The 71756-nt window shown below is 41.7% G+C and overlaps 1 protein-coding gene and 2 long non-coding RNA genes across 4 annotated transcripts; all 3 read left to right on the top strand.

The window, feature by feature from the left end:
• Positions 1–2720: 2720 nt before the first annotated feature.
• On the top strand, positions 2721–5088 carry LOC132348739 (uncharacterized). The gene is made up of 3 exons (XR_009497540.1): positions 2721–2951; positions 3926–3997; positions 4396–5088. It is a non-coding gene; the product is annotated as an uncharacterized LOC132348739 (long non-coding RNA).
• Positions 5089–14445: 9357 nt separating this feature from the next.
• Positions 14446–42019, top strand: PTP4A2 (protein tyrosine phosphatase 4A2). The gene is made up of 6 exons (XM_059917764.1): positions 14446–14816; positions 29781–30479; positions 32562–32654; positions 36417–36547; positions 38186–38260; positions 39504–42019. The coding sequence occupies exons 2-6, from the start codon at positions 30384–30386 to the stop codon at positions 39610–39612; spliced, it is 504 nt and encodes a 167-aa protein (XP_059773747.1). The 5' UTR covers positions 14446–14816; positions 29781–30383; the 3' UTR covers positions 39613–42019.
• Positions 42020–47117: 5098 nt separating this feature from the next.
• On the top strand, positions 47118–64365 carry LOC132348730 (uncharacterized). 2 transcript variants are annotated; one of them, XR_009497539.1, is made up of 3 exons: positions 47118–47144; positions 63490–63582; positions 63903–64365. It is a non-coding gene; the product is annotated as an uncharacterized LOC132348730 (long non-coding RNA). The 2 variants fall into 2 exon arrangements; XR_009497535.1 differs by lacking the exon at positions 47118–47144 and adding an exon at positions 55867–55912.
• The last annotated feature ends 7391 nt before the right edge of the window (positions 64366–71756 follow it).

Here is a 71756-nt window from a genome sequence, read left to right as displayed (position 1 = left end):
TTCCTAACCCTCACTCCCTGGTGCCAATTACAAACTGGCAGCCCTGTAGGTCAAATATGATGCACAAGATATTCTTAGCCTGTGGCATTAAAAAAATGAATTAGTGCCCAATATTTGAAAATTTGGAAATTTCACATAAAAATATGGAAAATCAGAATATCTGACAAGTCTGGGCCTATATTCCCATGGCAACCATCTGCCAGAGCAGAGTAGCAGCTGCTGTCATGAGACAAGGGCCGAACTCTCCATTTGCCACCATCGCCTGTTCCCCATTGTCTCTCCTTGGGCTTTTCCACTCATTGTCATTACTGATGTGACCCTGGGGGGCATTTGGACTACAGTCACTACCTCCCAATTTCAGAGTCCCAGAATACAGAGTTCAGCTCAGCTTGGGTCAAATGTACACCTCTGGTTCAAACACTGTGATGATCACAAGGCAGCCTTTGGTGAGGTCAACATGAGTCTAAGGGCACCTCTTCAGTGAGGTCTGTAGGCAACAGTGGGTCTCAGGAAAAGGACTGCAGTTGGATAGACACACCCAGACAAGTCTAGTACAAAGGGGGAAGAAATTAAGGCTGAGAGCCTACTTATAAGACATGTAATAATCTAGGCTTCAGGTCGTGATGAAGGTCTGAACTGAACCAGAAACGGTGGGAATAGAGGAGAAAGGAGGAGATTTATAAGATGCCAAGAGCATGGTGATTTGTGGGCAGGGCAGGGAGATGGCAAAGAAGACGTTTGAGCCTCTGGGTAACAGGGTAACAGGGTAAAAGGTGGTGTCATTCATCAAGATGGGGAACCCAGGGGGAGGAGCAGGTTTGGGAGGAAGTAAAGAGTTGGGTTTGGGGCATGTTGAGCTTGCTGTGCCTGGGGTCATGCAAATAGAGCTGCTTAGTGGCATTTGGGGGAAGATCTGTGCTGGAGATATGGTCTGGAAAGTGACCAGCAAAGAGGTGCAAGTTAAAGACCTGGGCACAGATTAAACCTGGGAAGGGGCGAGAAGATAGGAAGGGAAGAGAGCTAAAAGCAGAACCACAGGGAGCAACGCCGAGCAGGGAGAGCAGCCAGCAACCGGAGTGCTGGTCACAGAGGGAGGAGGAGAACCAGGGGGCTGTGGCCTCAGAGAAGACCAGGAGGGAGAGTTTCAAGAAGGGAGTGGTCAGAGTGTTTAGAGAGGGCAAGAAGGAAAGGTCCGGAGACAGTCTTTTGGATTTGGCGACTAAGAGGCCATTGATGAGTGTGATGGGAGTGGAGTGGTTGGGCCGAAGGCAAGGCGCAGGGGCTGAGAAATGATTGGGCATGGAGGATGGGAGGCAGGGTGTCGACTCTGCCTAGGACCGGGGTGCACCGGGAAGGAGAGAGTTTGTCCACGGGCAAAGAGTTTGTGTCAAACAAGATTCCATGGGAAGGCCTGGCTGCAGGCTAGAGACCCAGGTGTAGCTGATGTCTTATTCTGGGTACAGGAGGGCCTGGGAAGGACTCAGGTGCCGGGTGCTGTCGTGTTTGTGGAGCCTGAATGAAAGCTCATCCTAGGGGCCAGGAGAGGGAAATTGCCCTGAGAGTAGGCCCAGGCTTTGTGGCTGGGTTTTGCTGGGTTTTCCCCACTCTGCATCTAGTTTCCTTGATCCACTGATTATCTCAGGCTGGCTTTGCTGAATGACTCAGGAGCTTAAGCAAGCTCTGCTTACTTGGTTTCACAGCCCTGGGGGAGGGGCAGTCGGATGCTTTCCTGATAACTGGGAAACAGTCATTAGATACTGAAAGAAGGACAATTAGGCCTCAGCTTCAGGAAAATAAGAGAGAGACGGGGGAGGGAGGGAGAGGGAGAGAGGTAAAGGGAGAGGGAAAAGAAGACAGGAAAAAAAAAAAAAGAAGGCTCTCTAAGCAGGAAAGAATTTTAGTGGCTGGATCTGGAAGCAAACAGCTGATGCTGGGATCCTTTGCCTCTCTGCCTCCTGCTGTGTCTTAATTCAAAATAAAAATAACAATATGTAACAGTTACTGAGTGCTTTCACCCTCACCAGGCACTGTTCTAAGGGCCTACAGGCTTTATCTCTGAAGTCTACTACTTTGACTATCCCGTTTGACATGAGGAAGTTGAGAGTTAGAGAGGTGAAGTCACTTGCCTGGGGCATCCAGCCAGTAACGGGAAGTTCTGAGAAGTGACTGCCAGAAGCCTGTGTTCTTTGCCCTGTGCAGCTCTGCACTTCTGAGGATGTCTCTAGGTGACACAGCAAGGCTGTGGGATTGGCGAGGGGCCTCCCAAATGAAGATCCTCAGCAAATACCTGGAAAACAAGCTTCTCTCCAGCTCGGATTTCTACTGAGAAGGAAGGGACAGGATCCTCTCAGCTTGTTCTGAGGCTCCTTGTCACCTGAGACCCTCTTCCAGGGCTCCCTCCCCCGAGCTTCTAAGCTCAGGGATAAAGGGCCTATTCATCGGGCCTCCCAGAGCTGGTCTGGAAGTGGTCTGGCAGCAGCCAGTGGTTAGTCCCCTCTCCTCGAGCCTGTCTTCCCTGACCCTCCCTCTGGACTTGACACCTGGTATCTCTTTCTCGTGTCCATGAGCCCAGGGTGCGTGAGGCCCAGGCTGGCACGGTATCTCTTTCTCCCTAAACTGTCCCCAAAGCAGGCACAATTTTGTGTGCTGCCCGCCCCCACTGTCAGTGCACTCTTCCAAGGGTTCCTGTGGAATCCAGGCTCCAGTAAACACCCAAAGAGGAGGAAGTGGGCCAAGCAATGAGCCTGCGATTGCATCAGGGCTGACGCACTCCCTGCCTTTTCCCCCACCTCAGTCTCCAGAGGAGCTCCTCGGGGCCAGGCCCAGCCCAGGAGAGTGGCTCAGGCCAAGGTGAAGAAGGGGATGCTGGGGAGGGATGCAAATTAAATTGCACTCTCCTTGGCTTGGGAAAGAAACAGCCAACAGATTTGAAAGCTGGAGATGATGCAAAGGTGAGTCATTGGAGGAGAGGGTCCAAAGAAGCTGGGAAAGTAACATTTACAGAGTGCCTACCAGGTGCCATGTGACAATAATAACAATACCATCTGACTTAGGGACACATCAGGCACTAGATCAGGAGATTCTGTAATAAGAAGTAACTAGCACTTTATTGTGTGCTGGTGCTATGAGGTTCACCTGTGTTATCCCATCTAATTCTAGCAACACTTATGAGTTGTATGATTATGATGATTCTTTTACAGGTGAGGAAAGTGAGGCTCAGAGGGGTTAAAGTCCAGAATTATCTCTCAGTTGATCATTGAAGAGTCAGGGTTTGGATCCAAGTCTATCTGTTCTTTGATTCATCATTCTATAATAATTAATGTAATTTTTCTCAACAGGAGTAGGGTAGTTATTATTAGCTTTGGTTTATAGATGGGGAAACTGAGGCTCAGGAAAGTGAGTTGACATGCCTGAGGTCACAGTGCAAATCTCAACTCTTGTCAGCCTTAATTTGAGGCTCTCATGCTGAATTCTTTGGGCCCAAGAGGAAGGAACTCTTGCTGGAGTGTTCCTAAGAGTCCTTTTCAATGCAGTGTGAGTCACATATTGTTTCTCCCCTCCCTGCAAGGTCACCTTTCTGGGCAGTGATAGAATCGACACCTGCCTCTGTGAAGTCACTTGTCACACTGGCTTGTGGCTGCTGACCCAGCTTTCCCTCTGGACTGCCAGCTCTCTGACGGCCAACTCTGGCTATTCAGTCTTCTCTCTGTACTGCTAGTGCCTGGCCCAGAGGAGGGCTTGTTGGAATGAATAAATGGACTCAGTTGAGGAGCTGGGATTTGAACCTAGGCCTTTTGGGCTCCCTCACCCTGCTGCAGGCCCCTCTCACCAGTGAGGCCTAGTTACACAAGCTGCAAAGCAAATAGCCAAGGCAGGAGGTCAGCTGATTTGAATCCTTTCCCTCTCCTCCCCTTCCCTTTTCTAGAAGCCAAGGAGAAACATGAAAACTCAAATGTGCCCTGAACCAGTCTCAACCCCCAAGTCAAGGAATGTAAAGGTGAGGAGTTGCCGTGGTAACAGCAGAGCCAGGTGTGCTGGCGAATACTCAGTTCCTGCAGGGAAGTACTGCCTGGTGCCTGTCTGAGGGTTTACTGCTTCTGGCTACAGGGGAGCCGCATTTCATTTGTTCCTCTTGATGTGATCTTACAGGAGACTTTTGCTTTTCATTGCTTCCATTTTCTTCTAAGTGAAAGGGGAGGAAAAAAAATCCCCTCCCCACCTGCTCAGAGAAATGCTAGAAAAACACCAGCAGTCCCATCAGAGGCGCTGCCACTGCTGGTCATGAAACCCCATCATCACTTAAATTGCTCTATTTTAAAGGTTTGTGAAAACTGCACCAAATTGATTTTTCCCATATCACTTCTATCTGTTATTTCTGTGGTTTCTCTTCTTCAGTGCTGCATTTTCTGGGAGCAAGAGAGCAAGTCTATATGGAAACTTGAGGTACTCTGATGTGGTTTGGGAACCAAAAAATAAAAGTGTTTAAGAGGGGCTTCCCTGGTGGCGCAGTGGTTGAGAATCTGCCTGCCAATGCAGGGGACACGGGTTCGAGCCCTGGTCTGGGAAGATCCCACATGCCGCGGAGCAACTAGGCCCGTGAGCCACAACTACTGAGCCTGCGCGTCTGGAGCCTGTGCTCCGCAACAAGAGAGGCCGCGATAGTGAGAGGCCCGCGCACCGCGATGAAGAGTGGCGCCCGCTTGCCGCAACTAGAGAAAGCCCTCGCACAGAAACGAAGACCCAACGCAGCCAAAAATAAATAAATAAATAAATAAAAATTAAAAATGCTTTAAAAAAAAAAAAGTGTTTAAGAGAGTACCAGGGGGCTTCCCTGGTGGCACAGTGGTTGAGAGTCTGCCTGCCAATGCGGGGGACACGGGTTCGAGCCCTGGTCTGGGAGGATCCCACATGCCGTGGAGCAACTGGGCCCGTGAGCCACAACTACTGAGCCTGCGCGTCTGGAGCCTGTGCTCCGCAGCAAGAGTGGCCACGATAGTGAGAGGCCCGCGCACCGCAATGAAGAGTGGCCCCCACTCGCCGCAACTAGAGAAAGCCCTCGCGCAGAAACGAAGACCCAACACAGCTAAAAATAATACAAAATAAATAAATAAATAAATTTTAAAAAAAAAGAGAGTACCAAGTTTTTTTCTTTCTTTTACTTACTCACATACTTATGTTTTTTTTTTTTTTTTTACCTTGGGTCTGTTGAAAAAGATTTGGCTCACAGAGTGAAAACTTAATTTAGCTTCAGGTCATGATCACTGTTGAGCAGAGAATCTTATAATCACAAGGATGGAAAGAGCCTTAGAAGTCACCTGGCTCAGAGGTCCCAGAATTTTAAAAAGTAAGGAGGAGGGCTTCCCTGGTGGCGCAGTGGTTAAGAATCCGCCTGCCAATGCAGGGGACACGGGTTCGAGCCCTGGTCGGGGAAGATCCCACATGCCGCAGAGCAACAAAGCCCATGAGCCACAACTACTGAGCCTGTGCTCTAGAGCTCATGAGCCACAACTACTGAAGCCCACGTGCCTAGAGCCTGTGCTCCACAACAAGAGAAGCCCGCGCACCGCAACGAAGAGTAACCCCCGCTCACCGCAACTAGAGAAAGCCCACGTGCAGCAACAAAGACCCAACGCAGGCAAAAATAAATAAATAAATTTATTTAAAAAAAAAAAAAAAAGTAAGGAGGAAAATCCAGACATGGTTGCTAGCTTTTAGTTTGGTCAAACAAAAACATTAAAGAAAAACAACTATCATTTACTACAACCACTGCTTCATGAAAGGAAGGACATTTTAATATCAAAAAGGATAGGAAGGGTATACTTTCAGAATGAAAACCTGTCCCTTAAACTGAATAGATTTAGCATATGAAATTTACCTCTTTATCCTTAATTTTCTGCTATCCCCATCCACTAGCACCAGTCTGAGCGTGGACATTTGAGAAACCACTGATTTGGTTTACTGTTCCTACCAGTAGTTCTTGGAGATGGTGTCTTGGCCTCTGCTCAGATACCTCTGGTGGCTGGGGCGCTCATTACCTTCCCTCTTTGGATAATTCAAGCTGTCACTTCTTTTTCATCTCCCCTCTCTTGCCTGCCCTTCTTCAGGTTGGTCACTGTCCCTCCTGTATGCTCCCTTATCTCCCCTACAGTTACCACTTTTGCAGCATTTATCTCACAGTGTTGTAATCACTGGTTGATACATCCATCAACAACTAGACTGTCACCTTCCTGAGGGCAGGGTCTATTTCTGTTTACTGCTGGACCCTCCGGCCCATCACCTGGCAGAAGCTCATCAATAATTGTTAACTGAAGGAATGAACTTCTACCCACCAGACTAATGATATCATGAAATAATAGTAATAATAATCATGAAAATAACTAACATGAAAATAACACATTATTTAATGTGTACTATAGCCTGAGCACTTTGTGTGATTTTGATCAGGGTCAGGCTTTTATGTCAGGGCATTTGGAATAAGATGAAAATGATAATCTATGAGGCATGTTGCTTTAAAAGGAACAGTTTCTCTGGGAATTTATCCTACAGAATTCCTCTAAAAGGGCTCAAAAATGTATGTGCAGAAATGTCCATTGTAGTACTGCTTGTATTAGCAAAAAAAAATGGAAACAATCCAAGTATCTATCATTAGGGAATCTGTTAAATAAATTATAGTTCAGCCATACTATGTACGCAGCCTTTAAAAGAATGAGGTAGGGGTTTCCCTGGTGGTGCAGTGGTTGAGAGTCTGCCTGCCAAGGCAGGGGACACGGGTTCGAGCCCTGGTCTGGGAAGATCCCACATACCGCGGAGCAACTAAGCCCGTGAGCCACAGCTACTGAGCCTGCGCGTCTGGAGCCCGTGCTCTGCAACGGGAGAGGCTGCAACAGTGAGAGGCCCGCGCACCGCGTTGAAGAGTGGCCCCCGCTCGCCGCAACTGGAGAAAGCCCTCGCACAGAAACGAAGACCCAACACAGCCAAAAATAAATAAATTAAAAAAAAAAAAAAAGAATGAGGTAGATCTAAATGTATTGACATGGAAAACCGTCCAAGACATATTGTTAAGAGAAACAATCCCAACTCTATTATAAACACGCACACATGCGTATGCATATATGAATACACAGAAAAAATATGAATGTACAGAGAAAAATTGGGAGGAACAATATAATACAAATTGTTAATAGTGGTTCTTTCTTTGGGTGTGATTATGGGGGACTTTTACTTTATTAAGCATTCATCTCTGTAATTAAAAACTTTTTTTATAGGAAGCATGTCTTAGTTTTTAACAGCGTTATTATTATTATTTTTTTGGCCACACCACGTGGCCTGTGGGATCTTAGCTCCCTGACTAGGGATCGAACCCGGGCCCCGGCAGTGAAAGCACCGACTCCTAAACGCTGGACCGCCAGGGAATTCCCTTAACAGTCTTATTAAAGTATAATTTATATACTATAAAATGCACATATAATTTTTAAGGCTGGGGCTGAGGGTTAGAACACAACTAGAAGGAAAAGCTTCTGACATTGAGGCTAATCTAATCTTTTGTCCTTTTGCCTGTCCTTCTGTTCCCTTCCCCACAATGGGCCCTCCCACCCTCCTCGGGCCCTCAATATCTCTGAGTGGGCTGGGAAACTCCTTTTCTTTATCTGGGCCTATGAAAGGAGAGGCTACACTAGATGACTTCTGAAGTTCTTTCAAACATTAATTCTGGTGAATTTGTAGTCCTTCTGCTCTCTCCTACTGAAATTCATTTTTAGGAAGGAGTTGATAAATCTCATTCTCATTACATGAAAAAGGCTGGAAAGGCCCAGTTTTTTCACTCTTGTGATGCTTGCATTTTAACAAAATAAGAACTATCATTTTGGCTTTAAGCCAAGAAAGAAATCTTCAATTGTTCAGTTTATATGTACACAAGCTGAGGATAGGGTAGGGGATATGTTGAGGGTAGCAGGGCAGGGAGCCACTGTGGGGGGGGAAAAGTCAGGATTCTGGCCATAGCACCTGACAGAATTAAGACAACTGTGTACCGTCAGTGAAGGAATCCTCTTGATTTCACAATGTGACCTTGATTGCCCCATTTAACCTGGTGGTTTGAAGCCTCAGTGTGTAGAAACATTATCACGGTCAGAGAGCATATATTAAACATTTATACACAAGCAGATAATCTATGTCACTCCAAAAGAAGTTGCCATAATGAAAAGAGCTCACACAGTTAAACCAACATCTGTAATGTAGGTAGATCGTAACCACATTCTCATTTGAGAACCAGACGGCATAGAGGTTGAGGGTGTGAGGCTCAGGACAAATACTCTCTGGGTTCAAATCCTGCCTCTATCACATACTAGCTGGGTGACCTTGGTCAAGTGGCTTCTCTGTTATTCACCTCAGTTTCCCCGTATGTAAAATGGGAATAATAATTTCCACCTCCTAGGATTGTTGTGAAATTAAACTCATTAATAGCTATAAAGGGCTTACAACAACAGTGCCTGGCACATAGTAAGTGCTCAATAAGTGTTAGCTCTGAGCATCATTACCTCCTAATAACTTCGTTCGTTGTGTAAGGAAATTCGCTGCTTCACGTCCAACAGCGCTTGTTTCACTTATTAATAAATTCTTTGGTATTTTCCAACTGCCAAACGGGGAAACTAAGTCTCGAGGTGTCAGGTAATGCTGTGAACTGAAAGGAGCAGTCAGGGCAGCGCCAGAGGTTAAAGTACTGGCCTGGAGTCCACTGCTGTTTCTCAGCACCGCCTTGAGCTGATCCCCGCCCTCTGGGGGCCTCAGTTGCCCCATCTTTAGTAAGATAAAGTAAGGAGGTTGCGCCATGTTTCTAAACTTTTCCCTCTCCCTCGCTGTCAGTTCCTTAAGTCGTTTTCCTTTTGGATCTCTGGCTGAAATCCAGTAACACCTGACAGCGGTGGAGAGGGGTATCCTGATAGCTGATTGGCCGAGGGAAGGATCCAGAAGGAGGCCGCGGCCTTCCAGTGCACCCAGGCCCAGCCTTGATTCAGCAGCAGCTTTCCAGCTCCTACCGGCACCAGGGGAGGGAACTCCTGACCCGCAGACCCACCCGCGAAGCAAGCCTTGACGTCTCCCGGAATTTACAGCTCCTCTCCCTCCCCGCTGGGCTTCCCCAGGCAGCACGCACCCAGGCTCTTCTGTTGGAGGCTGCCGCCGAGGGCAAACTGCAGGGGTCTGCACAACTCCCCGGGGCTTCCCGCAGAAGCTGATTGACAAGCACGGGGGCGGGGGAGGGGGCAAGGTTCCTGCAGCCCTTAGTGACCGGCGCCCTGCCCCCTCGGCCTCCGCCCCTGTAAAGAGGGCTGTAAAATTCCGGAAGAGAGATTAGAGGCAGGGGATGGGTGGGGCGGTGAATCAGTACATTCCTTCCTCCCCCTGCCTCCCCCTCCCCGGTTATCACTTTGGGGGGGGTTGAATCCTCTCTTGGCCTTCTCCTGACCGGTCCACTGCCAGGGTCCAGACAAGCTAAGCAGTGCTGGGCGGGAACCTCCCAGGGTCAGCTGAACTTTCTGGAGCCTGGATTGCTCATTTTGCAGCTCATGATCCCATTTGGTTTCGGGTTGGGGAATTTTGGTCGTTGCTTCCAACTGGGTCCTTTGCATAGAGTAGTTCACAGGCCTGCCTGTGCATTTGTCAGTAGCTCCCATTTATTGGGCAAGCCCTGGCTCTGTCTTTTCTTCCTAAAACTTTGCAGCGTAGGCATACCTTATCTTGCGTTAGCTAGGAAATCGGAAAGCTCAGAGAGGTTAGGTAACTTGCCCAAGGTCAAAAAGTGGCAGAGCCAGGAATAATCCCAGCTCTATCAGTTCCATAGGTTTCCCATCACACCCTGCAGCTTCCTTTACTTTAGGACTTTGAAAGGCAACACTTATTAGGGGGTAGGGAAGTAACATGTATGGACTACCTCCTACCGTGCTGCATAGTTTAAATATATTGTCTTTCATGATTTATTTTTTTCACAACAACCCCCTGAGATAGATGTGATCATCACCGCCATATTATACACCAGGCAACTTTAATACATTTATTTATTTATTTGGCTGTGTTGGGTCTTTGTTGCTGCGCGCGGGCTTTTCTCTAGCTGCGGCAAGTGTCGTTGCGGTGCAGGGGCTTCTTATTTGCAGTGGCTTCTCTTGTTGTGGAGCATGGGCTGTAGGCACGTGGGCTTCAGTAGTTGTGGCATGCTGTCTCAGTAGTTGTGGCTCGTGGGCTCTAGAGCGCAGGCTCAGTAGCTGTGGTGCACGGGCTTAGTTGCTCCGCGGCATGTGGGATCTTCCCGGCCCAGGGCTTGAACCCATGTTCCCTGCATTGGCAGGCAGATTCTTAACCACTGTGCCACCAGGGAAGTCCCACCAGGCAAGTTTAGAAGTTGGGAATTTGAGGGGCAGAGCTGGGATTCCTGTAGAGTCACAGTACAGAACCACAGTTAATGTCCATGTAGTGCTTGACAGTTTATAAAACACGTTCAAGATCTTCATTTCAGGAACTTCCCTGGTGGCGCAGTGGTTAAGAATCCGCCTGGCAATGCAGGGGACACAGGTTCGAGCCCTGGTCCAGGAAGATCCCACATGCCACGGAGCAACTAAGCCCGTGCACCACAACTACTGAGCCTGTGCTCTAGAGCCTGCAAGCCACAACTACTGAGCCTGCGTGCTGCAACTACTGAAGCCCGTGTGCCCAAAGCCTGTGCTCCACAACAAGAGAAGCCACCACAATGAGAATCCACAGCAAGAGAAGCCACCGCAATGAGAAGCCTGTGCACTGCAACGAAGAGTAGCCCCCGCTCTCCGCAACTAGAGAAAACCCGCGCACAGCAATGAAGACCCAATGCAGCTAAAAATAAATAAGATTTAATAAATAAATAAATCCTGTTTAAAAAAAAAAAATCTTCATTTCAGAGCTATCCCATTTCACCGATGAGGATATAGGTTCAGTCCTGAAGTTAAGCCGTCTGTCCAAGGTCACAAAGCTAACAGTGAGAACAAGAGCTGGCAGTTTTGTTGTTTTTTTTTTTAAATTTATTTATTTATTTATTTATTTATTTTTAGCTGTGTTGGATCTTCGTTTCTGTGCAAGGGCTTTCTCTAGTTGCGGCGAGCGGGGCCACTCTTCATTCCCGTGTGGGGGCCTCTCACTATCGCGGCCTCTCTTGTTGTGGAGCACAGGCTCCAGACACGCAGGCTCAGTAATTGTGGCTCACGGGCCTAGTTGCTCCGCGGCATGTGGGATCTTCCCAGACCAGGGCTCGAACCCATGTCCCCTGCATTGGCAGGCAGATTCTCAACCACTGCGCCACCAGGGGAGCCCGAGCCGGCAGTTTTGAAATAAACTCTGTAGAGTCAGTAGTAGCAAAGCTCATTCCACTTACTCATTCCACAGTGCCAAGTACCATTCTAATAATTGTAATAATAGCTAACATTTATTGAACAGTTACTATGTGTCCTGTATGGTGCTACCTGAGTTATATACACTAACTCCTGTAATGCTCAAAACTATGTCATGAGGTAAGTACTGTTTCCTTTTCCATCTTACAGATGGAAAAATTAAGACTAGATGAAATAACTTCCGAAGTTACACAGCAATATAATGGCAATGCAAGGATTCCTGATGAAACAGTCTAGGGTCCCAGGGTAGCAACAAGGCACCTGGGTTGTGTCCCCACTTCTGTCTAAAACCACTTCCCTGAGGGTCTCGGTTTCTTTGCCACACCACCGTTACTTCTTTCTCTAACACCTGTGTGTGGCAGGCCCACACAGCTCCCGCTCTCAAGGAGCTAATGCTCCATAAAATCAGTCAAGAAGGCCGCCAGCTTTGCCTCACAGGGGCGCTGGAAGGATTAATAAGCTAATGGCACTTGGAATGCTTCAGCAAAGGCACTGGATAAACTCAGGGCACTTATTATGTGTAAAACTCACTGCCAAGGGTGGTTCACGCTGTAATAAGGTGCCTGCAGCCCAGTTCCTGATCTGTTTGAGGTGTGCAGTTTTCCTTGGGAAACCATTTGGATGAGGTCATTCACATCAGGGGTTAGAGCATTTCCCTGCTGTCCTGGGAGTGCAGGGAGTTGGTGGTGCCATGGTCTCAGGGCTTTTGCTCCCAGAGGGGGGTGTTTCCAATATCTCAGAAGGGATTCCAGCTTACTATGATGTACACCAGTTATTGACTGGAGTCAGAGACTAACCTCATGCTTATGTGGGCTTCAGAGGTAGACACCTGGGCTGAATCCTGCTTCTGTCACTTCGTCTCTCTGAGCCTCCAGTCCCTTTTATTTTAATGTTTTTGGCCGCACCATGCAGCTTGCAGGATCTTAGTTCCTGACCAGGGATTGAACCCAGGCCCTTGGCAGTGAAGGCACGGAGTCCTAACCACTGGACTGCCAGGGAATTCCCTCCAAGCCTCTTAAAATGAGGATGGTAACAACTTCCTCACAGGGTTATTTTGAAGCATAAACTTGATAATATATTTAAAAACATCTGCCCAGGGCTTAGAATAGATGCTTAATAAATGGTACCTGTTATGATAGCTATTTTTGTTATCCTTATGTTGTGTGTGTGTGTGTGTGTGTGTGTGTGTGTGTGTTTTCAGCCATGCCGCAGGGCATGTGGGATCTTAGTTCCCCAACCAGGGATCGAACCCGGGGCCCCTGCAGTGAAAGCACGGACTCCTAACCACTGGACCGCCAGTGAAGTCCCATGTTGTTATTATACTATTTACTGACATTTTAGGGCTGGGCTAAATCCATTTCTCAACAATCTACTACACTGCCCCAAGTAAGACAGTCTAAATAGGGGAGAACGTGAAATAGACATTTATAATACACGTGATACATGCTATGATAGGGGATTGCATAAGGTGTTTTGAAACTTTAGCAGACGAATCAATAACCAGGAGACTCAACCAAAGTTTTGCAGAGCAGGTAGTTCTCTGTCTCAAGCCTGTGCTTCGAGGAAGTGGAAAATGCTGCCTGCTGGAGGCAGGTAGAATTTAAGAGTGGCAGCTGAGCCTGTGCTCCTCACCCAAAGGGCCTTGATTCAGATCTGCAGCCCCTCTTGCTTCAAGGCCTCTCAGCTTCTTCACAGCTCTGCCACCCAGCCTTGCCCTGGAATACCTGCCTCCTCCCGGGCCACCTGCTGGAGGTGAACATCCTGGGTTCTGTGCTGTGGCATGATGTGGCTGAGTCATAAGACCTTTCTTTTCACCGCTAAGCTCTAATGGAGGCCTTCTGGTCAGGAGCAAAGCCCCAGGTCTACCTTGTGGGGAAGGCTTAATGATGGCTACTGACCATTTCTTCTCCCCACAGGGCCAAGCGAACATGTGTGTGGTGGTGCTGGGGGGCGGGTGAAAGGCAGCCCAAGGGGCAGGAGTCCCTTCTAGATAGGTGCCAAGTCCGAGCAGGTGAGGCTTCCCAGGGTGGCGAGGGAGGACAGAGCCCCTGCCCCCCTCCTCCAACTCTCATGGGTAAGCCTCCCTCCTTCCTCTCAAGCCAGCCTCTAGTGTCTTTCCTGCTGCCATCTGGCAGTGGCCCAGACCAATATCCCAACTCACCTGTGACCACATTTTCCAAACCAAAACTCAGAACGCATGGTCTGACAAAGAAAGAATTTCTGGCCACCTTCTAAATGCAAGAGAGAATACTGAGATCTCTAGGATAACCCCTGTCGTTAAATTCAGGGTCTCCTTTTTATCAGGAATTTTTCATACGAAATGAAAACAGCCCTATGAAGTAGCTGATAACTATTTCCATTTGATAGTTGAAAATACGCAGAGAGAGGAAATAACTTGCCCAAGATACTACATCCCGGAAGTTTGAATTTTGATCTGCTGCTCGCGGTTCCTAGGTCTGGGTGTGTGTGTGTGTGTGTGGCGCGCGGCCGGGGAGTAAGGGTAGGGGGACGCAGAAATATCCTTCGCTATTGCAGACGCACACGCCATTTATCTGGGGCCTCGGGAAAGGGCAGCCAAGAACTGAGCTGCCTGGGTTTTCACTTCTGGGTTGGAAATCCCCGAGCAAAGGGCTCGGTCACCGCCTTGTCCCGTCAGGATCTGGCCTCAGGCCTCACGGCCTGGCCGCGGGAAAAGGCCCTTCGACCTTGAGGGTCACCCCGCGGCCTCGAGCTCTGGCCCAGTCCAGGTGCGGATGGGCGGGCCGCGGCGTGGGCGAAGGACACCCAGGCCAGGTTCTGCCCCCCCTCCCCGGTCACATGGACGCGCCTTCCGCAGCCAGGAGTGCTGAGCGGAACGAACCACGAGGAGGAGCGGGGGAGGCGCCGAGGGCAGTGGGTCAGCGCCCCGCGGGGCAGGTGGGCGGGCCTCACCGCCCCGAGCCGGCCCGCCAGCCAGTCAGCGGGCGCGGGGGGCGGGCCGGAGGGCGCGCGCGCCGCGCCCCGCAGCGCCCCCTGAGGGGCGGCGGCGGGAGCTGGTTCCGGCTGCGCGCGCAGCGGTGGTGGCGGCGGCGCGATCGGCCGGGCTGTAACCGTCGTCCGTCCGGTAGCGGCTGGAGCGGCAGCGGCGGCCGGGCACGGCGCGAGGCGACGCCACAGGGCAGCGGCGGCAGTGGGGACAGCGGCGGCAGCCGGAGACGCAGCGGCGGCCGCAGCAGCAGCAGCAAGACGGACTCGTGGACACGCGCCGCCGCCGCCGCCGGGCCGGGCCGGGTGTCGCGCGCCGAGGCTGGGGGGGAGCCGTCGCCGCCACCGCTACCGCCGCCGCCGCCGCCGCCGAGGTGACTGAGGAGAGAGGCGCCTCCTCGCTCCCGCCGCCGCCGGACTTCAATGCCCAGTCCCCAGCTCGCCAGCGTGAGTGCGCTGCTCCCGGGCGGCCCCCGCTCTGGCTCCCGGGGCCTCGGGGCAGGGGAGGGCGGGAGGCGCCGCAGCCATTAGTGCAGGCCCGAGACACGTCCCCGGAAGGAGGGCCGGGCCGGGGCCGGGGGCGGGGGGAGCGCGGCCGGGAAGCGTGGAGAGCGAGGGTGGGTGAGCAGGGGGGGGAATCGCGCGTGTGGGAGGGGGAGGGACTAGTGTTGTGTGCAAGAATGTTGAGTGGGGGGGCGATGTGCGTGCGTGAGGGCGAGAGTGTGAGTTGGGGACAGGGCTAGTGTGCATGTGGGGGGAGAGAGCGTGGGGGGGAGAAAGTGTGGATGGGGGGAGTTGGGGGCAGTCTGTGTGTGTGTGTGTGTGTAGGGGAGAGTGAGGGGGAGTGCGAGTGGGGGACGGTAGGGGGGACAGTGTCAGGAGGGTGGGAGGAGAGCGAGGGGGAGCGTGTGGGAACGAGTGAGTGTGGGGAGTAGGAGTGTGCATGGGAGAGTGGGGTAAGTGGGGGAGGGAGAGTTTCGCGTGCCTGAGGTAGAGTGGTGGGGGGGAGAACCTGAGTGCAGAGTGAGAGAGGTTGGGGAGAAGGTGAACGGCAGATGAGGGAGTGTGGAGGTGTGTGCCTGCGACTGTCCAGTCTGTGAGCCGGCTTCCTGGAGGCTCTCCTTGATCGTTTTCTAGGGCCATAGTGAACCCGGGTGTCCTGGGTTAGGGAGTTCTTTCCAGGAGCATCTTGTCCCTGGGTCCTTGGGTTCAAGTATGAGGAGAGGGTACAGAAGTCTGTTCCAGTGGCACTACCATCTTCTGGCCCTGTGACCCCCCCCCCCCCCCCCATATTTCATGACATGGACATGAATTTCCAAATTTGTCAAACATATGATTGGCATCCCATCCTAGTCTGGGGTTCTGAGAGCTAACTAGAATTTGTGTATTGCACAGACTCTTTTGTAAAGTACTGCTAGTTTTTCAGGTGAGAGGTATTCTATTGTTAGATAAATTCAAGAAATGTTTTTTAGGTTTTAGCTCTTTCCTACCCTTCTGGAGAGAAGATTTTAAGAAGTAATAATAATGATAATAATAATGGTGTAACATGTTGATGATGAAGAAGAACCATAGGCTAGTTTATTATTTTCTGGAATTTTTCAAGAAATGTATTAAGTATCTAGCAGTTCTAGCATCATTGTAGGCATTCAGCAAATGCTTGTCTGTATGGAGTCACCAAACTGTAGCCATTGCTGGATTAAATATGGTGGTTACTGGCTGCCTTCGTCTGTATTACAGAGTAGTTTCAGACAGGAAGTGAGTGAAGTTATGCCTTATTCAAGGTGCAAAAGGAAATTAAGGCTTCAGAATGACACATTATTTTTTTAATACATTTACTTATTTATTTATTTTTGGCTGCATTCTTCGTTGCTGCACGCGGGCTTTTCTCTAGTTGTGGAGAGCGTGGGCTACTTTTTGTTGCGGTGCGCAGGCTTCTCATTGTGGTGGTTTCTCTTGTTGCGGAGCACGGGCTCTAGGTGCGTGGGCTTCAGTAGTTGCAGCACGCGGGCTCAGTAGTTGTGGCTCGTGGTCTCTAGAGCGCAGGCTCAGTAGTTGTGGCGCGTGGGCTTAGTTGCTCCGCGGCATGTGTAATCTTCCTAGACCAGGGCTCAAACCTATGGCCCCTGCATTGGCAGGCGGATTCTTAACCACTGCACCACCAGGGAAGTCCCCAGAATGACACATTATTAAGGCTTCATCATCACTTGCCAGCATACCATTATGTTGGTGAAGATAGAAGTTGATTGCTGGTATTCATTTTAAAAGTTGTTTCATAGTGGATAGTGAATGGACTAATCACTGTCATGGAGTTTTCCCAGATTCTCATGTTGTAGAAGTAGGGGTTCTTGATGAAGAGTACCTTGATATGGATTTTATACTGTAATGATGGGAAGTCTCTTAGAAGTTGGGAGTCTTTTCAATATAAGCAAAGAGTAGTGTGGTCCTTTTGGTACTAGATGTGATAGAATTACAAGCAAAAGCATTGGTGTGTAATTAGAAGTCAAATTATATTTTTCTTACAGTGTCCTTTTCTCCATCACTAGCATGCTCTCTGCTTTCAGAAACAGCAAATAGTATCGATACTGTTTGGTGGGGGTCCAGATTAATTAGTATTAAGTTCCTCCTGTGTACCAGGTGCTTTTTATACTCTCATTCAGTTCTCACAGCTACTATTAAAAGGTGGTAGGTGTCCTCATTTGCATTCATTTGGCACATGTTGAGTGGTTTCTATTTGCCAGACGTTAGGGATACAGTGATGAGCCCTCATTGACTTACAGTGATGAGATGAGAAGATATAGAGACTCAAAGAGGTGAAGTAACTTGTCCCAGCTGGATTAAAAACCCAGGTCAGTCTGACTCCAAAGTCTTTGATTTTTCCACTATACCATCAACTACCCTCGCTAGGTTGTCTCTCTTTGAGGTTTCTCATCCACACAGTGACCTAGCAGCTTGTACAGATGAGAGATGTTGAAGGTAATGCAGAAGACTGAATGGCTGGAGGCAAGGAGATCATTTAGGAGATGCTGACTTGAGGCTCTTTGGGGCCTAAGTTAGGCTAGGCTTTTATGTGGGTGGAGATTCTGCCTTGGAACTCTCTTGGGGCCTTAGGGTGCTTTGAGACAAGAGTCTTATGAGGCATCTGGGAGAGGAAAGTCTGATTAAAGAAACCCGGCAGCCTTTTAAATGTTTTTTTATTTTGGGGGAAAGAAGAAGAGTGAGTGTATTAATGGGGCTAAGAGTCAACCAGAAGTTGTCACTTCTTTGTGAAAGTCTTTCTCTTCAGCTTTGTGGGATTTTTACCTCAGGAGAATTTGAAGATCAAGTGAGAAAATATATATGAAAGCACTTTGTTAATTATAAATTGAACTACAGACTCAAAGTATTATTATCACTAAGACTTTTCTACTAATGCAACAGTTTCTTATATTTAGTAGCTGGAAAAGGCTACTAGCATTTTAGACCACCTATATAAGTGAAAAATTTTTTAGAACTGCTGAACCCGGTATATTCTGACTCAGAACAGCAAAAGTCAAACCACTCCCTCCATGAGTCAGGCAAGTAATATTTAATTTGAACGAACCAAATTTATAGGCAGAAACCATTTACAACATCATTGAACTTTGGTGGCACTAGGGAAGAGTGAAGAGTAAATGTTTGAATGTTTTTGCACGTAGTTTCTTAAAAAGTCTGAAAGCCCCATGTTTATGTTTTACTTGAAAAGACATTTGTGTGAACAAGGAAAAACATTTATTTTTCTTAAGATGCAACTTTTTATTCACTTTGTCTTTAAAGATGGCATTTCTATATGAGGTAGTTACAGAACACTTTATGGTTTTGAGACACAAAGTTGAAATTGAATGGAGATTTATTTTATAGGGTTTGACTGTACGGTTCTTTTTTTGTTGGAGTGTGGGATTGGTAACCAGTGAAGCCTCTAGTAAAAGCATTTACGAATAAGATGCAGATGAGCAGTACATAAATTTTTAGTTGTTGCTCTTGGAAGAGTGAAACTTAAGTTAGAGGGAAGCCTAAGTTAGGTTGATTTCTTCAAGTGCTATCTCATCAGCTATACTACTTGTAGAAGTTGGTGATCTTTAAAAATTTTGAGCAACTGGAAATCAGGACCCATAGTTTTAACATAGAAGACTTAGTTATGTTTATTGAATTAGGGTAGTAGTTAGAGATTTTGAGGTCTTGGAGTACTTATGAAGTCCAACATTATGCTTTAGGTTTCAACATTACCGTCTTAAGAATCTTCTGTGTGCTAAATCACGAATCATATCATTTTAAATTCATAATAACCCTGGGAGTGAGTAAGTGGCATTCTTCCAATTTTACAGATAAGAAAATTGGTTTAGAGATCAGTTGTTGAATCCTAGTTAAAGAGTATCAGTAAATAGATGGCAGTGGCTTAAAAAAATTTTTTCCCCTTGGGGCTTAAAGTACTTAAGTCTCTAACCATTTTTTTTTTTTCCTCCCCAGTTAACTGTAGTCATTTTACAGGGGATTATGTAGGAATTAGTAGATGTTAAAGAAATTGCCTTTTCTTTGCTTGAAATTTAGTTTTTAGTTAGTTTTCTTTTTTTTTTTTTTTTTAAAGGATACCTCAGTTACCTTTTTTGCTCTTTGGGGGATGTTGCTGCTTTGAGATTTTTCTCAAGATACTAGTTGGGTTATATAGAAACTGATGATTATTCTCGAAGTTTGTAAAGCAAGAGTCCTTGATGTTACAGTTTGGATAATTTTGTATCTTGGGTTTGTTAAATGAACAGTGGATGCCACCGATTAAAATTACTTGGGAAATGGTGATTTGAGTCTGTTAATCTGGAGTATTAGAAGAGTCTTTTATCCATTTTCAACTTCAGAACTAGTATATATATATATACAGAGGTGTCTGATAGCTTTCTCTGGTTATCCTTCATTGTACTGACTGAACCACATTCTCTAGCTCCTTTGACTTCCTGGCTACTCTGTTGGGACTTGAAACCTTACAGAATTGCTTGGTGTAGAGCTCAAGTGGATATTGTATCTGAATCTTTTGCTCCATGGAGTTGTAGGGGTCTAGGCTAAACCAGAAACTGTCACTACTCTGACACCTCCATGAGAGAAGCTGCACAGCACTGCAGGCTCTGTCCACTTTCCACAGTTACCCTGTGGAGTTACTAGGACCCAGATGAGAAAATAACCTTTCTCCTGCACATGTTGAGGTGGTTTTCCCTGATCAGTCAGTATAGATTTACAGGGTATAAACTCTGCCAGAAAAATGGCTATGAGGGGTTGACAGATTATACCAACAGTTTTTGTGTGATTTGAATACAAATGTTTTTTGTTTGCCTGCACTGATTTCTTACCCGTGGGTTCTGTAACACAGCATCCACTCCATTTTAAGTGATCTAGAAACTAAATTTTATCATTTAAATATAAATTTACATTGCACAACAAACATTCTTTTTTAAACTGTAGAGAATTTTTAGATTAGGCTTTTCTGTGACCCTTTCTTTGCTAGTTGAGCCTGTTTTGAAAAAATATTTTGACCATTAGAACCCTCTTTACCTTGTAGAGAATTTAATTCCTTTCATGTATTTTTGGGTTGAAATTTCATTCTTCTCAGAAAATGTTAATTCTTTTGGCATAAAATGTGCGCATGATATATTTGCTTTAGCAGATCAGATAAATTACTTTATATTTTTATTTCTGCAGTGGTCAAAAATGTTGGCTCTTAACTAATGTATTGTTTGACAAGAATTCAAATTCACAATCAAGTCTGCTTTCTTCTAGTCTTTTCGTTTTGAGATTTGAGCATAGGTTTTTTTTTTTCCACTCTTTTACTGGAAACATTCACTAGGTTGTACCACCACAGTCTTTGTAGATTGGATTTATATACATATGTTGATATTTACTGTTTTTAATAGCAAAACAAATTGGTGTGTTTCCTTCTTTCCATTATTGGTGAAAAGCCTGTCATGAGGGAACAGAGTGACTGGTTAGTACAGAAGGATATGAGTCATCAGCAGGATTTGTCAGCAAATTGAGAAGGATATGATGGAGAAACAATAGATTCTAGTGACATTCTTCATTCTGCATGTGTGGTTACAAACAGGTTTCCTTTTGGTGATTGGTTTAAATTATTCAAATAATTTAGATCTTTCTGGATGAAGAGCGTATCAAATTTAAGTCATAGCCTAAACTCTGAATTGTGTTTCTGGTGAGATGAGATATTCATTTGGAGGTCATCACCAAGCAGAATTTAGTTAAACTTGTATCCATTTACTAGGAAAAAGAATTCAACAATCAGGTAGGTTTTAGTAAGCTGAGAGACTGTTTTTGTGAAGCTTGCTGGTAATTATGGAGCGGCTCAGTAGATCAGAACATGCCCACCAATATGGCAATACTTGTTTTCTCTCAGTGAGCAAAGAGTTACTACTACTGTACTTTTAAAATTCCTAAGAGCTTTTATTGCATTTGAATTGGTCTAAAATTCTCAGCATGGTCAAGGCCTCCTCAGAGCTATCTAACCGAAGACTTAGTTCCTTTCTCAAGTCATGCTACCATGGCCTGTCTCTATTTCTACCAGTCTTGTCATAAAAATTTTCCCTTTCCTCAGAAGTCTTAATTAATCCTACTCCATTCTACTCATGCTTATTTTGTGTCTTCAGAGTATGTAGCATTAATAATGAAATTTTAATGCTCATCATCAAATATTTTTCACCCACGTTGATTCTTCTAGGATCTTGATCCTGGATGGTGATTATAATGGTATGCAAAGAGAGCTCCACAAATGCTTGTTGTAAGATTAGATGGGCTGAGTTTTAGTATCATTCAGAGCTGGTATATTGTCCCTCATCTCAGTAAGCATTTGGAGGAAGAGGACACGAAAGATTAAATTTTGCATTCTTTAAGTGAGAAGAGAAGGAAAGTGAATCCATGTTGAACTAAGCTGGTGAGAAAGAATAATAACCCCTTGACATGGAATTATAGAGGTATTTCACCATTTTTACTTCACATTCATATGTAATGCGAAACAACTGCTTTAACTGTATGGTTTCTAAAGACTTTTGAATGTTGTATTTTATGCAAATAAACATCAAGTCATTATTGGGCAATCCAGTTAGTGGGTAGACAGTATATTTTAAAAGGCCACCAGCAGCTCCAAATTGAATTATTTGGGTTCTTGTCTGTTTATCTTGTACTAATACTCAGTGCACAGAGAGATGGCTGTGAAGTATAATGTGATTTATAAGAAACAAGTTTAGGAGAGGAAGTGAAGTGTAACTTACTTAGGGGAAACTTGGACCAAAATGCCCTAACAGCAGAAAAATTTCTGGGGCTCAAACAAAAGAATTTATGCTGACAAGATGTAATTTGGAATGTTTTTATTCTGTATCCTGTACATAGAGAGCTTCCTTCCCCCCTTTTGGTGGTGGATACTTGAACAGGACCTTTAAATATGCTCAGTATGTTAGACAAAATGGGGAAACGAAAGAGTTAAGCTGACCCATAAACTGCTAAGTTCTGAAACATACATTTTAAATAATGCTAACAATAGCCTGGAAGTTTTTGCTTTGCATGCTGCTCCTGTGCTGTAGGTTATTTTGAAAGGTGATTCAAATAACCTTTTCTTCCCAAGTATCTATTTTGCAACCTCAGGGAACTTGCAGCTGTTACAGTCATTCTAACTGTCCTGATATAGCTCAGAAAACATTTCAAAGTGGTGTTGACAGGGTGAATTCGGGTGTCCTTTTGGATTTTTACTACTGAGTTTGCTTTATTACAGTTGAAATTCAGAATCTCAAATACATTTCTTTATTAATGAAATAATTCAGTGGTTCTTGAGTTAATGTATGTATAGTGATGTTGGAAACTAAAGTAAAATGATTAAGACTTAAATTGTTCTCCAGGAAAATTATTTATCCTTTTGAGATTAAAGAAAGATGGAGGGAAAGAAGAAAACAAATATTAGGATTTAAGTTTATGGGAATGCAGCTGAATTTGAGATAGTTCTTTATTGTATGAAGGAGGTTACCACAGTTTTTTAGGAAAAGAAGGTGCTTAAACTTTATAATAAAGAGGCTTGGGAGTCTTGAAAGGTACATAAACTGAAGTCTTTAAACATAAAGCCCGTGGAGAGGATAGTCCTGATGATACCTTTCCTTGGAAAGGGAAATATGAATGAATAGAATCAATTTAATAGAGCTATTTAACTTAATTTTTAAAAGATTCACTGAAAACAATAAGATAATGTTCCGTACTAGAATGGTGTTGTTAGGATTTTTAATGTTTTTACTGGTATTGAAATAATTTTTTAGAAAAAGTGAAAATTGGCCATAGTGCTGTTATCTTCATTTAAATTTTATTTCTGAAAGGAAAAATAACATATTTGGACAAAGAGTTTCAGCTGGGGAATTGCTAATCTTTAGAGGAACAATGGAGTACAAAATTGAAAAGTAAATATTTTCAAGTGTGGTGTGAAAATATTTAATGCAATTTTTGTCTTACAGTTATTTGTAGAGGTAGGAATTACCAGAAAAGGACAACTACTTCTAATCGCCAGGGTACATACAAATTTGAAAACCACTCCCTTTTCATTTGAGTGGGAACAGAGCCCACGGGACTTCAGAAAATAACTGTCACTGTTCTCAGAAGCAGGTGTGATCTGTTGGTTAATTGCTTTCCTTTCCTTTCTGAGTGGCAGGCCATGTATGTCCTGCTGGTTCTGAAGTGTTCAGATATTTTCCCACCATCAAGGTCATGCTTTCTTTTTATAGAACTGATTATTGATTTGTGTACTGGAACTTGATTCTCAAGTTCCCTCCTTAAATGAGGAAGTGGAAAAGTGGGAATAACCAAGGGAGTAACTCTGAAACTTTTTTTTAGCAGTAAGAAGCGTGTTGCTATTTTTAGCTTGTTTACGGATATTTTGGATCATAATTTCTGTAGAATTTAATGATACCTCTTTCCTTATCAATTCCCCAGGACTGCAGTCAGTAGGGGAAGAAAACTAACAATTTGAATGGTCTAAGTTCAAGGAGCCACATGTATTCACTTTTAGTATGATAAATGCAACAATAGAGGGGATGAACAAAGATAAGTAGTACAGAGAGTAGAGCTCTTATTTCTACAGGGCTCTGATGAGTTGGGAATAGGTATGAAAGTAAAAATTTCCAATTTGAGATCAGTTAACCAGGAGGTGAGTTTTTTTTTTTTTTAATTGAAATTTAGTCGGTACAGTATGTTAGTTTCAGGTGTACACATAGTGATTAGGCATTTAAATACATTGTGAAATGATCACGTCTATAAGTCTAGTAACCATCTGTCACTGTAAAAAGTTATTACGATATTATCAACTATATTCCTTATGCTATATATTACATCCCTATGACTTATTTTATAACTGGAAGTTTGTACCTTTTAATCCCCTTCACCTACTTCACCCAGTCCCCCACCCAGAAGATGAATGGTTTTTTTTTTAAAAATAAACTTATTTATTTATTTATTTATTTATGGCTGCCTTGGGTCTTCGTTGCTGCCTGTTGATTTTCTCTAGTTGTGGCGAGCGGAGGCTACTCTTCGTTGTGGTGCGGGGACTTCTCATTGCGGTGGCTTCTCTTGTTGTGGAGCACGGGCTCTAGGTGCGCGGGCTTCAGTAGTTGTGGCACGTGGGCTCAGTAGTTGTGGCTCGCGGGCTCTAGAGCGCAGGCTCAGTAGTTGTGGTGCACGGGCTTAGTTGCTCCGCGGCATGTGGGATCTTCCTGGCCCAGGGCTTGAACCCGTGTCCCCTGCATTGGCAGGCGGATTCTTAACCACTGTGCCACCAGAGAAGCCCCAGAAGATGAGTATTTAATTAACAATGTTGAGTTTTCTTTAGTTTACAAGTCTTAATCTCAAATGGTCAAAATGCAGTAGATACAGTAGTACTTTACAGAGGAGTTTCCTTGCTTTTCTTTCTTGATGGTTTTGAAGATTTTATGGTCTGTTGTCTGAATAGTCTGTGAATATTCGGTCAGCCTTCTGCGAGTTCATAACAGTTACTCAGGGCCTTGACTTTATTTTCCCCACAGACCCCATATCCAGTCTGTGGACAAATCTTTTTGGGTTCCACCTCAAGGTATATCTTGAAACTGATTCATATCCTCTCTACTGCTACTACTTTGGCCCAAGCTACCATTATCTGTCTCCTGGATTATAGCATCAAGTTCCTACGGATCTCCCTGCTTCCACCCTTACTACTCATAATCTGTCTCCATATAGCATCTAGAGTGATCCTTTTAAACATAGGTTGTCACTCTTGCTTGAAACCTCTTATTTTTCTCTGAATAAAAGCCAAATACTTCTGTTGGCCTGTAAGGCTCTCTTTTTATTTCTCTGACCCTATTCATTCCCTTGCCTTATATGCTCCAGTAGCACTGGCCCCCTTGCTGTTCCTAGAACACTCCAAGCATGGCCCCACCTCATAACCTTTGCAAGAGCTAATCCCTCTGCCTAGAATGCTTCCTCAAATATCTATTTGGCTCAAAACCCCAGGCCTAGGATAAAAGGTCACTTTTTTCATTGAGGCGTTTCCTGCTAGCCTTATTTAAAAGTGGAATCCCCTCTCCCTTCTGACACTGCAGATTCCCCTGCTTTGCATTTTTCTCCATAGCAGTGGCATGTTTTATTTATCTTTTTCTGCCTGCTAAAATATAAGGTCTATCCTGACAGGAATTTTTGTTTACTGCTCTTGCTGCCCCTATAAAATATATGGTACATATTATGTATCCAATAAATATTTGAATTTATGCATTCTTAACTGGCCAAATTGCAGTGTCTAGTCCTTCATGAGAATGAATTCTTTACTGTTGACAGATTATTCATACTTATTTTAAGGGAAATGCAGGTGTCTTCAATGAGGTGAAATGAATTTGTTTTAGGAAAAAATTGTTGCAAGGTGTTAGTCTTGTATACCATATTATGCTTTCATGTTGCCTGCTTGTAGAAACCACGCTGACTCAAATTTGCATGACTTCCTGTAGAATTTCTGGTAAGAAAAGTAAACAGTAAATGTATACTTACTTGTTCCTCAGACCTTTGCTTTTAGATTTTATTTTCTAAGATCTAGAGTTCTTTTGTACATTTACTTATAATGTACTGTTTTCAATTTGGTGAATACTGGCATAACCTGTCAAATTAGAGGGTTATTGCATCATCACTTTAATTTGGAAATAGAGGTGATTTCTCAGTGGAAAGCTTGTTGTAAGTGGCTTGACAGGATTTTTAAAAGGATGCCCAGTAAGTGTGGGTTACATTAAATGGGGCTGATTTTGTAAAGTTCGTTCATGCCCTTGTATTCTCTGTATTTATATTTGAACTTAGAATTACAGTTGCCAAAGCAGGATCTGAATTTTACTCCATAATTTAGTATCTTTAACAAAGAAGAAAGCTGTCTTTCTGGAAATGTGTAGGTACAGGCTTGCCAGGGACAGAGGGACTAGCCCTTTTGAGGCTCTTTGTAATCCAGTGGTTATAGCACTGTTAAGGATGTAATTAAATTGTAAATCATTGTAGGTTCTTTATCACCCTAGAATTAAAAATTAAAGGGACTTCTCTGGCTGTCCAGTGGTTAAGACTCTGCATTTCCAATGCCGGGGGTGTGGGTTCGATCTCTGGTCGGGGAACTAAGATCCTGCATGCCACATGGCGCAGCCAAAAAAAAAAAAAAAAAAGAAAAAAAAGTTAAAGAAATTAAGGTAATAAGTGTACATGGGAAAAAAACAGAAACTGTTTAGAAGGTATATATTGTAAATCATGCTCCTGGCCTGAGTGAAAACATACTAAGTACTCACAAATACTTCTATATATACTGCTTATATTATCATGTACCTTGCTTTTTTCACTTATTAGTATCTCTTAGCCATCTTCCCATATCAGTTTATATAGGTGTTTTATTCTTTTTAACCTCTCCATGGTTTTCCGTTTTAACATTGTGCCATGATTAAGTGATGGATATTGTATTATTTCATGCCTTTTGGCTTTTGGTTCTCATCTAGGTAGATGTTAGCAGTAGAGCATTGACACTGGATATTTAAACTTGTAACATACCCCTCTTCAGAGTTTTAAGTAGTCTCTGTTGTGTTATTGACTTAGTCTTACTGGCAGTGCACTGTCTTAGCTTGGTAGACCTCTGCTTGCTTGTTCTTCTTCCAGCCCCCTTTCTTCATTCTTCTTTATCTTTTCCCCTTCCCTCTTTAATTTAAAAGGATTTCTCTGTCACAGACCATCGTTTCTAATCCTTCAGTGAAGTCATATTCTTTTGTTAAAAATGGAAATGTTGCCTAGGAAATGGAAATTCCCAAATTCAACATTTTAAAAGTTAGATTCTATAAAAGATAAAGGGTGGAGAGAATATTTGGATGCGTATTTGAATTTGATCACTGTTATGTGTCAAGTAAACCAGCCTCTTCCATCATCTGGTAAATTAAAGTAAAAATCAATTTTTACTTAAGTAGGTAGAGCAGAATCAATGCCAGAGAGAAAACTTTAGAAAAAAGTTTTCCAGTAAGGTATACAGGTGCTGAGTTTATGCTAAAATGTATGGCTCTGTACTGTTGAGTACTTTCCAGCTGTGGTAGGTTGTTTATGATTTTTTTTACAGACTGTTTGCTTTGCATTCTTATAGGTGTCACAGAAACTAACATTAGTTTATCAGAATTGACAGGTGCAAGAACATTTAACTGTTAATGTGTAGTTGAACTCCTGGGGGAGGGGGAAGGAACAGAAGCTTGCTTTTATCATGCATCTGTTAACATTGATAGAACATAGTGTTTAACTTGGCAGAAATTCCTTTGCTGGAGATCTCAGTATGGTATTAAGAATTGAAAATCTGGGAACTCCCTGGCGGTCCAGTGGTTAGGACTCTGCGCTTTCACTGCCTGGGTCTGGGTTCGATCCGTGGTCAGGGAACTAAGATACTGTAAGCCATGCAGCCAAAAAAAAAAAAAAAAGGAATTGAAAATTTAATAATAAATTATCCTTATCCCTGGGAGTGGTCCTTTCAAATTGAGCTTGGAGGAATAAGATGGGATAAAGGTTGTTCTGTTTTCTGAGAAGACAAACACTGATGACTGGGTAGAAAACTTAATGCTAGAGCTGTAACCTTTTAAGCCTGGCTGTCACTACAATGCTGGTCTTTCAGTGCCTTTCTCAGCTGACACACATCTTAGCTGCCATAACAGCATTAAACCAAAGGGATTCAAACAGGTTTGAATTTCCTTGTGTTTTGCTCTGCATTGCACGCAAACCATTGTTCTTTGAGTAGTTATTTTAATAGTCTTTTCTCCCCTTATTATAAGGTCACAGAGTTGGAAATGAACATCCAACCAAATATTTGAAGAAAAGTTACACTGTCATGAATAAGATTATGACTTGAAAAATATGTGGATACCTCCATTAGTCGAAATTGGAGGGAAAATAAGACCTGGGTTCTTGTCCTTGATCTGCTGCTAATTAGCAGTGTGGTCTTACTTAAGTCTTTGTAATCTCTCTGGATCCCAAACAGCATCTTTTTTTTTTTTAAAGATCAGTGTATTTGATCTCTTAAGTTTCTGCCAGCTTTAAAATTCCTTGACTGTACAAGGAGTACTCTATGAAATGTGTGATCTAAAGTGGCTGTGTTTTAGGGTTACAGTTAGAATTATGAGTTAGATTATGAGTTAGGAAGGGTGATGGTGTGTATTATGTTTTTGTTAGTTTGAATGTAGAAGTTTTGTGTTTTTACTGTAGTGGTAACTCATTATGCTGAGGTATTGAAGTTCTTACAATGCCATTTTGAATTTCTTGCGTCTCTCTCATATTTTAGGAATGTTTTAGTTTTGCGCTTGTGTCTATGGTAATATAATCAGAAGTATATAATTTACAAAATAAAATGCCATTAAGCATATCATAAAAAGAAGACTTGAAGATAGAAGATTAAGCTTGAAAGTTTGAGGCTTAAGGTTTGTTCTTATCTCTTTCAGTTTCTTCCTGCAGGTGCCTCTGTAGTCATTTTCTTTCATTTGTCTGGTTACAGTCATCTTTTTTAGAGTTCTAAATAAGCATTTATTGGTGGCTTAGGGAAGAGGCAAGTAGAAGAACTTAGACCTTGTCCCTATTTCCAGAGGAATTTATGATTATGTTGACACTCTGACTGAGCCAGCTATACAGATTACTGTGTTTCAAAAATTCTGCCACTTCTCTTCTTGCCTTGTTTTGGTAGGCATTAATATTTGGGCAGGAGACTGCTGTGAATCATTAACCTTTGGATGCTTTTGTACTCTTGAGGTAGTGATGTGAGAAATAATAAAAAGATAAATTGGACTAGAAATGAGAGAATGGGATTTATATATTAGCTGAGTCAGCTGGAATTGTGGTACCTTGGAAAAAATACAGGACTTTTCAAAAGAGTCTGAATTTGGGCTCAGCTAATTCATTCACCTTAGACAAGTCACTTTTCTGATCCTCTTTCCTCATTCTTCATAGGTAGTTAAAAACTACTTAGAGTTGTGAGGAAAAGAAGATAATTTTTTGAAAGTGCTTTATGAACTGATATCATAAATGGGGCCAATGCATATATTTTGGATTGAAAGAATTAAATCCTCAAAGTGGAATTTTGGTAAATATCCTTCATCCATTTACAGATATAATTTTAACCAAAGATAGTTAACATCAAAGCAGAAAAATAAGGAGATCATTTGATGTGAACTTTATGAAAGAGTCCATGGAGTGAAGTTTTAAGTATCTTTTAGTCATTTAAAAATGATTTAAAATGATTTTAAAAATTCATTTAAAAATGACTTGAGTTAGAAATAATCTTATTAGTACAGAACTTTATTGAGCCTCGTTTTGAAAAAAGGAAGACATATTTAACTTCTTTTGGCTGCACCATGAGACGTGCGGGATCTTAATTTCCTTACCAGGCATCAAACCTGCACCCCCTGCAGTGAGAGCACGGTGTCTTTTATTTTATTTTTTTTAGTATTTATTTAATTTATTTATTTGGTTGCACTGGGTCTTAGTTGTGGCAGGCGGTCTCCTTAGTTGCGGCACATGGGCTCCTTAGTTGCGGCAGCCAGGCTCCTTAGTTGTGGCTCGCAAACTCTTAGTTGCAGCATGATTGTGGGATCTAGTTCCCTGACCAGGAATGGAACCCAGGCCCCCTGCATTGAGAGCTCGGAGTCTTAACCACTGGATTGCCAGGGAAGTCCCAAGACGTACTTAACTTAAATCTCTGACTTTTAAAATTCTTGGTATATACTTCTGTCCTATTCTTGGTAGATGGCAGTAGTTTAGAAGTGGCGCCATTTCAGATGTCTTTGGGCTCATAAAGAATGTATTCTTGACTTTGGGCATTGTGTTTGCTGTCAACTTCCAGTTCATTTTCTTTATGCTTTTCTCCTCCAGGTTTTTCGTTGGAATATACGTTGCACATTTATGGCGATTCTGAGCGTGAGGGCAGACTTCTGCCAGGCTCAGCACAGCGTTTCTGCTGACAAGTGAGCTTGGAGGTTCTATGTGCCATAATTAACATTGCCTTGAAGACTCTGGACACCGAGACTGGCCTCAGAAATAGTTGGCTTTTTTTTTTTTTTTTTTAATTGCAAGCATATATCTTTTAATGACTCCAGTAAAATTAAGCATCAAGTAAACAAAAGTGGAAAGCGACCTACTCTTTTAACTTGTCTCACTAGTGCCTAAATGTAGTAAAGGCTGCTTAAGTTTCGTATGTAGTTGGATTTTTTTGGAGTCCGAAGGTATCCATCAGCAGACATTGAGGCCCAAATTGAATTTGGATTCAAGTGGATTCTAAATACTTCTGCTTATCTTGAAGGGAGAAGCTTCTTAATAAACAAGTTGAATAGAGAAAACACTGATCGATAATAGGCATTTTAGTGGTCTTTTTAATGTTTTCTGCTGTGAAACATTTCAAGATTTATTGATTTTTTTTTTTTTTTCATTTTCCCCATCACACTCACACACGCACGCTCACACTTTTTATTTGCCATAATGAACCGTCCAGCCCCTGTGGAGATCTCCTATGAGAACATGCGTTTTCTGATAACCCACAACCCTACCAATGCTACCCTCAACAAGTTCACAGAGGTAAGATTGTAGCATGGTCTACCTTTTGGATTGAGTTTTAGGTAAAATTCTGTTAAAAATTAACACCACTGTAAAGAAATCTTTTACCACAAAGCCATTTATTTCTGTGATTGGAGTATGGGTGATATGGATCCTGTGGATCTTACCAGTCTTTGTTTGAATTGAGTTGAATTAGTTAAAACAGATTTTTAAAAGAACATTTATGGAATTTGAGGAGATCTTAGAGATTGTCTAGTACTGTGTTTTTTCCTTTGAACATTATTAACAGTTCTTTTGTTACAGTTTCAATAATAAAGCTAATTAACATTTATTGAATACTTAGTACGTACCCAGCATTACAATAAGGAATTTTATGCATTATATCATTTACTCCTCACAATAACCGTATGAGGTATAGGTACCATTATTTCCCTTACAGTTGAGGTAACTGAGGTTCAGAATGATTTAGTAATTTGCCTGAAGGCACACAGTATGTGGTAGAACTATCTCTGACACTAAAACCCATTTCTTCCTCAAATGCCCTAACCACTTTTGATGAAAAGCTACCCTAGAACTACTTAGCAATAGGAACCACATTATTCAAGGGTCCAGAAATTTAGGGGAAGGAAAGGTATTATAGGTAGCATTTTTATGTCAGATCCTGCATTTTTTCTATTGGTAGTAGTAGAGAAACATTTTGTACTTTATTCAACAGGCATTTGAATATAAGCTTTTTAATCATTCTCAGATTGTTCAGTCTCAGTGATTTCTGTTGATGTATTTATGGAGTAGACTTAGAGAGCTAGATGAACTCCTAGGGATTCTAAATCTACCTCTCTCACTTTACAGATGGCAAAACTGAGTTCAGAAGAGGTTTTGACTTGCTGAAGGTCACAAATATTTACCATAAAAAATTTCTACTGGAAACTTTCAATGAACAGCTACTGTGGAGTTCATTTTAATGGGATTTTATTTGTATTTTGAAATTTTTAAAAATTTCTGACTCATTATATAACATTAACAACTTTCCTCAGTCTATGAGAAGGTGTTTCTGTGAATAGTGAAGTCCTTTAGCAATTAAAATAACTTTTCTCTTTAGATAACCAGATGATGGACACTTCTTGTAGGATATCACTGTCCTGCTTATTTATATTTTTAATTCTCTGAGCTTCTTAACTTTGTGTACACAGCGTACAAGTTAATTCCAGGCTGGTATGCCCTCAGGTTGTTCAGTCACCTTTAAGCCTGGCTGAATTACATGATACTATTTTCAGCCTGTGGATTCCTTGGTCGTAGACTCCTGCAGCTATAAAAAGATGTCGGTGGCCTCTTGAAGTTAGTTAGTGACTGGATTAGGCATTACTGTAGGAAAACTTTTAAAGGAGCAAGACTTCTGGCTGTAATTGTGTGTTACTTGACTTTGTAATATAATACCACTTTTTAATCTTAATTTCAAAATTGCTTTTGTTTCTTTAAATTATAAAGAGCAATATGTACTTAGTACATAAAAATGAGAAGATAGAGATAAGTAAAAGACAATTTAAAAATACTGTTAATACCTGGCATCTAGATGTTTTTTTCTGTATTTATGTATATATTTATAAATATACATATAGATAGGATCACACTGTGTATTTTAGAAAAATTTCCCCAACCTCCTTAGTATTATTTTTATAGCTGTCATAATATTCTATATGGATGTGCTATACTTTCTTTAACCATTCACCTGTTTTTGGACCATTAATGTTTCTGTCTTTATACCATCCCAAACAACCTGTGCTGAACGTGCTGGTACCTAAATCTTTGTGTATATCTTTAATTATTTCTTTAGTATAAATTCCCAGAAGTAGAATTTCTAGGTCAAAGTGTATGCATGTTTTTAAAGTTTTTGCGTTATGCTACCAAATTGCCCCTTACAAAGGTGGGCCTTATTGATGCTTCCACTTTGAATGCAAAAATGTCTATTGTATATGTTGTTAGAACGAGAATGATTTTGATCCTTGTCTGAGAATGAGGTCTCGTTTCAGTTTATAAGAGTATATTTTTAAAGCTTTCATTGCAGATTCTAAAAACAAGTTTCCTTATATTTGTTTTTCTTTAAAGGAACTTAAGAAGTATGGAGTGACAACTTTGGTTCGAGTTTGTGATGCTACATATGATAAAGCACCAGTTGAAAAAGAAGGAATCCACGTTCTAGTGAGTGTGTAGTGTTTTAATTTTTCACTACAAACAAGTTGTACCTTTCAAACATAGATATTTTTAAAACTTGGCACTCATAGTTTGCTTTTTAAACCTACAGGAGATACAGTAATCATAGCAATCTGTTAAAATTCCTTTGGATTGGCAGTTTTGTTCATTTATGGCCTTGAAGTCTACAGATGCAGAGTATTTTCAACAAAAAAGGCAAAATTTAGTGCATACTTATTTCAAGAGAATGGAAGTTTCATTTTTTTTTCTCTAGGAAATGAATGTGATACTTAGCTTTTGTTTCTAGGCTACTGGTTTGAATCTAACTGAAAGTAGTTTCCATCAGACGTTCTTAAATCACGTGGAAATATTCTCTCTTGCTTTGCAAGTACAAATTGGTTACTTAATATTTTGTGGATAACTTGTAGGGGACAAAAAGGTGGGAGAAGAGCATAAGTAGGGAGAGGGAGAAGGCATCTTGCCCCAGAGTAATTAGCATAGTTTCTGATACTTTTTGGTAGGTTTCTAAGAAGCATTTGTATGATTAGATTTCTTTCATAATTCAGTTTGAATATAGTGATTGGAATTATTTTGAATTAAATTTCTCCTTGGCCCCTAAATATGCTGTTTCATTATTGGAAACAGGAACTTCAGATTAGGTAAAATTTTATACTTTATTCCCTAAAAAGTTGTCTAAATTACAGTAGCATGTATTGAAATGACCTTGTAGTCTTAGCGTCTTAGAGCTATTTGACATGGTTGTGGGAAGGCATTGTAGTGCGAAGAGAACTGAAGAGTTTTGAAGTAGTTGGGTAGGAAGAAAGTAATAAGATGATGGTACAAGGTTATGTTCCTATTTTTTATTGAGAGTTAGTTCTGTAGTCTTCATTGCATTGGTTAGTAGTTGAGAAGGCAGTTGATGCAAAGAAAATAAATGTCCTGTTGGTAAGGCAGTTGTCTCACATCTGATGCATAAAGTTTCCTCACTTCCACATTGGTGAAAACACAAAAATCAAATAGCCAAACGTTATGTTTTTTAAAATGTATTTTAATAGTATGGCATGGTAATAATACTTTGCTTGCATTCCTATTTCTAAATGACTTTAAGGTCCCCTGGCTGGAAATCACTGAGGATAAGTATAAACATGTATAAAATGTAGCCCTGTGTTTAAAAAAATAAAAACAGAATTTTAAGTTATGAAATTAAACCAAATACAAGTTCCTTTTCCTGTATTGTATGTTCTTTAATGGGTAGATGAGAAATCAGTTTGTCTTGACAGTTGGCAGGGTGAGAAAATGAACTGCAGATTGACCGTAGTCTGTTTGAATCAGTAATGTTGTTAAACACCTTTATGAAATAGAAATGAACTAAAGAACTTGAAGTAGTTTGTAGAAGATAATGGTAGATCTGGGATTTATTCCAGGCCTTTAAATCTAGGCTTTTGTTTTGTTTTAAAGAGCTGTGATCAGATAAAACTAAAGGTCTAACTAAAGCTTGAAAAAAAACAAGGATATTTAGAATTAAGCTTGGAATTTCTTTTTTTTCCTAGGCAGAATTTTTTTTTTAAATTTTTTAAATAATCTTTATTTTTTAGAGCAATTTTAGATTCACAGCACAACTGAACAGAAGGTACAGAGATTTCCCATATATGCCCTGACCCTACCCATGCATAGCTTCCCCCATAATCAGCATCCCCCGCCAGAGTGGTACGCTTGTTAACAACTGATGAACCTACACTGATACATCATCATCACCCAAAGTCTATAATTTACATTAGGGTTTGCTCTTGGTGTTGTATATTCTAGGGGTTTTGACTAATACATAATGACATGTATCCACCACTATAGTATCATACAGAGTCGTTTCATGACCCTAGAAATCCTCTGTGCTCCACCTATTCATCCCTCCCTTCTCCCTAATGCCTAGGCAGAAATTTTAGTTTAAGTTGGATTGCTAATTTACTTTTGCTAGGTGAAGAGGGTTTGGAACACTTTATAAGAGGATATTCCCAAAGTGAGGCCTTTCAACCCTTTGACCAATGTTCTTGTAAATCAGAGGCACATTGGAAAAGACTAATGATGGTTTCGGCCATGTCAGTTTGAAGTTCAGATGCTTCTAAATGACTGCTTTAGTGATGTTTTTTGGATAAAAACTACTTGTATGAGTAAGTAAAGCATATTTCATATTATTGTTTCTTAACTAGATGCATTTTAGGGAGTTTTAGAGGAAGTAAGCGCTTGACTAAGGTACTTACTAGTTTTACTGCTATTTACAGTTAAACTCTGTAGTGACATTTATAATGATAACATTGACAGCCCTTTAATTATGGGGCGTAGTTGGCAAACATAATGTGCTGTCATGGCTAATGGGCTCCATGAAGTGTTCTAGTGGTGCCAGTAATGAGTGCAGAATCCATTTAGTGCTCTGTCACTTTTCCCTTTTTCCTTCTCTAGTATTTTAAAGTGTCCTTATCCAGTCTCATTAGAATAGTATTATGTTAAAAAAAAAAATCCCAGTGTCTTTGCATTTCTGTCCTTGAAGTTAGATGGTACAGAGGGTATGATGCAACATGTGAATGTCCCTTTCCCCCTTTCTTCCAAATGACTTGTGTTGGTTTCTCAGGACCTTGTGCGAGGTAACAAGGAAGATAAATCCCTGCCTGTATTGTGAATGCACATGGGGTTGGTCTTAATTGAAAAACAACCCAAATCAATGAATATAAAAAGAGAAGGGAATACTTGAGGAAATGGTTTTCATTTCCCCAGGATCATATCATGTGGCACTGTACTTGTAAAATGGGATGTGTATAATTTAGGCAGAGCTTTAAAAATATTTGCTGCTTGACTTTAAAAAAAATACATATGTAAGCACAAAGATGGTAGTATGTTTCTATTATGATCTGCTGTTGGAAATTACTTATCAGAGAGTCTTTAAAGAAAAGACATCATAACTTAGAGCTATTTGGGGGTAATCCTCAAAAATATTTATATTCTTAGAGACCAATGAGATACCAGTTGGTACACTTTGCCAAAATGGACTTCTAAATCTTATTGACAGGTGGTGTGTCCTCTCTTACTTTGTCTTCGTTTTAATTTTAGTTTTCTCTATTATGTCTAATTACTGCTCTGTTCACATAAAATATTTGAAGAATGCTAGCCTCTTATCACTCTGGTAAGAGATATTTCCAAAGAAAAAGTTTGATGCTTGTGATGCTGGTTGTGTATGCTTCATTGAGAAGGCTAAGTTGGCACACTTGAATTTTGATCTTGGATCATTTTTCAGAAGTGATCAGAATTGTGTGATTAAGTATAGGTACGTGGGGCTTCCCTGGTGGTACAGTGGTTGAGAATCTGCCTGCCAATGCAGGGGACACAGGTTCGAGCCCTGGTCCGGGAAGATCCCACATGCCGTGGAACAACTAAGCCCGTGCGCCACAACTACTGAGCCCGCGCACCACAACTACTGAAGCCCGCGAGCCTAGAGCCCATGCACTGCAACGGGAGAGGCCACAGCAACGAGAAGCCCACGCACCGCAACGAAGAGTAGCCCCCGCTTGCCGCAACTAGAGAGAGCCTGTGCGCAGCAGCAAAGAGCCAATGCAGCAATACATACATACATACATACATACATACGTTTAGTAAAAAAAAAAAAAAAGGTACATGTAGTACAGTTAGTGCAATTAGGCCTGCCCTGTGTATGCAGCTGTTGTGCATTAGGATGTTAATTCTGGAGAAAATATCAATTTAATGTAAAAGACCTTTTCCTCCCAGGATTGGCCTTTTGACGATGGAGCACCACCCCCTAATCAGATAGTTGACGATTGGCTAAACCTACTAAAAACCAAATTTCGTGAAGAGCCAGGTTGCTGTGTTGCAGTGCATTGTGTTGCAGGACTGGGAAGGTAAGCTCTTCCCCTTTTGTCTGTGAATTCATTATCAAAAATTTCACTTTGATAGAAACTGCATTTATTACGCTGAATATTAAGTTGCCTGAAAGGAAAGGAAATGAGAGCAAAAGCTGGTGTAATGATTTCTCAAAATAACTTTTTATGTTTCATTGTTTGTCTGAGTCTGGGTTTAGTGGGTGGTGGTTCATAAGTTGTTTTGAAACTGGTTTAATGTAATTATCTTATCTTTGAGCCAAAAATACAGTCTTAATTCAATATGTTTTCTTTTTCTCCATTTCCAGTAATCAAAGGTTTAGGTGTTTGAAATGGGCAACAAAGTTAAAATAACTTTAGATTTGAAGAATGTGTACATGGTTAATTTTAGATTGAGATGAATGGAAGTTAATAGATGAAGAGCAGATGGTTGAACCTTAAATTTTTGAAAGGAAATGTATGGAGAGTGAAAGCTGACTTTGATTTTAAAATCTTTTTCCTTGAGCACTGCATGGAATGCTGTTGCAGCACTCATCAACAGTAGATTAAATGTCAATTTATAATGTGCACTTTGACTCCAAACATTAATGCAAGCTGCTGTTGCCTCAAGGTGGTGGTGACTCAGGCTGTTACCTCTGCTCAACCCTTTTGTTTGCTATTTTCCTTTTTTGCAGTTTAGTGTTGTACAGTTCTTCTTCAGGGTCAGACGTCTCTAGTCCTTATCCTGATTTGGGGCAGTTTTTTAAACTAATAGCTATCCTAGTTAGGTAGTCAGTCCAAAGTTAGTGCCTTATAATGGGCTTATTAAAAACATCATTTCCTGGGCTTCCCTGGTGGCGCAGTGGTTGAGAATCTGCCTGCTAATGCAGGGGACACGGGTTCGAGCCCTGGTCTGGGAAGATCCCACATGCCGCGGAGCGACTAGGCCCGTGAGCCACAATTACTGAGCCTGCGCGTCTGGAGCCTGTGCTCCGCAACAAGAGAGGCCGCGATAGTGAGAGGCCCGCGCACCGCGATGAAGAGTGGCCCCCACTTGCCGCAACTAGAGAAAGCCCTCACACAGAAACGAAGACCCAACACAGCCAAAAATAAATAAATTAATTAATTAATAAAAACAAAACAAAAAAAGAAAATAAAAACATCATTTCCTTTGTTATATTAATATATATATATAGAAAGCAATTCCTAATTACGAATTCTCTGCCACTCTTCTAGCTCATGGAAAGGATTTTGTTGAGGAAGTCTAGCACCTCTTTAGTATTTGATGAAGAGATGATATTAAAATTGATTGGTAACGAAAATTCTGAGACACTCAAGATAATCCATTTGGTCATTTACTATGATAATGGTTAAAGATCAGTGGATTTTTGGTGACATAAAATGATGTGAAAATTTGAGATATAATGTGATGATGTTTTAAAGAGTAAAGATCTCTTAATAAAGGTTTAGAATTTTGTACTTTACTAAAAATAGAAAATACCATAGAAGCTATAATGATTTAGATATTTTTACTATGTAGAAAAATATCAGATATTTTAGTATACAGGAACAATGAAAGCTCAAGCTTTATGTAGTTTTGGTAATACGTAATCCTGGGTTTTAAAAAATCCTTTAATTCCAAAGACCTGTGGTTATTTACAAATGAGTTTATCTCTGCAGGGCACCTGTGCTGGTCGCACTTGCTTTGATTGAATGTGGAATGAAGTACGAAGATGCAGTTCAGTTTATAAGACAGTGAGTATGAAGTTTTATGTTCAGAAACACATAAAGCAGGACTTCCCTGGTGGTCCAGTGGCTAAGACTCTGAGCTCCCAGTGCAGGGGGCCCGGGTTTGATCCCTGGTGAGGGAACTAGATCCCACATGCCATAACTAAGAGTTCTTATGCCTCAACTAAAGATCCTGCATGCCTCAGCAAAGATCCTGCGTGCCACAACTAAGACCCGGCACAGCCAAATAAATAAATAAATAAATAATTTTAAAAAACCACACAAAGCAAAATCATACAAGAGAAAGAAATTATAAAAAGTACCCATTCATAGTACAGGGTAATTTGCTGTCTTTGGCTTAAAATATTATTTGAAGATATCAAAAATAGCAAGTGCTAAAGAGACTCACAATAACACTACTGGCTCCCAGATATAAAGATTTTCTAATTTAGGTGGCAAATTTGGACATTGTAGAATATGTCCAGTATATGACTTGAACACCTAGGAATCTTTAAAATGAATAGCTAGGTAGCTGAGTCTCAGTGATCTGGTGCCTCTTTTAATGGCTGTCCAAAATGCCTTCCAAATGTAACTCTCTGTGACAAAGAGGAAAGGAAGAAAAGGAGTAGTTAATCACCTAGGATTCTTAAGTGACCTGTTCAGTCACAGAATCAGGATGGTAGTGCCCAGACAGAATCTTGACAGTAGTCTGGAATAACAGGCCATGCTATTTTTTTGTCCAGAATTCTTTGGCAATTATTGTCTTGCCCTTTCCCTTTCTAACCTTTTCTTAAAAAAAAAAAAGAGAGAAAGAAATAAAAAATGACTGTTTGTGACAAAGGGCATGAAATGTATGGTAGCAGCTCTAGGAAGATAACATATTTCAAGGAATGCCATCTGTGTCTGCTGCTTCATATAAATACTTCCTCATTTATCCTAAATACTTGCTGCCATTTCTAATATGAAGAATATATTAATTGGGAAGAGTATAGTCAGATGTCTCTGGATTAACCATTCTGATCTTTATTAAACGATTAATAGACTCTAATGAGAGTTAGCAAAGAAAATTTGTCTATTTCTTCTTTTAGGAAGGCACACAGAAAGTTCATGTTTCAGTTCAGCCCTTTCGCTTAAGAAGTGATGTTGTATGGGAAATATGCTGGTTTTCAGCTGTGTAGAGTTAGAAAGGCCATAGGCCATAAATACACATTTCAGTGAATCAGGCAGCTCTTTTTTTACATGATAAAGTGTGCCATTCTTGTATTTTCAGAAAAAGAAGGGGAGCATTCAATTCCAAACAGCTGCTTTACCTGGAGAAATACCGACCTAAGATGCGATTACGCTTCAGAGATACCAATGGGCATTGCTGCGTTCAGTAGAAAGGAATGTATACGAAGGCTGACTTGATCGTGGCATTTAGAGGGAACTCTTGGTACCTGGAAATGTGAATCTGGAATCTTAACTGTGTCATCAAAGTAGTGATGGATTCAGTACTCCTCAACCACTCTCCTAATGATTGGAAAAAAACAAACAAAGAAATCCCTCTATAACGTGAATAAAATGTTTAAGAAAAGAAAAAGAGAAAGAAAAAAAAAAGGATTAATTTAGTGAAGGATGATTTTGCTCCTAGTGTTGGAGTTTGAATTTCTGCCAGGATTGAATTATTTCAAAATCTCCTGTCTTTTTTAACTTTCTCAAAATAGGTCTCTAAGGAAAACCAGCAGAACATTAGCCTCTGCAGAACCATCTGTTTGGGGAGCACACTCTTCCATTATGCTTGGCACATAGATCTCCCTTTTGTGGATTTCTTTCTTTCTTGGGGGTGGGGGGGAAGGCACAGTATATATTTCCCTTCTTCTCACTTTCTTCTATCCCTCTTTTTTCCCCGGATACAAGTTGTAGATGAAATAGGAGAAGCCCATGTTGCTGTAGATGTGCGTGCAGTCTGGCAGCCTTAAGCCCACCTGGGCACTTTTAGGAAAAAAACAAAACAAAAAAACACCAAAAAAAAGGAAAAAAAAAAAAAAAAAAAGGCAGTGGCGTATATAGTATATGATCCAGGTGTTTTTTAGTCTTTACTGATGATGGGGTATTCATGTTAGTTTCTTTTCTTGAAAACCCTATTCAACATTAGGCAAAGTAGCCAGGAGCCTTTTTTGTTTTGATAAATTTGTGGGGAAATGGCATTTTAAGAGGAGTCTCTCAAAGAACTTAGCTGAGAGTCGAATTCATCTCTTTTCCAACCAATGAAGCTAAGTGGATGTCCCAGAGATTGTTGTTTTCGGAAGGGGAGTACTCCAGGCCGTCACTAAAGATATGTCCAGGCAGAGCATTAGCACACTTTCTACACCTTGTAGAATTGTGGGCTGTAGCATTACTCTGATTTTCTGTCTAATGATGTCAGAGAATGCTGTTAGTGTAAAGTCTTTATTTTAGGACTTATTTGTACTCTGAATTTTCAGGAACAGTCAAAGGAGTAGCAGCAAAGACACAATATTTTAGACTTGAGAAATGCCTGTAATGGGTATTTCCCAAACTGCCCCCTATATGTACAGTTCAGTTTAACCACTGATTGCCTTGTTCTTTTCTTACTAGGTTCTTTGTGAGATTAAAAAAAATTTTTTTTGCTGGTTCAAAACCAACAATGCCTAGTGAGTATGTGTCCACAGGCCATAATAGGGTAGAAGAGAGACATAGAGCAGCTCATTGTGTAGCAAAGGGACTGTGTGGCTAGTGCAGTGGTGTAGTATCATTTCTGCAGATTCTTTGCTGGGTTCAATGTACTGATCTAGAAAAGCTGTTTTGCTGCTCCTTTGCAGTTGTGACCAGGCTGCATTGACAAAGCAAGTTGGAGGATACCATCAGGGGCTCTTGCACTCTCCATCTGAATATTACATAATTAATAGTGCTCTGCTTCTAAGGATTTGAATAAAGTCTTACGGTCATCTTGTCCTGTTGGAATTTGCTGTGCAGAGCCATAAACTTCCCATTTTGTTAGGATCAGCTAGGCCAGTAGGAATGGACCGGGACCTTGTTTCACACTGATGATACCTCAGATGTTGGCTGGCTATGTGAACTGCCTATTTCCTATGCCGAGTTGTTTTGATTTTTAAATAAATGAAAATCTGTAGATTCTCTTCTCCCCCATCCCAGAAAACAAAACAATATAATGCTTTTTGAAATTGTTTCTAGGATTTTAAAGTGAAAAATGATGGTACTATCCAAAATTCTTTATTTCAGAACCTGACAGTAGATTCCTTTAACATAGGCTCAAGATCAAAACAGCATACCCTCTAAGCTCAGATAGACTGTTGACTCCAAGGGTTTTGATCAATACCAGAACAAACCTTTTTCCTTTGACATGCTCTGATTTTTGTTGTTTGGAGGGAGGGAAGGAGGGAGGGGGAGAGAGAGAGAAAGGGAGAGTGAGCTTGTGAGAGTGTGTGTGTGTGTGTGTGAGTGAGCGAGCAGTATCCACCAGTAACAGTGCCTGCCTGAGTTAGGAAAATTACATTCCTGGTTCTGTATGAGGAGAAGGGTATATAAAGCAACATGAAACATTAGCCCTCATTTTGTTTTAAATTACAGACTAATGTTAATTGTTCTCAGAACTGGATTTTCTTCAAAATTAAACGTTTTTTTTTCTTTTGGATTTAATGAAGTATTGCTAGCTGAAGCCAGTTTGACATGGTGAGAAAGATGTCAGACTGATGAAAGGTGTGCAGCCTGATTTAAAACCAAACCCTGAGCCCTTTTAAAGAACAATAAAACATATTTTACATGCTCTTTGTCTGTGCATTTGTTCTCCACCCTCAGGTTGAGTTTCATTTATGTCTCCTTAGAAAACTTGGTATTCTCAAGGCCTGTTTTGGATCCTGCTAATAATTACTTCGGAGGTGAAATAATTAGAGGTTGGGAAGTTCGAAGATTTCATGCTTCCCAGGTGTTCAGTAAGGGCAGACTTAACAGTAGTTGGGATACATCTGGTTCATTTTCTGGTTCACTTCTTGGACACAACACTGCAGGAATTCAGCATCTTGTCTCTTTTCAAAGGATTTGTTTATACCATAGGGTTTTTTGTGTTTTTTTAGATTATTTTATTTTATTTTTGGATGCGTTGGGTCTTCGTTGCTGCACGCGGGCTTTCCCTAGTTGTGTCGAGCAGGGGCTACTCTTGTGGTGCGTGGGCTTCTCATTGCAGTGGCTTCTCGTTGCAGAGCACGAGCTCTAGGTGTGCGGGCTCAGTAGTTGTGGCACACGGGCTTAGTTGCTCCGCGGCACATGGGATCTTCCTGGACCAGGGCTCAAACCCGTGTCCCCTGCATTGGCAGGCAGATTCTTAACCACTGCGCCACCAGGGAAGTCCTATACCATAGGGTTATTTATTTATTTATTTATTTATTTACGGCTGTGTTGGGTCTTCGTTGCTGCGCATGGGCTTTCTCTAGTTGCGGCGAGCGGGGGCTACTCTTCATTGCGGTGCGGGGGCTTCTCATTGCAGTGGCTTCTCGTTGCAGAACGGGTTCTAGGCGCGTGGGCTTCAGTAATTGTGGCGGGCAGGCTCAGTAGTTGTGGCTCGTGGGCTCTAGAGCGCAGGCTCAGTAGTTGTGGCACACAGGCTTAGTTGCTCCGTGGCATGTGGGATCTTCTCGGACCAGGGCTCGAACCCTTGTCCTCTGCATTGGCAGTTGGATTCTTAACCACTGCGCCACCAGGGAAGTCCTACCATAGGGTTTTGATGAAGCACCGAAACATTTTACTTGAACACTTTCAAGAACAGTGAGAAAGGAGGAGGTTTATGTATTGGATTTGGGGGTGGGAAATTTCTCTTTAAACCATGGGTAAAAACATCATCCATCCAGATAACAAATTCATGTGGTGAGGTACGAAGAATGAAAAGGTAAGACACTGATCCCACTTTGGAGGACCTCAGTCCAGAAGAGGAGCCAGATATGTAGACTATTAAACAGAGTGAGTGGTTACAGAACTATGTGACATAATTCACTGATCCTCTCACCTCATGTCCTTCATTATGCAGCTTAGATTCTGTGGTCCAGTGTTAGAGTTACTGTTGACTACATAGTAAGTTGCTTTGCCCCAACTCTTGCTTCATTATACTTGCCTGGCTGAACTCCATTTTTGGTTAAGTTCAGTATGCCACCTTCTCTGCACTTACGCAACTGAACTTGCTGGAAGAGTTTCTGTGTTTAAAGTCATGATCTCAAGTAGACCTGAGTACCATCTGACAATCCTACTGTGTTTCTCTATCCCATTTACTCTTTTGGTCCCCTTGAAAACTCTTAACATTTTAACATCTTTCTCATCCTCACTCTCCGCTTAAGACTTTTTTTTAAAAAAAAAACCTTAGAAAATAGAAACAAGGAAATTCCACAGGCTTCTATCATCACATCTTTGTTGGAAGTACTTTGAGTCACTTTTTAAAAAAATTTTATTTTTGGCTGAGTTGGGTCTTCATTGCTGCTCGCCGGCTTTCTCTAGTTGAGGTGAACGGGGGCTACTCTTCGTTGTGGTGCGCGGGCTTCTCATTGCGATGTTTCTCTTGTTGCGGAGCACGGGCTCTAGGCACGTGGGCTTCAGTAGTTGTGGCACACGGGCTCAGTAGTTGCGGCACATGGGCTTGGTTGCTCTGCGGCATGTGGGATCTTCCCGGACCAGGGCTCGAACCTGTGTCCCCTGCGTTGGCAGGTGGATTCTTAACCACAGCGCCGCCAGGGAAGCCCCTGAATCAGTTTCTTAATAACCAGTAGGGCCTTGACTAGAAGGGATTATACAAATAGCATGTTAAGTGCTGTGATTATAGACCTATAGGAAGAGTGATGATTTACTTGGTATTTGAGCACCTGCCACATGCTACACACTATGCTAAGCACTTAGGATATGGTGGCAGATAAGACAGATGTTGCCCTTACAGGGTTTAAATTCTAGTGGAGAAGATAGAGAATAAATAGGTACACATAAGTAATACACTTTCAGATAGTGGTTCGTATTGTGAAGCTAGGAAGAAAGTAAAATAGGTAAGGGGCTAGTGACTGAGGTTATGTGTGGAGTTAGGTGGGATGGTCAGGGAAGATCTCTGAGGAAGGTGAAGGAGGCTACTATGTGCAAATGCTATGTGAAGGCAGTGGAAGCACTTTCCAAGCAGTGTAGGTGGAATCTATATTTTGGCTGCACTGTGCAGCATGCGGGGTCTTAGTTCTCCCACCTGGGAGCGAACCCTCTCCCCCTGCAGTGGAAGCGCGGAGTCTTGCCCACTGGACTGCCAGGGAAGTCCCATGAAGGTGAAATTCAGGCAGAGGCCAAATTGTGTGGATTTGGGGAGGCTGGGAAGATTGGAGTCATACTGTAGAGGGTATTGCATATCATAACAAGAAATTTGAAAGTTTATTTACTGTTTTCAATCAGGAGGAAACATCAGACTCAACTATGTGGTTTATTCAAAGTGTCCATGTCCAGGCATCACTAAGGTCATTCTGATCAGTCTTGAATTGGGGATCTCTATTCTGGGATATGGGGAGCCTCTGGAGGTTGGTAAACAAAGAATTGCATGGTCAGATCTATGCTCAAAAAGCTTATTCAAGAAATCCTTAAATTAGAGGCCATACCTTTTATGTAAACTCAGTGGCTGATTTATACTATGCATGCAATAAATAACAGTTGAATGAATGAGAATGTATTGAAGAGAGTAGAAGCTGAGAGACCATTCATGTGTGATAGGTTGATGATGGCTTGCAGTAGGCCAGGAGAGGTGTTTTTAGTGTTGGGGCCTCTGTCTCCTTTGCTAATTTGGGGTTGGGGCAGTCAGGAAGATGGAGGAACAAGGAGATAATACTAGCTAATTTCTGCTGAGTATGACTGGACTCAGAATTTCACTTGCATTATCTCATTTAATCTTCATAGGCTTCTGCTCTTTGCTAACTGCTTGACTGTACTGCTGTAGTAGAATGGCGAGATGTTTATATTCAGCATGTTGCTGTGGGTTTTTGTACTCAGTGAGTCCCTATTAATTGAGCTGCATTTTTTTTTAAATTTTATTTATTTATTTATTTATGGCTGTGTTGGGTCTTCGTTTCTGTGCGAGGGCTTTCTCTAGTTGCGGCAAGTGGGGACCACTCTTCATCGCGGTGCGCAGGCCTCTCACTATCGCGGCCTCTCTTGTTGCGGAGCACAGGCTCCAGACGCGCAGGCTCAGCAACTGTGGCTCACGGGCCCAGCTGCTCTGCGGCATGTGGGATCTTCCCAGACCAGGGCTCGAACCTGTGTCCCCTGCATTGGCAGGCAGATTCTCAACCACTGCGCCACCAGGGAAGCCCTGAGCTGCATCTTTATGTTAAGTGTTGGGGGCGGGGGAGAGAGGAGCACATGTGTCTGTGTACAGCAGTTATGTCTAGCCAGTGGATTCAACTTGTGCAAACTGTGTGTAATGGGCCCTACCACTAACAAACCAGGACATTTGAGCAGAGTGGTTTATAGTTTATAATTGGCTTTCTATTACTGTTGGCTGATTCTCCTGCACAGAGAGTATTACTCCAGGATTGGTATTTGATTTAAGAAATTTTCAAATTGATTTTATCTTCAGTGCATTAATGCGTGGCCTAAATTCTTGCAGAGCCATTAGATAACCAGCCTGGACATGCTTTAGCAATTGTAACTGGATCTGAGCTGGCAGTGCTACAGCTTTTATTCAGCATAGATAAATCACTTTTCTGAAAACTCTTTTCTGCCTAAGCCCTGTGACTTATTTTTTAGGACACCTCAAGTTTAGGCCCCTTGAAATTTGAATATATTCCCCAAATCATTCTAAGACACACAAACAGGAATTTGTTAACACAAGTAGAATTAATCTCTCTCTTCCTGTCAGAACAGAACACAAATATTCAAGGAATGGTGTGGAAATCAGCCTAATTTTCAAGTGTGCACAATTGTAATGCCTTTTAAAATCCGGAAATATGAAATGTGACTCCAGTAATGAAAATGCTATAAACGTAACTGAGTACATGGAAAACTGGAGGATGTTCTGCAATTTCATGAGGATTAGCATAGGTAAATGTTTTTCGTGAAACATTTTTCTTCAGCTCTAGATGTGCAGAATAGATCACAGCTGCATGAAAATACCAATTAATCATCTTCTAATGCTTTTATGCAAATGATTATATTTGACTTTCACTTAGAGTTGCCATTAACACCTGGAACCCTAAGATTGATAACAGGTAAAATTTTAATGAATACATATATTAGAGATTTGAATCATGTTTAGATTAATTTATAGCACCTTTATTCATTACTGCAAGTCCTCTTGAAATCTAAAAATCACAGGATGAGACAGAAAATAAGAGGAGACAGCCTTTGAACTTATCAATTTTTTTTAGTGGTGAAAAAGGATGACTTGGAAATACTAAACCCTGCAAGTGTTTTTTTCTGCCCTTTGCAATAATTTGCCCAGATGCTAGGCCTGTGTATCCTGCAGAAGACTTTTATTTTCTCATGCCCTGAGATAACACTGGTCTTTTTTTTTTTTTTTTTTTAATGATTTTTCTTCCTGTGCACACTCCTTGCTTTAGAAAATATTTTTTAAAAAAATGAAAGTTGAAACTGGCTTGTTGTAGACGTTTTGGGAAATACAGAGGACGTGAAGAAAAAACTCATTGTCCTGACATCCAGGGACAACCATTATTATATTGTATTTCTTTTCCCCTCCTTACCCCCATGTATAATTGTATTTGTATAATTATGTATCTTCCTTTTCCACTTACAAAGCCAAAATAGTATTTACAATTTATTGAAAGTTTACCATGTGCCAGGCACTGTGCTTAGTGTTTTAAGTGTATTATCTATTGAGTGGTAGATAATATTACCTTCATTTTACAGATTAGGACATGGAAGCTCAGAAAGGGTAAGTACCTTGCCCAGTATCACACATTTAGTAAGTGGCAGAGCTAGAATTCTAACCTGAAATGTCTAACTCAGAAACCCTGATTATATCACTGCGCTATACTCCCCTTGCATTCAATAAGTGGAAGCTGTTGCTATTAAGTGAAAACCAAGTTGTCCCCTGAGGGCACTGTTTTCTCTACAACCTCAAAAAACAGAAGCTACTCATTCTCCCATGACCCATGTACTACAAAGGCCAGTGGGAGATGAGGGGTTGGCTCTCTGTGGCCACGTCCAGACCATTGTTCTTCTGCCCTTGGGTAATACCAGCTTGAGACAGTTATCTTCAAGCTGTTACAACCACTACCCCTCATTGTTGCTCTCCTCTGCTGCCCTCCCCATCACTCAATGCATGGAGTTCCTTGGGCCTTGAAGGCCCACCCCTTGTCATTCTCTCGTCCTTGGCAGATTCAGTGCCTCCTCCAGCCGCTCGGCATCGAAGGCCTTTACTACCTTAAATCCAATGGCCCATTCTCATAGGAGTGAGACTGTTGCCTCTGATGTAGTCAGGAGGTTGAACAATGGGGTGAAATCAATTGGGTGTACATGTGTATGTGTGTATATCTACACATGTACATATATACATATACACATATGTTTACTATACATTTTACTACATAAAGGATGTGTAACATACAATTTTAAAGTAGTAAAATATGCATTACTCTTTACTGTAAATTCCATATAGCCAATTAATTCTCACAGAATGCTTTTGTTGATTTTTGCCAAACTGTTATATCCTAGCCAACCTATGGTTGCAATTGACAAACCCACCATAAATGATGGTCGATATCTTCCCTTTTGTTAAAGACACGAAAGTAGAACAATGAAGACTTATGTTAGAACTTCACTCATTCATCAGTGATGTGACTTCTTTGTGGAACTGGAAAATAGTTTCTGAATGCTGGAGGACTATTTTTTCAATTTTTTTGGTGTTGCTTGCAATGTAATGGCTACAGACAGGATGCACTTTTAAGTTTAATATGCATTCCTAACATTTTCTCCATTAATTTCTTTTTTTAAAAATTTATTTACTTATTTATTTTTATTTTTGGCTGCATTGGGTCTTCCTTGCTGTGCATGGGCTTTCTCTAGTTGCCGCGAGAGGGGGCCGCTCTTCGTTGCGGTGTGTGGGTTTCTTATTGTGGTGGCCTCTCCTGTTGCACAGCACGGGCTCTAGGTGCGCGGGCTTCAGCAGTTGTGGCACGTGGGCTCAGTAGTTGCGGCTCGCAGGCTCTAGAGCACAGGCTTAATAGTTGTGGTGCACGGGCTTAGTTGCTCCGCGGCATGTGGGATCTTCCCGGACCAGGGCTCGAACCCGTGTCCCCTGCATTGGCAGGCGGATTCTTAACCACTGTGCCACCAGGGAAGCCCTCCATTAACTTCTTAAATGTACACAATCATCAAAACAATGAAACAAGCTCTGATCTGTAGCATTTTCCAATTTCCATGGTATAAATACTCCTGCCATGAACAATTTCAAGCTACCAGTAGACGTCACTGAACATAGATTTGGAAAGAGACGTGCAGTGGCACACCATTATAATATTTCCATTAAACAGATACCATAGATAATAGTAAAATGTAGTAAAATAATTAGAAAGTGATGAGTTTTAAGAATTAATGACCTTTGTCTTTAAATATAGTTTATTTAATTATAAGTTTGTACAACTTAAGTTTTAAAAATTTATTTTATTGAGGATAGTTGATTTACAATGTTGTGTTAATTTCTACTGTACAGCAAAGTGATTCAGTTGTACATATATACTTTTTCATATTCTCTTCCATTACCGTTTATCACAGGATATGGAATATAGTTCCTTGTACTGTAGAGTAGGACCTTGTTTACAATTTGATTTTTTTTTTAAGTTAGTTGTTTTTTTTTTTTTTTTAAGTCTTGAATTTGTTAGAGTATTGCTTCTGTTTTATGTTTTGGTTGTTTGGCCACGAGGCATGTGGGATTAGCTCCCTGACCAGGGATCAAACCCGCACTCCTGCATTGGAAGGCGAAGTCTTAACCACTGGACCACCAGGGAAGTCCCCACAACTTAATTTTTAATAATGGCTGTATTTAACAACCAGCTTGCAAAATTCCTGAAATTTAACAATCACTTGGTATGAGCAACCCCGGCACAGCACTGTGTATAGTTGCCTCTGCACCTACTCTCTGCCCCAGCCCATCATCCATCTTTCTCACTTTCTAACTTGCAGCATGTATGCTTACCCTTTTATTCATTTTCTATTCACTCCTCAACCCACTATAACCTGACTTTTGTCCTTTCCATGACAGACCCTGTGCTAGTAAGTAAAGGCTCCTTTATCCCCACTTTCCCACTGAATTCCAGTTTTCCCCAAAGCTCTGTCTTAAGGTGGTCTGCTTTTCTCTTCCTACATATTTTGCTTTGGTGATCTCATCCAAACCCCTGACATTAAGTACACTGATGGCTCCCATATCTATAATTACAACCCACATCTCTCTCTGGAGCGCCAGATCCATTTGTCCAACAGTCTACAGGACATCTCACTTGCTTGTCTCATGGTGGTTCAAACTAAGCATTTCAAAAAATGTATTCATTGTTTCTCCAGCTTTCCACCTCCATCCCCCAAATCTGACTTTGCCCCTCTTTTTCCTGCCACAATAAATGGAGATGCCTTATTTAAGCCGTCCAAGCAAGACACCTTGGCATCAGGCTTGATTCCTCTCTCTTCTTCATCACCTCTACTATTCACCCTGGTACAAAATCCAGATTTACTCAATCATTCATTCATTCATCCATCCATCAAACCTTTCAGCAAATATTTATTAGAACGGCTGCATAGTATATTGTGTAAGAACACTAGAGCTTGGAGTCAGCCTGCCAAGCATGAAATCCTGACTCTGCCATTTACCTAGCTTTGTAACCTTGGGAAATTGACTTGACTATGCTGTGTTTCAGTTTTCTTAAATATAAAGTGGAAATAATAATAGAATCTTCCTCACAGGGAATTGAGAGGTTGAAATGGGTTGCTCTGAGTAAAGCACTTAAAACACAGCCTGACACAGAGTAACTGCTCAAGAAATGTTAGCTATTGTATTTACTGAGCTACATAATTATGCCAGGACATCATCCTAAATAAGTGGGAGTGTATTAGTTTCCCAGGACTGTTGTAACAAAGTACCACAGACCAGGTGGCTTAAACAAGAGATATTTATTGTCTCAGAGTTCTGGAGGTTAGAAGACCAAAGTCAGGGTGTCAGCAGGGCCACGGTCCCTCTGAAACCTGTAGGAGAATCTTTCTTTGCCTTTTCCTAGCTTCGGGTGGTTTTTTCTGGCAACCTCTGACACTCCCCAGCTTGCAACTGCATCACTCCAATCTCTGCCTTCGTCATCGCATGGAGTTCTCCCTGTGTGTCTCTATCTTTACATGACTGTCTTCTTATAAGGATACCAGTCATATTGATTAGGGGTTCATCCTACTACAGTATGACCTCAGCTTAACTAATTACATCTGCATCGACCCTATTTCCAAAGAAGGTCACATTCTGAAGTATTGGGGGGGTTAAGATTTCAGCATATCTATTTTGCGGGGGGGCACAATCTAATTCATAATAGGCAGGAACTATGACATAGGGATCATATCTAATCCCTGACCTTCTTAACTCCTCTCCCTACAGCCACTGTTTTAGTTCATTCTGTCTTGTAACTTTTCCTAACTAGACCCTAGTCTGGCCCCACCATCAACAATTCTTCATGTGACTGTCAGAGTTATCTTTCCAAAACATAAAGTTCATCATGTTGCCTCCTTCTGAAGCTCTCTGAGCTTTCAGGTAAAGGTTTAGCACAAAAGAACTTTCTTGCTTCAGCTCCTTCCTGCTTCCCTACACTGAACCTCACAGCACAGACCAAAAAACTCTTTGTAGTTCCCCAATTGTATCATTCTCTTTTGCAACTCTGGATGCATGCCATTCTTCTGCTTTGCATACACTTACCCTCACATTTCTTCACTTGCTTGGGGAAGATGCCCCTGACACGCTCCCAACCCCTCTTCTGAGCATCTTTGGTACCCTGTGCACACCCTGAACATGGCTCTTACTGAATTTATTGTTTTTCTTGTGCTTTGTTGACAGGACAGAATGCCCTTGAGGGCTGGGACTGTTTTTGTATCCCCTATTGTTAGACATTTGTGTCATTTTCAATTTTTTCACTATTGTAAATAATACTGTGATACATATTTTTATGTTTAAATAGTTTTTCCAATTTAAAATTATTTCCTCAGGCACAACTCAACAGCAAAAAGACAAACAACCCAATTTTTAAAAAGGACAAAAGATCTGAATAGACATTTTTCCAAAGAAGATATACAAATGACCAATAAACACAAGAAAAGATGCTCAACGTAATTAGTCATTAGGAAAATGTAAATCAAAACACACACAATGAGATATGACTTCAAACCCACTAGGATGGCCATAACAACAAAAAAATAAGCGTTAAGAGAATGTGAAGGTGGAAAAATTGGAAGGTTGCTGGTGGGAATGTAAAATGGTGCAGCCACTGTAGAAAATGGTTTGGAAATGGTTTGGTTTGGTGACACCTCAAAAGTTAAACTTAGAATTACCATATGACCCTTTGGGACTTCCCTGGTGGCCCAGTGGTTAAGACCTTGCACTTCCACTGCAGGGGGCACAGGTTTGATTCCTGGTTGGGAACTAGATCCTGCCTGCCGTGCAGCATGACCAAAAAAAATCCATTCTTAAGAATTACCATATGACCCAGCAATTCCAATCTTAGATATCTATATATCTATATATCTATATATCTATATATCTATATATATCTATATATATACCTGAAAGAATTGAAAGTAGGTGTTCAAACAAAAATTTGTACACAAATGTCCATAGCAGCACTATTCACAATAACCAAAAGGTGGAAATGATCCAAATGTCCATTAATGGGTGTGAATGGATAAACAAAATGTGGTATATCCATACAGTGAAATATTACTCAACCATAAAAAGGTATGAAGTACTGATACATACTACAATGTGGGTGAACCTCAAAAAACATCATGTTCAGTAAAAGAAGCCAGATACAAAAAGTTATATAGTATATGATTCCATTTATATGAAATATCCAGGATAGATAAATCCATAGAGACAGAAAGTAGATTGATCATTGTCAGGGGAGGAGGGAAGAATGGGAATTAACGGTCTAATGAGTATGGGTTTAATTTTGGGATGATGAAAATGTTTTGGAACCAGATAGTTGGTAGTTGCACAACATTGTGACTGTACTAAATGTCACTGAATTGTACACTTTAAAATGTTTAATTTTGGGGCTTCCCTGGCGGCACAGTGGTTAAGAATCTGCCTGCCAATGCAAGGGACACGGGTTTGAGCCCTGGTCCAGGAAGATCCCACATGCTGTGGAGCAATGAAGCCCGTGCCCCACAACTACTGAGCCTGCACTCTAGAGCCAGTGAACCACAACTACTGAGCCCGCGCGCTTAGAGCCCGTGCTCTGCAACAAGAGAAGCTGCTGCAATGAGAAGCCCGTGCACCACAACAAAGAGTAGCCCCCGCTTGACACAACTAGAGAAAGCCCGCGTGCAGCAATGAAGACCCAACGAGGCAAAAATAAATAAATAAAATAAAATAAGAAAAGTTTAATTTCATGTTATGTGAATTTTACCTAAAAAAATTAAAACAAAGAAGGAATAATGTACTGATACATGCTGCAATATGGATGAACCTTAAAAACAATATTTTGAGTGAACGAAGCCAGATACAGAAGGTCACATATCATATGATTCCATTTATATTAAATATTCAGAATAGATAAATTCATAGATACAGAAAGCAGATTAGTGGTTGTCAGAGGTTGGGGCAGAGGGGAATAAGGGATGACTATTGAATGGATATGAGGTTTCCTTTTGGAGTGATGAAATATCTTGGAACTAGTTAGTGGTGATGGTTGCACAACAACATTGTGAATGTACTAAATGCTACCGAATTGCATACTTAAAAATGGTTAAAATGGTAAATTTTATATTATGTGTATTTTACCACAATAAAAATATATTTCCTTAGGAAAGATTTTCTGAATGACGTCAGAGTCAAAGGATATGGTATTTTGCTGAATTTCTGTTGAGAAGCGGTCACTCATTGCCCTCTCACCAGCAGTGTTTGCGAGAGTCTGTACTGTGTCCTCACTAGACTTTGGTATTGTGTTAAAAAGCAAAAAACTTCATTAATTTGACATAACACTGTTCCTCTTCAGGGAAGTTCCTCGTGCTTCCAAGTATAAGGCTAAATTGAATAGGAAGGGTTGTTGAGGAACCTAGCCAAATAAATGAATTTTAGAGCTGGGAGAGGCCTAGCCAAATAAATGAATTTTAGAGCTGGTCTCATCCTCATCAGACCAATATTAATAACAACCTTACTATCCTGAAATAAAATTTGTAGATAACCTACCTAAAGTTTATATGACATAGTGCTTCAGAGAATATGATTTTTGGAGTAATCATTCTGGGTTCAAATTCCTGCTCTGCTGCTTATTAGCTGTGTGAACTGGGGTACTACTTTGTGCCTCAGTCTTTTCATCTATAAAATGGGGCCAATGACAGTGTCTACCTCATAAGATTGTTTGAGGACTAAATTAGTGTAGATATATATGTGTGTGTGTGTATATATATATATATATATATATATATATATATATATAAATTTATTTATTTGTTTATTTTTGGCTGCGTTGGGTCTTCGTTGCTGCACTCGGGCTTTCTCTAGTTGTGGCGAGCAGGGGCTGCTCTTCGTTGTGGTGCACGGACTTCTCATTGCAGTGGCTTCTCTTGTTGTGGAGCATGGGCTCTAGGTGCACGGGCTTCAGTAGTTGTGGAACGCGGGCTCAGTAGTTGCGGCACACGGGCTCAGTAGTTGCGGCTCGCGGGCTCTACAGCACAGGATCAGTAGTTGTGGCCCACGGGCTTAGTTGCTCTGTGGCATGTGGGATCTTCCCGGGCCAGAGCTTGAACCCGTGTCCCCTGCATTGGCAGGCAGATTCTTAACTACTGCGCCACCAGGGAAGCCCTATATATATTCTTAGGATTACAATTTCCTACCCATAAAAAAAAGAAATAAAAGAAAGTAATGTACAATAAAATGTATTTTAAATCTGTAAATACTTAGGCGTGATTACCCTAGAAGTGACTGCAATAGATGTTTGCATCTACACATAGAATCACCCTGGAGGCCACGGCTATAAATGTAGACTGATGGCTATGTGTTACACTTCAAAAACTATGAGCATTGCTACTGGTGACAAGCTCTTCCAAAAGCAATTCTCTATACAGATCAAATCCCTTGATTTTCATTTGAGTTGCACTCCTGGGAAGTATTTTTAAAAACCATGCTTGTATGTAAAATGGATGTAGATTCTAGGCTTAGATAATTTTATAGGTTTTTCATCTTTATAAATGTGCAGTGGGGCATTTGAAAGTGGATCACGGGACCATTCTTTATTATGTGGGATATCATACATTTTCCGGATGTCTAGAACCCCTGGCCCCTTCCTCTAAAGGTCATCATTCTGTAAGGGGTATTTCCTCACTGAGAACCACTGAAGCTATTCCAACCATCTCCTTTTCCAGACCAGGTTACTGGGGCTTAGAGAGGGAGTTTAAAATAGACGTGGATTACTTTGACTGCTTGTTCACCCCATCCACACCTTCAGCCATGTGATCCCGGTGGGAGATGTCTTGCTAGTAAGCAGGACTCCACCTCGGCCACATTTATCCACTTTATTCTTTTCTTTGCCTATACACCGTCTTTTTTCCCTAACCTTTTCCCTCCTTCTTCCCTAACACCCAGCCCGTTAGCAAGTCCTGTTGGTGTGCCTTCAATATGTGCCTTCTACTGGTGCCCTGCTACAACCTATTCTCATAGCAGCCAAAGGAGCTTTTGAAAAAAAATCACATCAAGCCAGTCTTCTGCTTCAACTGCCCCAGAGGCTTCCCAAGACACTGGGGATAAAATGCAACTTCCTCTCCCTGCGCTGCAAGGCCCTACATGGTCTGGCCTCATCTCCTTCCATTCTCCTGACTATGCTCCAACCACCTGGCCTCACAGACCTGCCCCAGGGTCTTTACACATGCTGTTCCCTCTTACTTCTCTTCTGCCAGATCTTTGGAGAGCTGACCCCTTATCCTTCATGTCTATTCAAATGTCACCACCTTAGAAACCATCCTTGGCCACCTTATCTAAGATAACCCCATGCCCCGTCACTCTCTATCCTCTTTCTCTCATTTTTGCTCTTTGAAGCACTTACCATGAATTGAAGTGGGAGTGTTTATTTGTTGGCTCGTTTATTGCCTGCCTCCTCACTAGATTGTAAGCTCCACTGGGGCAGAGACTTCATTAGTCTCATTCTCCGAGGGATCCTGGGGCCTAGCACAGTGTCTGCAAGTGCTGATCAGTAATTTTTGAATAAGTGAACAAAGACCTAACACACAATTCAGAATGGACCAATCAGAATCCTTCTCCATGAATTTTGCAACTTGACTCAGAGAGAAGTTCCTTTTTGTTTTTTTTGATACCTGGGCCTTAGAATATAAAGCTGAGAGAGTACTGGCTGCTGAGTGTTCTACCTTTCAGGCCAAAGAACTGGAGAGAGAGAAGAATGATGTAGACATATGGAGAGCCAGGGAAAAGAGAGAAAGATGAAGAGAGTATATTTGCAGCAGTGGCAGGTGGGCATCAGATGTCCCTGGGGTCTGGTTGCTAACCTGGTCTCTGTGTGTGTGTGATGTGCCCACGTGTACGTCCTGTTTGTAAAAATCAATTTCATTGAGGCATAATTTACACGCAGCAAAAATCACTGATTTTAAGTATACAATTTGATGAACTTTAATGCTGTATACAGTCGTGTAATTACCGCCACAATCAAGATATAGAACATTTCCTTCAACCCAAAAAGCATAACCTATGGAACTTGAGTTCCACATGATACTCCGTGATTCTTTTTGTAAAAAACAGCTTTGTTGAGGTTTTATATACAATAAGCTGCACATATTTAAAGTGTGTAATTTGATAAGTTTTGACATATGTATACACCCGTGAAACCATCACTATATTCAAGATAGGGAACACCTCCATCACCCCTGAAAGTTTCCTCCTGCTTCTTTGTAATCCTTCCCTCTCATCCCCCTTTACCCCAACCCAAGCAACCACTAATCTGCTTTGTGTCACTATAGATCAGCCTGCATTTTCTAGAGATTTTTATAAATGAAATCATGCACTCCTTTTTGGTCTGGCTTTTTTCATTCAGCAAATTTTCTTTTTAGATTCATCCATGTTGTTGCAAGTATCAGTAGTTAATTCTTTTTTATTGCTGAGTAGTATTCCGTTGGATTGGTATGCCACAATTTGTTGGACATTTGGGTTGTTGCCAGTTTGGGATTATTACAAATAAAGTTCTATGAACATTCGTGTACAGGTCTTCATATGGACATAATATTTCTTTTTCTCTTGGGCAAATACCTAGGAGTGGAATGGCTGGATCCTGTTACCCTTACGTTATTCTTTTTTTATTTTTAAACTTGGACGCGTTTGCAAAGTGTCCATTAACAGCATTTTAATTTTTTAAATTTTTTAATTTTTAATTTTATTTTTTTGGCCACGCGTCTTGTGGATCTTAGCTCCCCGACCAGGGATCGAACCCGGGCCCCCAGCAGTGGAAGTGCAGAGTGCTAACCAATGGACCGCCAGGGAATTCCCTCCCTTATGTTATTCTTAATAATATGTTTCACTTTTTGGCTGAAACTAATCAATTTAGGATTGGTCAAGGCCCCTCATCAGGATGGGGACTCAGTTCCCTCCCTCTCAAGGGTCTCAGAGCTGCCTCTGGTCCTATGTGAGCCGTGGTGCAGTGGCAGCCTGAGGGGCACCTTATCTTCCTGAGCACGTCTCGATGGAGAAGCCATGCTGGCTTACATAAGCACACTGACCTCTTGCCTCTTGCCAGAATCTAAAATCATGAAATCTTTTGCAAGCGTGCTGCCTCCGGACTGGAATGTTAAGTGCCAGTGGAGTTGTCTGGCTTAACAGTCTGGTCAAAATATGTCTGCGGATGGACAAGGTCAGTGATTGACTCCGTGGAAGGAGAGCCTTAGATGAAAAGACAGTCTGAAGGACAGGGAGCCATAGGGATGAGCTGAGAACGAGGCTTATGCATTCAGAGCAGCTTAGAGACAGCGTCACGCGGGCAGCATGCTTTCACATTTGAGTTTATTTCTGAAAAAGGAATGCGTTCAGATGGTTCAAAATTCAAGAGCTAGGGTAGGTACACAGCACTGTGAAAAGTCTTTCTCTTACCCACATCCCCACTTCCTCTTCCTGGAGGCAACCGCAACTCCTCCCACCCCAGTTCCTTGTTTATCCTTCCAGAGATTTGCATACACTAAAATTTGCATATACCAGTACATATGTGTATATCTTGTGTGTGTAGCACTTTTATACAAGTGCTAGCAGGCTAAGCACATCGTTGTACACTTTGATTTTTTTCACTTTGCACATCTTAGAGCTTGTCTGCAATACAGTGGAAAGAGCCTGCTCATTTTTTTTTTTTATATTTACATAGAATACCATTATGCTGATTTAACCTGTTGAGGCAGCATTTGACCACTGGTGCTGGTATGACAACGGATGACAGGGTGAATAATTTTAGTTTGCACAGTAAATAATGTCAAAGTTACAGGTGGATTCTCTTGGCCTGCTGGACTGTGATATCATCTCAGTGAAAGCAGACTGAGGGGAAAGTAACATTTCTAAGCACTTGATATGCCAAAGAGTTCATAAAGCAGTGGTTCTTTAACTTTGGTGTCTTGGAGAATACCAGGGGAGCTAATTAAAAGTGAGGCTAAGCAGGCTTCTCCCTCCTCCACTGCCCCAGAAATTCTGATTCATTGGAGCCAGTGGAGGGGGGTGGGCAGAGCACAGATTCCCATAAAGGTGGTCCTCAGACTCAGCTTTGAGGAGAACCGAGCTCTGCGGAGGGAAAAGAGCTTTCCACTGAAGGAGTCACTAAAGAGTTCATTAATTCAAATTATTAAAATAATTTCATTCCCATATTTTTAAGCCTGAGAAGAATTCATGAACAAGAAAATGACTTTTTCAAACGGTTCAGAAGGCTATGCAGTCTCCCCACCCCTGCCTCCCAGTTCTGTCTTCTTAGAGACAACAGTTTCTTGCCAGTCATTATTTTGCAGGGACATAAAGTCCCTACCACACTGCAGGGAGCACCATTGTGACTGAGGAAGTACACCTTGCTCCTAGTTAGAGGCAGTGCAATGGGCTGAGAAGAGCAACAAACTTGGATTTGGGCGTCCTGGGTCAAATGCCTTAAATATTAGCGACTTGGGCTTCCCTCGTGGCGCAGTGGTTAAGAATCTGCCTGCCAATGCAGGGGACACGGGTTCAAACCCTGGTCCAGGAAGATCCCACATGCCGCGGAGCAACTAAGCCCGTGCACCACAACTACTGAACCTGCGCTCTAGAGCCTGTGAGGCACAACTACTGAGCCCAAGTGCCGTAACTACTGAAGCCTGCGTGCCTACAGCCTATACTCTGCAACAAGAGAAGCCACTGCAATGAGAAGCCCGCGCACCACAACGAAGAGTAGTCGCCGCAACTAGAGAAAGCCTGCGCACAGCAACGAAAACCCAACACAATAAAAAAAAAAAAAAAAAAAAATCAGCAGCTCCCTGTGGGCCAGGCACCGAGCTCAGGATTTTACATGCATTATCTCAGTTAATCTTACAATGACCCATTTTACAGAGAGCAAAACTGAAGCCGAGAGGTTTCATTATTGTCTGGGGTGGGAGTGGGGGTCTCACACAGCTAAGGTAATGAAACTAGAAATTTGAATTCAGGTCTAAAACCCTTGCTCTGAAACACTCTGTCTGGAGGACCAACCTCTTGGTCACTGGGCCTTTGGGGAAAAGCTCTTCGCCACCCTCACTTCTCTGGCCTCCATAACGCTTGATGGAAACCATACATTCATTGTCTTTCCCACCTTGGGAGCTCTGTGAGGACGTGTCTGCATCTTGTTCTCCACTGTAGACGCAACACCTGCCATCTGGGCAGACAGCAGGCGCCCAAAAAAGGACTGCTGTGATGGGGTTTGGGTAGAAAATCCAGGAAGGGTGAATTCCCATAACTGTTGCAATTCTTCAGCCCACTAATTTGTTTTAGAATTGTTTTAATTTTTAATAAGTGTTTCCCAATTATAGACTGATGTGTGCTCAATATAGATCAGAAAATAATTTTTAAAAATCTAAATATACATAATTACATCACCAGGAAAAAAACCTTTTTTTTTCTTTTTATACAGCAGGTTCTTATTAGTCATCAATTTTATACACATCAGTGTATACATGTCAATCCCAATCACCCAATTCATCACACCACCCCTCCCACCCCCCCCCGCGGCTTTCCCCCTTTGGTGTCCATACGTTTGTTCTCTACATCTGTGTCTCAATTTCTGTCCTGCAAACCGGTTCATCTGTGTCATTTTTCTAGGTTCCACATATACGCGTTAATATACGATATTTGTTTTTCTCTTTCTGACTTACTTCACTCTGTATGACAATCTCTAGATCCATTCACGTCTCAACAAATGACCCAATTTCGTTCATTTTTATGGCTGAGTAATATTCCATTGTATGTATGTATCACATCTTCTTTATCCATTCATCTGTTGATGGGCATTTAGGTTGCTTCCGTGACCTGGCTATTGTAAATAGTGCTGCAATGAACATTGGGGTGCATGTGTCTTTTTGAATTATGGTTTTCTCTGGGTATATGCCCAGTAGTGGGATTGCTGGATCATATGGTAATTCTATTTCTAGTTTTTTAAGGAACCTCCATACTGTTCTCCATAGTGGCTGTATCAATTTACATTCCCACCAACAGTGCAAGAGGGTTCCCTTTTCTCCACACCCTCTCCAGCATTTGTTGTTTGTAGATTTTCTGATGATGCCCATTCTAGCTGGTGTGAGGCGATACCTCATTGTAGTTTTGATTTGCATTTCTCTAATAATTAGTGATGTTGAGCATCTTTTCATGTGCTTCTTGGCCATCTGTATGTCTTCTTCGGAAAAATGTCTATTTAGGTCTTCTGCCCATTTTTGACCTTTCTCTCATCTTGCCTGCCTACTATACACACACACACACACACACGTATATAATACATTATGTATAACATATATATATTATGTATATATATAAAATGTAGGCAGGCAAGATCATTACATATAATACATAAGATATAATGTACCCATATAAAATGTGCGTATTGATGTATATATATCCCTGTCCATCTCGCTCCCATTTCCCCCTGTTAAACAGGCTGAATAATCTCCACTTATAGGTCTCCAAGGAAGTCCTTGCGGGATTTTTGCTAGCACAGTGCCAGGCACACACTGACTTGCTTTTTCTACATGAAAATTAAAAGATGGCAGTATTTCAGGGAATTAGGGGGGCTGGACCCGTCTTGTGTTTTACCACAGGAGCCTCCAGCCCTACCTATGACTCTGCAGTGCTGACTGCAGGGTCACCAGCAGCCTCCTGGTTACAGCAGGATCCTCAGGAGCCCTCCCTCCGGGAAAGACACTGTGTTTCCAAAGGACCCACATGTCCGATCCCCGTGGTCTTTCCAATCCTCACTGTAAACAAACGTCTTGACCTCCTGTTTGTCTATAGTCTCCCTTGCGTTTGGTTAATGTTTGTCAGTCCTCTGGAGATAGAACACTTCTGGGGCGCTCACAGACTTTGGCTTCTACTTTTGCAAAGTAGACTCAGCCTGAACACCTGCCAGCTTCCCCAGCAGATTTACTGTCATTTCTCTCAGCTCCAGGAGCAACCCCAGCTGTGGAGCTGCAGTAGATTACATTTCTCTTTAAACCATTCACTGTCCATTCTGGGGGAGGGTTATACTACATCTCTGCCCTATTGAATTCAGGAGTGTCCATAAGATTTGATTTGGTCAATAAAACGTGGGTGTCAATGGCCGTGTCACTTCTAAGCAGATGCTTTCAGCTAGCTTGTGGTCTGCTATCTTTTTCTTTTCTCTCTACCATGGATCCAGCAATGTCCCTGAGAGGGGCTGTTCCTTCAGCCTGGAGTGACAATAATACAGAGTAGGGACAAGCTGACCTATGATGACATGTAACATGAGTGAGAAATAATTATTTGTCAGAGAAAAAACCACCTGTCTCTGAGATCTTGAGATCATTTGTTACTATAGCATAATCTAGCCCATCCTGCATCTCTGTTACAGTGGCCTTGGCATGTTACTTGACTTCTTTGAGCTTGAGTAGCCTCATCTGTAAAATGGGGATAATTGTGCTTACTTCACTTACAGGGTTTTTTGGGGGGGATTTTCATAAACAATGGATTGAAAGCACTTAGCCTAGTTCCTGGAACTCAGTAGCTGCCTGTGAAATGCTAGGTGAATCTCAACCTGATTGGCAGTTGGAGAGAGGCCAGACACAGAATGACGGAGGGAGGCCTTCCATTAAAAAGCCGGATAAACACCGATGTCCACAGTAGCACTATTCACAATCTCCAAAAGGTGAAAACAAGCCAAATGTCCATCAGTGGATGAATGGATAAACAAAATGTGGTGTAGACATACAATGGAATATTATTTGGCCCAAGAAAAGAAGGACATTCTGACACATGCCGCAACATGGATGAACCTTGAGGACATTATGCTAAGTGAAATAAGCCAGACACAAAAGGACAAATAATATAGGATTCTCCTTATATGAGGTGCCTTGAGTAGTCAAATTCATAGAGACAGAAAGTAAAGTGGAGGTTGCCAAGGGTTGGTTGGAGGGGGGATGGGGAGATTTAATGGGTATAGAGTTTGAGTTTGGGAAGATGAAAGTTCTGGAGATGGAAGGTGGTGGTGATAGCTGCACACAGTGTGAATGTACTTAATGCCACTTACCTGTACACTTAAAAATGTTTAAAACGGTAAACTCTATGTTGTGTATATTTTATCACAATTTTATTTATTTTTAAAAATTGAAAAAAAAAATTGGATCATTTGTCTTTTTATTATTGAGTTGTAGAGTTCCTTATATATTCTACTACAAGTCCCTTATCAGATATATGATTTGCAAATAGCTTCTCCCATTCTGTGTACTGTCTTTTCTACCTGAACTCTTTTTTTCAATCAATATTTTTTTAATTGAAGTATAGTTGATTTACAATGTTGTGTTAATTTCTGCTGTACAGCAGAGTGATTCAGTTATGCATATATATACATTCTTTTTAAAATATTCTTTTCCATTGTGGTTTGTCACAGGATATTGAATATAGTTCCCTGAGCTATACAGTAGGACTTTGTTGTTTATTCATTCTATAAATAAAAGCTTACATCTGCTAACCCCAACTTCCCATTCCATCCCTCCCCCACCCCCCTCCCCCTTGGTAACCACCAGTCTGTTCTCTATGTCTCTGATTCTGTTTCTGTTTCATAGATAGTTTCATTTGTGTCATATTTTAGATTCCACATGTAAGTATTTCATCATAATTTTTAAAAGCTGGATGAAGCTTCCTTTTCCTTTAAAAAAAAAACCCCTTCATTCCTTTTTTGACTCTGCTTTATGTTGGGCCAACCTCATTTGGAGTCCTTTCTTGTTCTGGACCACAAATTTTTATCTTTTCCTTTATTATTCTTTTTATTACACACATCACACATGGTCATTATTAAAAAAATTAAAATGCAGATAAGCAGAAAGAAAAGAAATGTACCCATGTACTCACCCTGCAGTAATAACCACTGTTAACGGTTTGGTATATCTCATTCCAAACATTTTTCTAAGCACTTATACATATAATTATACATACATCTATATGCCTTTATACAAACTTCATTTAAACATAAAATCAGGTCATATTATATATACTAATATAAAAACCTGTTTTTTTCCCTACAAAATAATAAATAACATGAACAGTTTTCCACATTAACAAGTATAGATCTGCATTGTAATTTTAAAGGGCTTCACAGACACCACCTGTATATATGGAAGTAACATCTTTATTTAACCAACTCCCCATTGATCGACATTTAGGTTGTTTCCATTTTTTTGTTGTTGTTGTTGTTATTATAAGCAAGCTTGTGGCAAATATAATAATAATGGTACAACTTTTTTCCTATGTACCAGGTTCTATGCTAAACTCTTCACAAGCATTATTTAATTTAATCCTCACAAGAATCCTATAAAGTAATACAGTTATAATCTCTGTTTTATAGGTGAGGAAACTGCAATTCACAAAGGTTAAGTGATTTGTCAACATCATCCAGCAAGTGACTGACAACACTGGGATTTGAATGGAGCTCTGACTGGTACTACAGCCCATCCTCTTTCCTTTAAATTGTGCTGTGTCCCAACTCCTGAAACAGGGCTCCTTAAATTCCCCTTCCTGCAGCCACAGAGTGGGAGGGATTTGTGGGCAAGGGGCCTGGAAGGTCCCTCATATAACTCTTTTGAAACCTAAATGGAGCCAAAAAAGTCATGGACCCATTTCCCCTTAAGAAAGTTTACATGTTTGCCAACAAGGATACCAAGTCTTCCCTGGGGAATGTCCAGGAGGTCTGAGATCTGGGTCATTTCTGTAAGGGAGTAGGCCCAGCACTATCTGATGTCATGTGCTCTTGACCTGCAGGTTTGCCTGTTGTCGGCTCAGCCCCGAGAGAAGCACACTGGGCCCACAAAGCTTCCTTTCCAGCTGAGGCTTAGAGGTTGGCCAATCCAACCTGGAATCTTGTGCTTCTTTGCCAAACGACGCAGGTGCTCCGGTGGGTCCAGGCCCATGACTTCGTTGAGTACACATCCCTGGGAGCAGCAGCCACTAAGAGGTGATTCTTTGGCCACTACCCAATTGGGCAACTGCTCGTCTCAGTACAGAACCTGCTTCCCCCTGCTTATACCTTTTAAAAAGCATGTTGTTAGGTTCATACAAATTTAGAATTGTTCTATCTTCCTGGTAAATTGGATTTTTATCATTATGAAATGACCACCCCTCTCCATTATGAGATATTTTGGGCTTTAAAGTCTATTTTATTCTGTAACGAATCTAGCCATGTCAGCTTTCTTTTGTTTAGTATTTGTATAACATGCTTTTTCTACCTTTCCACTGTCAACCTTTTTTGTATATTTATTCTTTAGGTATATTTCTTATAGACAATATATAGTTGGATTTTTATCATCTACTCTGGCAATCTTTGCCTTTCAAATGAAATATTTATTTTTTAAACCTCAAGATAATCTTACCATTATTTACAGTCAATATTCATTTAGACGTTTTACTTGGGATCATTTTTTGTCTGCCTGTAATAAAACATTTAGAATGTCTTTAGTGTATTTGATCTTCTAGTGGCAAACTGTTTTGGTTTTGTTTGTCTGAAAATGTCACCTTTATGGTTGGTTTTCTCCTCAATGCCTAACATGTTGGAAGAAAATAAATGTCAATTCAGAATTCTACAGCCAGCAAAAATATCCTTCAAGAATGAAGACTAAATAAAGACATATCATCATTCCACTGAACTCTTAGTTCTTTCCACCTGCTCTTCCCTACCAATCCCAAGAGTTTGGGCAGAGAGCACAAAGATATTGAGCTTATCTAAGACTCATCTTCTTTTTACTTCATCTCATATCCTGATTTCCTGTTAAGTCCTGTAAACTCTATTACAATCTAACCATTTCTTACTTCCTCCACTTTTAAAAAAACCTTAGTTTAAACTACTGTCATCTCACCCAAACTGTAGCAATAGCTTCCTAATTGGTCTCTCTGCTTCCTCTCTTACCACCCACATGATGTTGACACAACATCCTTTTATAATGCAAAGGAGATATTGTTATTTTCTGCTCAGAACGCTCTGATGTCTTCCCATCACATTTAGCATCAAATGCAAACTCTGTGCATAGTGTCCATGATGTGGCTTCTCCCTACCTGTCTCACTTCATTTCCTACCACACTCCTCCTTGTTCACTGAGCTCCAGCCACACTGGACTCCTGCTGTTCCTCACTCATGCCCAGTTCGCTTCTATCTCAGGATCCTCCCAGGTGCTCCTGCTTCTGCCTGGAGTGTTCCCCCCAGAGGGAGCCCACCTCCCTCCCTACTTCATTCCCACCTCTGCTCAAATGTTAACTCATCAGCGAGGGTTTCCCTGAACTCCCTAAAATAAAATTCTCTCATTCTCTATCCTCTACTCTGCTTTAATTTTCTTCCTAACAATGATAACTACCTGACCTTATTTCATATGTACTAGAGTATAAACTCAAGGAGGACAATAACTTTATTTTATTCATTGTATTCGTCCCTCGTGTCTCAAATAGTCCCTGGCAGAGAGGAAGTTTTCAATAAATACCTGCTGAATAAATGGATCTGCACAGTTGTCTATGTTATAATGAGAATGCATATTAAAATATTTTAAAGCAAGTATAGCCCAAGTATCTAACCTCATCAACTTGTTACTACAAAGTTGGGTTTAATTGCCTGATTGCCCTTTCATATTCAACTTGTAATGACTTCAATCCCATTCATGTGATGGCAAATCCTCAGTCTTTCCTCCAAGGTCCCCGCAGTTATTTCTGGGGGTCCCCGCAGAAGGGCTTGCAGGAGTGAAGTACTAGAGTTGGCATGTACAGCCTCCCAAGAGCTGATTGTTAAATATTCAGGAATTCTGTAAGTTGATTGTCATACTGTGGTAGCTTGAAATTGGTCAGAGTGGAAGTACTTACACACTGGCAATCAGAGAATGCTATAAATCACGGTGGTGTTTTAAATAAAAAAAAATTTGTAGAGCCAGTTTACCAGTACGAGGTTCCCCAAACTAATTAGTAAACTACTGTCTCCAAGTGGTATCTGCTGTCCTCCAGCTGAGGCCCCATGGAAGGCTCTTGGAGAACCCTGCATAGTGCCACAGCCCATCCAGACAAGGCCAACGCACCTGCTAAGGCTATCTCATATACTCTCAGGGAGCCAAGAGTCAAATTTAGGACTGCTTATCCAGTAGATACAGAAATGGAGGGGAGCTTTGAAGACACAGGGTTTCTCCAAAACCTCCTTCAGTGTCTCCTCTCACCAGCTGACTTTGAAAGTTCTTAGACTTTTTTTTTTTTTTTTTTTTAAATCAAAGCTCCATAGTGGTGGTGACAAGGCATGGCTTGATGACTTTATCTCCACCCCCCCACGCACCCACCCCCTGCCCCCTTGGAAGACTCTGCTACTTGTATTTTCCAAACCCATTCCTCATTCCTCCTTACTGTAGCTGTGATGACAGAGCAGCAGAATGACAGAGCAGGAGACAGAAGAAGCCACCATAAGGACACTGGAGACAAAATAAAATCCCTTGACTCGCTTAAGCCACTGTTAGCTGGCTTACCTACTACCTGACCAATTCCTAACTGAAACACTTCTCTATAATATCCCTCACCTTCCCCAAGCCAGTTAAGTAAAAACATATTTTCCATGCAAGTACAAGAGCCCTAGGCATCCTCCCCACAACTTGATGACTGCCTCCAGGCCCCTATGTAGACTCTGGACCTGCCCTCGTGGTTCCATATATGTCCCTTCTGGCACGTGCTGCACTACCCCTCCCCACTGACCCACCCAAGCAGGAGGTACGCAGAAGATATTTCTCCTGAACCTGCTCCCTCCATAGGTCAAGGCCTTCACGTTGAGGAAATAGCAGAGTGTGGGCTTTTAGGCTTGTGTTTGAGCCCTGATACTTACAACCGTCCTGAGGAAAGTTATTCATTTTATTCTCAGTTTTCTCATCTGTGTAATGAGGTCAATACTCCCAGCCTCCTAGGGTTGATCGCTGTAAGGATTAAATGAGAAAATGCCCAGAGTAAGTGCTCAGTGGGTATTAGCTCTTACAGACAGGGCTGTAATGAACTTTATGGTCCACACATATCACACCTAACAATTTCCTTAGGATAAATTCCTAGAAGAGGAATTTCTGGGTTACAGTTTCTGCTCATTTCGAATTTTGACCATACTGAAAATTGTTCTCCAAAAGGGTTTATACCAATCTGAGAATCTCCCATTTCTCCAGAACTTCATTAGTACAATGTATTATCATTTTCCTTATCTTTGCTGATTTTTTAAGGCAAAAATAGTGTCTCACTTTTTTCTTATTAATTTTTAAGTTGGATGTATTTTTAATGGCTCACAATGTTGATCACTTTCTCATGTTTGTTGGTCATTTGAATTTCTTTTGCAAATGTCCGGTTCTCACCCTTTGCCTGCTTTTCTGTTGGGTCATAGGAGGTGAGGGAGATGGAGGAGCTGAAGTTGGTTTGGCTGATGCGGTGGCAGAGGAAATGACAATTAGTAGATGGATATGAGAGAAGTTTAAGTGGTTTAAGTTTACATGGTGGTTTTGGTGATGGTCTGGATGGGGGTAGAGCAGGAGAGGAGAGAAGGCAGTTAACAATGACATCCAGGTTTCTGGTTTCAACAATTGGTTAGGTGGTGGTGGCTTTTTCTGCGATGGGGAAGATTGGGGGTGAAGATGATGTTTTTCCTTTTGGCCATTTGAGTTTGAGGTGCCCTGTGGAACATCAAAGGCTAGTAAACAGTTGGGTTTGTAGGTCTGGAGCTCTGAAGACAGACGTGAGTGGGAGAGTCCTTGCTCTGCTCCTGGAGACCGTGAGGAAAGAGGACCTGCTAGAGAAACAGGAGACGTGCCAACACTGAAGAGATGGACAGAGAAAGATGACTGGGAAGGAGGGATGGGAAAATAAGTGGAAAACAAGGGGTATGAGGGGCCACGGAAGCCAAGGGAAGAGGGTGCTTCAAGAAGGAGAAAGTGGTGAACAGTGTCAAAGGAGTTGAATAAGACAAAGACTGAGACATGCCTGTTCAGCTTTCCAGATGAGCAAGCGCAGTTTAATGGCGTGACAGTGGCAGAAGTTGGGCTACAGTGGGTTGAGGAATGGAGGGTGAGGAAGCAGATGCCGAGTGCCAAGTGTCTGTGGGTTTGGAACCACTGAGGAAGCAAGAGTAAAAGTGCTGGCTAGAGTGGCCCTGCCTATTTCCCCACACCTTCACCAATACTGGATTTGACCATTTTCTACTCTTCACCTACCTGATAAGGTAAAACTTCCGTCTCATTATTTTTATTTTCATTTATTTGATTGTCAGTGCAGTTGATTGGTTGCTTTCCTGAGAAAAGTCTCCTCTCCCCAGGTTGCTAGACTCAGCAAATAAAAATACAGGATGCCCAGTGAAACATGAATTCCAGATAAACAAGAAATACTTTTTAAGTATGTCCCAAATATTGCGTGGGGGCATACTTACCCTGTACTTTTTACTGGCAAAGTTCCCCCCACCCCAAGATTATAAAAAAGAATCACCTGCCCATGTTTCTAGCACATTATCATTTCATTTAGATTTTTTAAGCCATCTCACGTTTATTTTGTGAGATAGTATTCTAACAACTTTTTCTCAAGTGGTTAGGAAATTGTTCCAGCACTACTTTTTTTTTTTTTTTTTTTTTTTTTTGGCTGTGTTGAGTCTTCGTTTCTGTGCGAGGGCTTTCTCTAGTTGCGGCAAGCGGGGGCCACTCTTCATCGCGGTGCGCGGGCCTTTCACTGTCGTGGCCTCTCCTGTTGCGGGGCACAGGCTCCAGACGCGCAGGCTCAGTAGTTGTGGCTCACGGGCCTAGTTGCTCCGCGGCATGTGGGATCTTCCCAGACCAGGGCTCGAACCCGTGTCCCCTGCATTGGCAGGCAGATTCTCAACCACTGCGCCACCAGGGAAGCCCCAGTACTACTTACTGAACAAACTAGCAAACTCTCAGTGATTTAGAAAACCATCTTTGTCATATCAATTTTTTCTTTCCTTTTTTTTTTTTTTTTTTTGGCTGCGAGGCATGCGGGATCTTAGCTCCCTGACCAGGGATCAAACCCATGCCCCCTGCAGTGGAAGCGCAGAGTCCTAACCACTGGACCGCCAGGGAAGTATCCTCATATCAAATTCTTTTATGCACTTTGGTCTCATCTTTCTATTCTGTTTCATTGTCATTTGTCTGCTGTGTTGTACTAATCATTTTAAAAACTTTTCTTCTGTATTTCAGGCTGCTTTGACATCTTGGGGCCTTACTAATCCTGAAGAGACTGCCCCTCCCAGGGCTCGCTGATTCCCAGAGATGGTAAACAAGTTGTCTCCGAGTATGCATATGCAAGGCAGCCAATCCCAAACCCATAGCTATTGATCCAACCACCTTCTCTATCTCCCTCTCAAACACCAGGCCAACATTCCCCTGCCCTAAATCACCCCAGGGCGACAGACAACTAGGGACCACTCTCAGAGCTGCTGAAATTATTCAAACTATTCAATCCTAAACCTGTTTAGCGGTTTACCCTGCCTCACCCATTTCTTCCTATGAAAACCGCAGTAAACGCTCTGGCTGGTGGTTTCCCCTTACTCCTTCCTCCTGACCTACACTGATTCTTTCCTAACCTGGCCCAGCATGGCAGGGCATGCCCGTTCCTCTTGGGAACTGTAAATAGTAAACTCTTCTTTCAAAGGCAGCTGTGTTTGCGTCTGTCACCATACCCAATTAATACAAAATCCCAGGCACGTTTTAAAACCTCTGTGCCAGTACCATATTTTTTTTTAATTTCTAAAACGTTGTAATATTTTAATGGATGGGCAAAAGTGTCTCTTATTTTTCATACTTTTCCTGAATATTATTATTATTATTATTTTTAAAAATTTATTTATTTATTTATTTTTGGCTGCGTTGAGTCTTCGTTGCTGCGCGCAGGCTTTCTTTAGTTGCGGCGAGCGGGGGCTACTCTTCGTTGTGGTGCATGGGCTTCTCATTGCGGTGGCTTCTCTTGTTGCGGAGCATGGGCTCTAGGCACGCGGGCTTCAGTAGTTGTGGCTCGCAGGCTCTAGAGCACGGGCTCAGTAGTTGTGGTGCACGGGCTTAGTTGCTCCGCAGCATGTGGAATCTTCCCGGACCAGGGCTCAAACCTGTGTCCCCTGCATTGGCAGGTGGAGTCTTAACCTCTGCGCCACCAGGGAAACCCCTGAATATTATTATAGCTTTATTCTTCAAATTACCTTTAGAACTGTTTTGTTAAATTCTAAGATAAGGCATTTGGGGATTTTGAGTTGGAATGTGTGAATTTTTACATTAATTTGAGAAAAATAGGTGGATTTTAAACATTGTGTTTCTATTTAAGACAAGGTAGAGGTTTCCAAGTTCTCTTCCATGCCCCTCAATAGACTTTTTCCCCGGTAAAGTTTATTTCTAGTTGTTTTCTGAAGGTTTATTTCTAGTTATTTTCTATCTTTACTGATATTATGAATGGAACTCTTCCCTATTATAATTTCTAACTGCTTTTTATTGTTTGATGGGAATGCTGTTGATTCTTGTATATTTGTTTTGTAATTGGCCATGTTCCTGGACTCAATAGTTTTTTAAAATTTATTTTATTGAAGTATAGTTTTTAAAAAATTTTTATTGAAGTATAGTTGATTTACTATGTTGTGTTGTGTTAATTTCTGCTGTATAGCGAAGTGATTCAGTTATACATATGTATATTCTTATTCATATTCTTTTCCATTATGGTTTATCACAGGATATTGAATATTGTTCCCCTCGCTATACAGTAGGACCTTGTTGCTTATCCATCCTATATATAATAGTTTGCATCTGCTAATCCCAAAGTCCCAGTCCTACCCCCCTTCTACCTTGGCAACCACAAGTCTGTTCTCTATATCTGTGAGTCTGCTTTTGTTTCGTAGATATGTTCATTTGAATCGTATTTTAGATGCCACGTGTAAGCGATATCACATGGCATTTGTCTTTCTCTTTCTGACTTACTTCTCTGAGTATGATACTCTCTAGGCTGGACTCAATTTTTTTTTTTTTTATAAATTTATTTATTTTTGGCTACATTGGGTCTTCATTGCTGCGCGCGGGCTTTCTCTAGTTGTGGCGAGTGGGGGCTTCTCTTGTTGCAGAGCACGGGCTCTAGGCACACGGGCTCAGTAGTTGTGGCTCTCTAGGCTGGACTCAATATTTTTAATGTATTTTGGGCGGATTTCCAGATATATAATCATATTAACTTTAAATAATGATTATTTTTCCTCCTCCTTTTAAATATTTATACCTCTTTTCATGTGTTTCCCTAATCAAATTGACTAGGACTTTCAGAACTCTGTTAATTAAGAGTTGTGGTAAGGATCTTTGATTTTTCTTTACCTAATGGAATTATTTCTAGAGTTTCATTGTGAAGCACGATGCTTAAAGTTGGTTTGAGACATTTAAAAAAATAATCATTTCAAGGTATCATTTCCATTTTACTAAGACTTAAAATAGTTATGGATATAAAATTTATCACATGCATTTTCATTATCTTTTAATAATATATCATTTTCTTTTTCTACTTATTAATAAGCTAAATTATATTAATAGATTTTCTAATATTGATCTATCTTTTTATTTCTGTAAAGAATACCCAAAAGAAGTCATGATATATTTTTCTTTTAAA

The sequence above is a fragment of the Balaenoptera ricei genome, chromosome 1 (assembly GCF_028023285.1).
Source record: "Balaenoptera ricei isolate mBalRic1 chromosome 1, mBalRic1.hap2, whole genome shotgun sequence".
NCBI classification, from domain to species: domain Eukaryota; kingdom Metazoa; phylum Chordata; class Mammalia; order Artiodactyla; family Balaenopteridae; genus Balaenoptera; species Balaenoptera ricei.
This window is presented reverse-complemented; position numbering and strand designations above follow the sequence as displayed.

What these genes read in the sequence shown, in the direction of transcription:
- PTP4A2 (XM_059917764.1), top strand. Translation starts at nt 30,384, where the DNA reads ATGAACCGTCCAGCCCCTGTGGAGATCTCCTATGAGAACATGCGTTTT. An exon ending in AAGAAGGAATCCACGTTCTA is followed by an intron (nt 32,655 to 36,416) that starts GTGAGTGTGTAG and finishes TTTTCCTCCCAG; the next exon opens with GATTGGCCTTTTGACGATGG. An exon ending in GCAGTTCAGTTTATAAGACA is followed by an intron (nt 38,261 to 39,503) that starts GTGAGTATGAAG and finishes TTGTATTTTCAG; the next exon opens with AAAAAGAAGGGGAGCATTCA.